The sequence below is a fragment of the Cygnus olor genome, chromosome 18 (assembly GCF_009769625.2).
Source record: "Cygnus olor isolate bCygOlo1 chromosome 18, bCygOlo1.pri.v2, whole genome shotgun sequence".
NCBI classification, from domain to species: Eukaryota; Metazoa; Chordata; class Aves; order Anseriformes; family Anatidae; genus Cygnus; species Cygnus olor.
In genome coordinates, this window is record NC_049186.1 from 549240 (window position 1) to 621003 (window position 71764).

Sequence of the window (71764 nt, forward strand, 5' to 3'; positions counted from 1 at the left end):
CCTGGAGCACCTTCTCCCCTCCTTCTTCACTAACCTTGGTGTCTGCAGGGTTGTTTCTCACTCCTCTCGCACCCAGCTGCTGTTGTGCAGCAGATTTTATCCCTTTCTTAAATATGCTCTCCCTCAGCCTGCTTTCATAGGAAAGGTGCTCCAGAATATTGATCATCCTTTTGGCCCTCCTCTGGACTCATTTAAATACTTCCATGTTCTTCTTGTGCTGGGGGCCCCAGAGCTGAACTCAGTACTCCAGGTGAGGTCTCATGAGAGATGAGCAGAGGGGGAGAATCACCTCCCTTGACCTTCTGGCCAAGCTTCTTTTGATGCAGTCCAGGATACAGTTGTCTTTCTGGGCTGCAAAACTTCTTTTTATACAGCTCAGGATACAGTTGCCTTTATGACAAAGATGGCAAAGAATGTATCAGAAAACAGAGTCTGTCCTGGTCTCTGTGGTGGAGAATGAGTGCAGAGGATAAAAAAGAGTGAAAAAGTTTTTTTTAACATGTCATGAGAAAGAAGTGCTAGGTGTTAGCTGGAATTATTAAACTTTGTGGCTGAAAACAAATCTAAAAAGCTCATTCTCATTATTCTTTCAGATGGTGGTGGCAGAGGAGTCTTGAGTTTCTGCTCTCATCCACACTACTGACAGCAGGACAACCTCACAAGTATGTTGGTAAGTTTACATCTTGGAGATGGATAACACGATAATTCTGTCTAGCCATACTGACATGGAGCTGTTGGCTGAAAGTTTCCAGCAGACCGAGTATTTCTTTGGAAGCAAAACCCGTCTGGTTTCTACATACATACTGAGGGTCCACTGTCAGCCCTCAGCAATTTCTAGGAGACCTCAAGAGCTCCACTAGCATGCTCACCTTTGAAAGTTCTGTAGATGAAAAAGGAGACAAAGTTTTAGGGACCATTGACCTCAGGACTTGACATAGCCATGGTCTGCATGTCATGACTGACCTCCAAGCAGATGATGGTTGGCTGTCACTGCATTACCCTCCTAGACAATCCAGCTCCAAGGCAACTGCAGTCAAAGCTACAGCCCAAATTCACCATAGCATTTAAGGCAAGCCCTAAACCAGGTGCTGGACATCCAGAGGACTAGCTATGTAGAGCACAGGTGTGTAAACACATGAGACCAAACCGAAAGACCCTTTTTAATTCCCAAACCACATGTTCCCCCTTTGCCCCTTATGTTTTCTGCTTTGGTGGTCTTGTTCTCACTGGTAGCTTCATTTTCTGCAGCTCAGATAGAACTGGAGTGGAGGATGCTCTCTCCCTTTACCACAAACAGGTTTGTGCTCTGCTGTAGTTAAGTAGAGTCTACAAGAAAAGATAAAATATGTCTGCTGTTACACCTTGAGTGCTCTCTGTCTTCCTGTATAGCTCTAAGCCAATGTGACATGGCAGGGTTTCTGTGTAGTTGGTACTACTGCTAAAGTCCTCCTTTGTTAGCATATGCAAGTTTGTTTTGAATCAATGTAATCCTTCAGCGTACATGGACAACTAGGAGTTTCATAGGTTATACACACACTTTGTGAAGAACCCGCACATCTTTGTACTGTTGAATACCTTGCCTTCACGTAGTTTCATCTGATTTCCACACACATTCCTACAAAGAGACATACACACTCTCCACCATGTTCCACACTCCACGCTCTGTTATTACATTTAATTCCAGAGCCGGTTAGAATGTTGATCCTTCTCAGGCCTCTCCACATGGTGCCAGCTTTATACGTCTGTTTTGTATCTCACTTGGTTGTCTGCTTGACTATTTTAAATTTCTGGGTTTGCTTAATTGGTCCTCCTATAGAAGCTGTTCCTTGCATCTGGTCATCTTCATCGCCTTTGGAATGTTTTCTGTTCCTTCTGCGCCCTTTTAAAAATGGGAGGAATCAGACTGTGAATGGTATTCAAAATGTCATCACACTTCTGATCACAATGCAGTGGAGTGATCGTTGTCTCTGTTGTGCCCACTCATAATTCCTTGCAAAATCAGTTTGACTCTTTTTATTTTGCCTTTTGCTACGACTGCTGAGATGTGAGCTGATGTTTTCACGCAGTTATCCAGCACATGTGGAAGACCTTGCTCCTGACCAGTAATTGTCAGCTTAGTGTCCACCCGTCTGTATGTGACACTGCGTTATGTTCCCCCAAGTGCCTCTTTTTAACTGTACTGAATTTTGTATGCTATCTTTAATGTCTGTCTGTTCAGTGCCATTAAAGCCTTCTCTGGTTCTTAGGCATCAGTCATTGGCCTTACTGCCTGGAATGGTATTATTTCATCAGGAAACACTGCGCACCTTCCCGCTCAGCACCTCTTCAGGTTGCTTTATGGATAGCTTGGGCAGCACAGACCACTCACAGATAACTCCTCCTTCGTTCTGTGTCTTTGAGGATTATTTAGACAGGCGAGAAGGCTCCTTCTTATCCCATGGCTTCCTCTCTCTGCCAAAACCTTTGTTGGGAGACCTTGCTGAAAGGGTTTGGGAATCCCCATGGGTTTTATTGGATGGGTCTCCCCATCCACAGGCTTATCTACCCTTTCAAAGGATTCTGTGCTGATCCCGATATAAGGTGGACTTGAACTTAACAGGGTTCATCTCTTCGGAAGGGCACAACAGTCTTCACAGTCCCCCAACCCCATCTAACCAAATTAATGAAGCAAACATACTGGAGGCTAAAGAGCACCTTATATCAGCTTCCCAACAAAACATAAACTCTGTCAGTTATCGGCCCTCCACAAATCCGCCATCCAAAGTGGCCAGCTAAAAGAGCAGTTCACACCTGACATTGTCTAGGTTAACTGTTTTGTTGCTTGCTGCACAACTGGAAGGCGATTGAGGCGCTGTATGGGCAAACATAACACCAGAGGTTTGGGACCAAACCGTAAGCAGGCTGAACTGGAAGAAGTCACTATCAGGAACTACTATTGTGATTTCTCTGCCTTTGAATTGCCACTTGCAATCTTGCCCCAGTCCCTAAGTGATATAGAAGGGATGAGGCATTGGGAACTAGGGGACAGAAAGCTGTACCGTGATGTTGGTATACAGAGGCTATAACCAAAGCTGTGCCCAAAAACAAATGATGATACAGACCTAACCAGTAAAAAGAGAAGCAGATGACAACTAATGCTCATGGTGGGTACGTGAAGTAATCTACAGACTTTATTCCCTATGTATGCAGGGGGCTACAAATCCCAATTATGGAAGAAGTGACAGAGGGTTCACATTTTGTGCATCCCTCAGGCCACTTTGCTGCCACACGACATCCTCACTCTTCCTCTTCTATCTTCTTGCCATGAAACTCCCGGCTCTTCGCTCGGAGCTTGTTGACCTGCGACTCTGCAATGTCGGCCCGCTCCTCGGCTTCCTCCAGCTCGTGCTGGATCTTGCGGAATTTGGAGAGGTTGACATTGGACAGCTCCTCCTGTGTGGGGAGAGGGAGTTGGTGGTGAAGAGCCCAGGGCAGGGGTTTCACTCCTCATGCGTCTGGGCCTTGAGGGGCTCTGGTGATTACGCGGAGAAAGCACAGACCTCCTGTCTCCTACCTACCACTGCTGACCCAGAAACCTCTCAAAGAGCTCATCATCCTCCCTTATTCAGGACCCCACTGTTGCAAACTGCACCTGTACTGTGTCACTCTTGAGGAGCAATTCTGTCACGTGGTGTTCTCATTTTGTGTGCTTATTCTCCCACTACTCGGTGCCCAATTTTCCATGTGGTTTATTAGGTTGAGAAAGACTCAGAAACCCTGTGCTGTTACCAGCGTCAGAGATTCACGAGCTTCTCAGTCAATGGACGAGGCCCTCAGGAATTTTGGTCTGGCTTCCTGAATCAAACAGGCAGCAGAATAACCCTTGGTTCATCCCTGAGTGCAGCATGGCCAGAAGAAGGCGAGGCCTGCTGACACGGGAATGAACCACGTGGCCAAGACTGTTGTGTCTTTGGAGTTACTTTCATGCCTCTTTCCTTGTATTCGTGCTCATCTCAATGACTGTGCTGCCCCGACGGAAGGGTGCTCATGGCCATTCTCCAAGCAATACTTACAGCCTCCTCAGCTTGTCTCTTGTAGGATTTCACCTTCATCTGCAGCTTGTCCACCAGATCCTGGAGCCTGAGGATGTTCTTCCGGTCTTCCTCAGACTAGAGTGGTTGGTAAGCAGGAAAGAGAGAGAGTTGGTTTCCCCACACCACCAGAAAACGTCCTCTTGGAGTTCATGGAAAAATGCTTTGGCTTTCTGTGAGAAGGGTGCGTCAGCACAAAGACACCTCCTGCCTTACCTGGTAGGTCAGCTCCTTCACCCTCCTCTCGTACTTGCGCACACCCTTCACGGCTTCAGCACTGCGCTTCTGCTCAGCATCTACCTCCCCTTCCAGCTCCCGCACCTGCAATGAGAAACCATGTTTGGAGCTTTCCAGGTAGCTCCCTTTATGACATGCTCGCTTGTGCACAAATACCATCCCTACGCACCCTGGCCTCCAGCTTCTGGATTTGCTTCTTGCCTCCCTTCAGGGCCAGCTGCTCAGCCTCATCCAGACGGTGCTGCAGGTCTTTCACCGTCATGTCCAGGTTCTTCTTCATTCTCTCTAGGTGGGCACTGGTGTCCTGTTCCTTCTTCAGCTCTTCTGCCATCATGGCCGCCTGGAGAGGCAAAGCAGCAAAGCCAGGTTGGGGCCGAAGACATTTTGGGGGAGGATACATCCACCATCCTCAGTGACAGAGTGCCCCAACTCACATCTGTGATGGCCTTCTTGGCCTTCTCTTCAGCATTGCGGGCTTCCTGGATTGTCTCCTCCATTTCACCCTGAATTTGCACGATGTCTGTTTCCAGCTTCTTCTTGGTGTTGATCAAGCTGGTGTTCTGTGCAAGAGGAAGGATAGGATTTGTACTGTCAGATCTAACAACTCCACATCAAGAGTTGGGAGTGAGAGTAATGTTTATGCAAGTCTTTAATTTAAAGGATTCAAAGGTCCTCTTTAGAGCCCTAGCGGCAAACCAGACGTGTGCCTGGCTGGACTGGTCATGTCACAGCTTTGCTCTTCAAATACGTACACGGTAAGATGCATAGCAACAAGCAAGATACATAGCAATCTCATTCTATGTTATCTCCTGTGGGTGGGATTCATTTCCAGCAAAGTATCCGACCTGGGTATGGAGGAGCTGCACACGCTCGCTTGCATCCAGAAGCTCCTGCTCAGCCACTTTCCTTGACCGCTCCGTCTGCTCCAGGGCTGCCCGCAGCTCCTCAACTTCAGCCTGTAAAAGGTTTGCTCTGCGCTCCACCATGGCCACCTGTTCCTTCAGGTCTTCCTGCGTCCTGAGAGCATCGTCCAAGTGTATTTGAGTATCCTGTAAGAGAGGAAAGAGAGATTATGAGGTGGCTGATCACTGCAGCACTGTTGGACAGAGACATCAGAGACATTCCCTGCTCTTTTAATAAATTATTTGCACAGTTATGATGTTGGTGTAACATGAGGCAAGACAGATGCCTGCGTGCACATACTTTGGTTTATACCTTTAGCACTGCCTGTGTGTTTCTCAGGTTCTTTTGTGCCTCTGCAGCCACACGGTTGGCATGGCTCAGCTGGATCTCCATTTCATTCAGGTCTCCCTCCATCTTCTTCTTCAGCCGCAGGGCTTCATTCCTGCTCCTGATCTCAGCATCCAGGGTGCTTTGCATGGACTCCACAATTCTGAGGTGATTTCTCTTCAGCTGGTCGATTTCCTCATCTTTCTCTGCTATCTTCCTGTCAATCTCAGACTTGACCTGGTTGAGCTCCAGTTGGAGGCGCAGGATTTTCCCCTCTTCATGTTCTAGGGAGGCCTGGACAAGTTAGTAGGAACAGTGAATAAAACTATGGCTTGCTTTCTAAGTAATCTCTAATACAATACCACGTGAAATACAGTTTGGCTTTCTTGCCACATCTGCAGATTTCTGTTCCCATTCTTTCAGTCTGGACACCGTTCATTAGCACTTTGTACCTCAGCTTCCTCCAGGGAGGCTTGGATTTCAGATTTCTCCTGCTCAATCTGCTTCTTGACTTTCTCCAGCTCGTGGATCGCCTTTCCTCCCTCTGCAATCTGCTCCGTGAGGTCAGAAATCTCCTCTGTAGGGAAGGGTGAAACAAGGAATGGTCAGACACAGGGCATAAAGGGAAGGGCCCTCACACACCAGGGTGACAGGTCTCTTCTCATCACTGCAGGCACACACCCGTGTGGAGTGGTGGGTGGACAAGCTTGGGGGAAAGCCTGGCCAGCAGCAGAGGGCTAGGGACTTACGCTGCAAGTTCTTGTTCTCACGCTTCAGCGTTTCCAGGTGGTCCAGGGACTCCTCATAGGCATTCTTCATCTTAAACAGTTCCGTGCTGAGAGAGCGAGACTCCTTCTGGGAAGCTTCCAGCTCAGCCTGTGTTTCCTCATACTTCTGCTTCCACTCTGCCAGGATCTGGGCAGATCAACAGGGTGTGAGTATGGATGTGGCAATTGTGAAGGGGTGCTCTGCCCAGGAAGCACAGGGCCAGGGGCCAGAATACCTTGTCAAAGTTCTTCTGCTTCTTGTCCAGAGCTGCGCAGGCAGCGTTTGTTCGCTCCACATCAATCATCAGGTCTTCCACCTCGTTCTGCAGCCTCTGCTTTGTCTTTTCCAGGGAAGCACATTTGGCGTTGACAGCTTCAACGTGTTCCTCTGCATCCTGCAGGCGCTGTGCCAGCTTCTTTCTGGGAGGAGATGATCACGGCTTCAGGTTAGAGAGTAAAGGGTAGCCAATTTTATAAGATTCACAAGAGGGCACTTGCCTGCTTGGGGGACTTAGTTCCTTGAGCTGTCCACAGTATTTATTCTGTCCAAGGCAGCATGCAGCCTAAAGGGCCTATCGCACCTCTGCCCTAGCGGCAACTGAGTATTCAGACTGTCTTAGCTCTTCTAACACCCTAAGGGCAAGTTTGTCCTCCCAGTCTGAACTTTTTCCACAGCACGCTTTTCATCTTTCTCCCTCTCTGCCCTCTACCACAAAGAGAGTATACTGATGCCTTCATCCCATCCCTATCTTGACCCATCCTCAAAGACTCCTTCCAAATACCCTTAGCAGTCTCAGTTTTCTCCACCCATTCAACATCCCACTTCCCACATACTTGGCCTCCTCCAGCTCCTCCGTGCGCTGAATAGCATCCGTCTCATATTTGGTTCTCCACTGGGCCACTTCGCTGTTGGCTTTGGACAGGGCACGCTGCAGCTCACCCTTGGCTTCCTGCTCCTCGTCATACTGTTCCCGGAGCAAGTCACAGTCGTGGCGAGCAGACTGCACGGCATGGGCTAGGGCGTTCTTGGCCTGTGGGGACACCGGGATTAGTAACCTGAATACACATCTTGAGATGCATCTTGACAGTGAAATTGTCATGCACAGGAGAACTGCCCCAGGGAAAGGGTGGGTAAACTCTGATGAGAAAAATGGATAGCTGGGAGATGATGAATCCCTCATAAATGTGTGCTAGAGGATTAGGATGTGTTAGTGAAAGGTGGCCAGGGGACACCAATCTCTTGTTTCTGTAAATGTGCCTACAAATGTGTGTTCATGCTGTCTTGGAGGGCATCAGAATCTCATTAAGGGCTTGTGGATGACTTCCTCTAGCATCAAAATCACTATGGTTCCTTCCCCGTGTGTTGTGATGAGTATAACTCATGCATTTCTGGGTGATGTGGCTTGCAGGAAGTAGGGCACTTCCAGACCTTTATTTCTTCCTCTAGATGTCTCTTCAGTTCCTCAATCTGTTGGGTAAATCCCTGCTTGCCCCTAGACAGCTGAGAAATCAAAGCATCCTTTTCTTCCACCTGGCGTGAATATTCACCTGGCAAGTGAAAAATAAATAAATAAATAAATAAAGTTACACTAACGGTAGAATCATAGAATCATTTAGAAAGACCCATCAGATCATCAAGTCCAACCATGATGTAACACTATAGTGAACTACCAAGTTCACTACTAAACATTTTCCTGAGCAACACATCCATTCATCTCTTAAATATCTCCAGGAATGGAGACTCTACTACTTCCCTAGGCAGCCTGTTCCAGTGCCGAACCACTCCTTCCACAGAGAAATTCCTCCTGACATCTAATCTAAACCTCCCCTGATGCAACTTGATGCTATTTCCTCATGTCCTATCACTTGTCACCTGAGGAAAGAAACCAGCACCCACCTTGCTACAACCAACTTTCAGGTAGTTGTAGAAAGCCGTGAGGTCTCCCTTCATCCCCCTTTCTCAAGACTAACCAAACCCAGTTCCCTCAGCTGCTCCTCACATGTCTTGCATGTCTTGCTTTCCAGTCCCTTCACCGGCTTCTTTGCTCTTCATATTCCAGGAACTCAGTATGTTCTTTGTAGAGAGTGGCCCAAATCTGAACACCGTATCTGAGATGTGGTCTCACCAGTGCCGAATACACAGGGACAATCGCTTCCCTAGACCAGCTGGCCACGCTGTTTCTGATACAGGACAGGATGACATTGCTGCCCACCTGGGCACCCTGCTGGCTCATGGTAAGACAGCTGTGGACAAGCACCCCCAGATACATTTCTGCTGAGCAGCTTTCCAGACACTCTTCCCCAAGCCTGTATTGCTGCACTTGGTTGTTGTGACCCAAATGCAGCACCCAGCAATTAGCTTTGCTGAATACCATAGAATTGGTTGCAGCCCATTGATCTTGCCTACCCAGATCGCTCTGCAGAGCCTTCCTATCCTCAAGCAGATCAACATTCCTGTCCAGCTTGGTGTTGTCTGCAAAATAACTGAGCGTGCACTTCGTCCCCTCAACCGAGATTGCTGATCAAAATGTTAAACAAAACTGTCCCCAATACTTAGCCCTGGAGAACACTGTAAAGCCCTGTAATCTGGGGTTGCTTTGAGACGTTAGCCCAATTCTTGCTTTGCACCATGGTGTATCCTCCTGATTTTCAGGTTCTGCCACTGCACCTCAGGACTGAGGATGTCTCACCTGTTTCTGTCTGCAGACGAGCTCTCTGAGTATTGAGGTCATTGATCATGCGCTGATTCTGCTCCTCCTTAGTTTTGATCTCACTCAGCTGGTCTTCCAGAGTGCGGCACATCTTCTCCAGATTTGCCTAGGTATCAAAACAAAGAAGGAGAGGAAATGAACACCTGGACTCTGTCTAATTCTCACAGCAGGATTCTTATATGAGAGTGCGACTAGTAGATTCAGGCTATGTGCTGTACCTTGGCCCTGTGAATTCTACTGCAATTCTTTACCTTGGCTTTGGAGACAGACTCCATGTTACTGGCCAAGTCATCTATCTCCATCTTCAGCTCACTCTTCTCCTTCTCCAGCTTCTGCTTGACTCGTTGCAGGTTGTCGATCTGCTCCCCAAGCTCAGCTGTGCTGTCTGCGTGCTTCTTCCGCAGGGCGGCAGCTGTGGCTTCGTGCTGCAGCGTGGCCTCTTCGAGGTCACGGCGCATCTTCTGAAATTCTGCCTCACGCTTCTTGTTCATCTCAACCTGAGCTGCTGTAGCCCCTCCTGCTTCTCCAGGCGCTCGCTGATCTCCTCCAGCTCCCTGGAGAGGTCAGCACGGTGCTTCTCTGCTTTTGCCAGAGAGGTTCGCTCTGCCTCAATTTCCTCCTCCAGTTCCTCGATACGGGCCTGGGGAAAATGCAAGACCCTTCACACCCATGCCCTCCTTGTACTGATGTCCTTCAGCAGGGTGGAGGGGAAGGACTTGCCTGCAGCTCCTTGATCTTCTTCTGTAATTGCATGCCCAGGGCTTGCTCATCTTCAATTTTGCTCTGGATCTGGCTGATTTCAAAGTCTTTCCTTTGCACAAAGCATACAGAATCACAGTGTTAACACCTGAATAAAACTACCTAATAAATGCACCTGACCCACACTCAGGTGTCTCACAACCACACTTACTTTTTCAGTTTCTCATCCAGCTGCTGCTTATCATTTTCCAAATCCATTATGCTGTCATGGGACAGCTTCAGGTCTCCCTCAAGTTTCCTCTTAGCCCTTTCAAGGTCCATGCGCAGTTTCTTCTCTTGCTCCAGGGACCCTTCCAGCTAAACACAACACCACCATTAATGCCAGGCAGGTCGAACTGCATACCTGTCCTGTCTTGCTGGAGGCACGTGTGCTTACATCATCCACTTGCTGCTCCAGCTTGGTTTTAGCTTTGGTCAATGTATTGACTTTGTCCTCTTCGGCCTGCAGGTCATCCAGTGTCTGCTGGTGGGCCTCTTGGAGGGCTTTCTTCTCTTTTGTCAGCTTGGCTATGGTCTCATCCAGGGATGCCATCTCCTCTGTGAGGTTTTTCACCTATAAATTGGATAAAATATTTAATATTCAGTCAAAAACTTGACTGCTGGTGCAGTGTCCTGGTTTCAGCTAGGACAGAGTTCATTTCCTAGCCCGTATGGTGCTGTGTTTCAGATCTAGGATGAGAATAATGTTGATAACACACTGGTTTTAACTGTTGCCAGGCAGTGTTTGCGCTAAGTCAAGGACTTTTTAGCTTCTCATACTTCACTGCCACTAAGGGGGCTATGGGTGCGCAAGAATCTGGGAGGGGAGAGAACCTGGACGGTTAACGCAAACTAGGGGGATGCCAGCCTAATGTGGGAGGTATCTATCCCTTCTCCCTTTGTGTGACTCTCCATGTGTGTACCTTGTTTTCAGTGGCATGTTTTTCCTTCTCAACTTTAGCCAAGGTTAACTCCAGGTCATCAATATCTTTCTTCAGCTCTGAACATTCATCCTCCAGTTTCCTCTTCTTGGCTGTCAGCTCAGCATTGATTTCTTCCTCATCCTCAGCCCGTTCTGTCACCTCCTTAATTTTGGCTTCCAGTTGGATTTTGGTTTTGATGAGCTGGTCACACCTTTCCTCGGCATCGGCCAAGCTGTCTGCTTCCTGATGGGGAGACAGAGATTTTTGTGGGTTATAACGTTTTGAAATTTCTGTTGTGTTGTCTTTTTCCCTCACAGACTCAGTATTCAATAGTTTTTAATTTTTTAGTTTATTCATCGTGATCGTCATCATATTTGGGTAGCCAAGGTTTTTCCATTTGTGGGAATAATACAGTGAAGAAAGTAGTGTTTTGCTTGGAGTTAAGAAACTGCCTGTTCCTGATTGAAGTTGAATACCAAGGATCTGTGCGTGTGAAGGTAATCTAGGCCTTATAGTGTATCTGTGTTTAAGTAAAGTGGGTCCTTCTCAGGGTTGCCTTTACTCTGTTACATGGACACACAGCTTTGAAAGTTGAACAGATGGAGATGCTTCCCTTCCAGGTCACACAAAGGTGTCTGCTGCATATCACCTGTTGGCTAGCGCTACTTGGCTCTTTCCTCAGGACAGCAGGGCTGCTGAGTCTCATTTGGCACTTACAGTTATCCTCACTGACTGACAGAGAACTTGTTGTGCCCCTGGCAGTGTTCACAGTTACTCAACTTTAGAGTAACTTTGAGTGTGTGACTTTTTTTCTATTGCAATTTAGTCAGCTTCCTGTAAGTCTCTGCTTGGGGGAAAAATGAAATCTGCCTGTATAACATGTTTTCTCAGGAGCAAATAAACAGTGATATTCACCGCCTGCACTTGGAGCTGAAGGTCATTTTTTTCTTGCAGCAAGGCCACCATTTTCTCCTCCAGTTCTTTCCTCTTTGCCTCAGACTTTGCAAGTTCTTCCTTGGTTTTCTCAAACTCTTCTTTCATGTTGGCCATCTCCTTCTCAGATTCTGCACTCTTCAGCAAGGGCTTGATTTTGAAGAACAGCTTCATCCAGGGCCAGTGCTTGACATTCATGAATGCACGAACGTTGTACTGGATGCAGAAGATGGACTCCCTGATATAAAATTTGCATAGGTATTACATGCCTTGTGTGTTACAAATTTAGACTCGATTAATTTTACAGGATCACAGAATCACGGAATTGTAGGGGTTGGAAGGGACCTCAAGAGATCATTGGGTCCAACCCCCCTGCCAAAGCAGGTTTCCTAGAGCAGATTGCCCAGGTAGGCATCCAGATGGGCCTTGAATATCTCCAGAGAAGGAGACTCCACAACCTCCCTGGGCAGCCTGTTCTGTTGCTCTGTCACCCTCACCGTGAAGTTCTTTCACATGTTATTAATTTACAGTAATAATAGTGCTTGGTTAATAATTAACCAAGCACTGTGAGAGTAAACTAAATACATGGAAATATTTACCTCCTTTCCACCATTCTACGATATTCCACTCTCATCAGGAAACCTCTGCACCTGGCCTGTGTGCGAGTGATGATTTCTGCCAGCTTATCATCTCTCATCTCCTCCAGGAGTCCCAGCAACCCAGCTTTGAAGAATACCTCAAGAAAGGAAATTGTCAGCCTATCACTGTCAGGTTAGATAGAACAGAGGTACAGAGGCTTTCCTTATTCTGGAAGAGACCTTAATGGCCTTGACCAGCCTCACCTAAGCTCTCCTCCCAAATCTATTCCCATGGGCCTAGGAGCTTCTTGAAAGCTCAGCTCTAGGCCTTCAGTCCCTGTCTGAACCATGTTGTAGGACTACTGGTTTCCCATTCAGCCATAGCATCAGCCACGCCTCTGCCTGGCTGTGGTCACCAGTGAACTCTAATATGACCTGCAGACTTACTTCCTGGCTTGATGTTAGATCTTTTTCATTGCTATGGATCCATCCAGGAATTACTGGGTAGTGCCTGACCCTTGTTATCCTACGTAGACCTGGCCCTGACCAACCTCTAAAACCAATAGTTTATGGGTTCATCTTAAACCTTCCATATTGTCACAAACATGCCAGATGATCTGGACTCATGTTTAAACCTGGTTATCATCCTCGGGTCTTCCCTACTTTCTTAAATACTGTAGGGTTGGTTTCCTGCTGGTTCAGGCCCCTAACCTGCCATCTGTGTTACTGCACTGCACTTTCATTCTCTGAGGGAGAAACCAGCCATTATTTCTCCCTGAACATAGGAGCTCTTTCTACCTTAGTGTGGCCAAATCTGTACTGAGTGTGGTCCACATCAATGGACCCAAGGAGCTTCTCTGAAGCCTTCTTGCTGTCCATGAACTGTCCCTCTGGAATAGCACTGGCATTAAGCACTCTGTATCTGTAGGAGAAAACAGAAAATGAAGAAACAACTATTGCCAATACCACTACAGCGAATGAACCCCACAGCCTTCTCAGCTACATCGGACTGGCCAGTTGGGTAACATGTATTAGGGACAGCCCACCCTTTCAGGACAGTGTAAGTGACATTTCCATACTGTTAATTCAAAATCTGAGAGAATCCTAATCCTCAAGAACATGAAGAAATAACCATTGCTTAAACCACCACTGAAATTGAAAACCACAGCCTTCTCAGACTGCCTCACTGAATTAGTCTGATGCCTGAAGGTAGTTCATGCTTCCAGAACAGGATATGGAGATTTCATTTACTGTAATTTCAGACTTCAAGGTAAACCTAATCCTCAGCAATATCATCACATCATCATGAACTGATAGTGAAACATTTCTATATTACTACTTAGTACCAACATAAAGTGTATTGTTTCATGTACATTAGGATATTCAGGTTATTTTTCTTGGTCCAAATGAGCAGAAAGGTGGAGCACTCTTACCTCTGTTTGAAGTCAGCATACAGGACTCTGCTGGGGAATCCTTTCCTGCAAATCCTGATCCCTTCTAGCACACCATTACACCGCAGCTGGTGCAGCACCAGCTCATGTTCCATGGCACCTAACAAACACCATGATTACTGTTTGACACACAGGAGAAAGGCTCCTTTGGCTCAAATTTTCCTGCTGTTTGATTCCCTTTACCTGGTGTTTTTGTTTCATTTGGAATGATGCAGCGTACAAAATGGGGGTGAGTGCTTCTCAGGTTAGCCATTAGCTTGTTTAAATTCTCCTGTGAGATCATAAGATGAATTATAATTAATTGTAAGTGCTGCATGCTTAATAGTGTATTTATCAAACTGAGTGTTTCTGGATGCAGACGTGTTTTCTCTCCAACACCTTATAGATCTCCCAAAGGGAAACTCAGAAATTGAAAGCTCCCAGTTTTGTTGGTTTTAAAGTTCCTTCATTGAATAGTAATTAATATTATTTTTTTCTTAATCTCCTCATACAAGTACACAGCTGCCATCTTACAGTTTTCCTTCCAGATAGTATGTCTTGCAAAAGATAATTGAACATTTTAATTTATAGATACTGATGATCAGGGCTCTTGGCTAAGCCTGACTATTATGTTTTGGTAGCCAATTTCATAGAATATATTCATTGAATGCTTTGGGTTGGAAAGGACCTTAAAGATTATCCAGTTCCAACCCCCTGCCATGGCAGGGATATCTCTCGCTAGATCAGACTGCTGAAAGCCCCATTCAACCTTTCTGTGAACAATTCCAAGGATCGGGCATCCACAACTTCTCTGGGCAATCAGTTGCAGTACCTCACCACCCTCATGCAACTTGTGAAGAATAAAATATTTGAAATTAACAAAAAAAATAATAATAATAGTAAAATAAATTCTCCTGGAGAAGCTGGCAGTCCAGGGCTTGAACAGCTACATCCCTTGCTGGGCTAAAATCTGGCTGGATGGCCAGGCCCAAAGAATAGTGGTGAACGGAGTGAAATCCAGCTGGCAACCGGTCACCAGTGGTGTTCCCCAGGGGTCAGTGTTGAAGCCCATCCTCTTTAACATCTTTATTGATGATTTGGATGAGGGAATTGAGTGCACCTTCAGTAAGTTTGCAGATGACACCAAGTTGGGGCAAAGTGTCAATCAGCCAGAGGGTAGGAAGGCCCTGCAGAGGGACCTGGATAGGTTGGATCGATGGGCAGAGGCCAAGGGGATGAGGTTCAACACAGCTAAGTGCTGGGTCCTGCACTTTGGTCACAACCAGCCCATGCAATGCTACAGGTTTGAGGGGAGAGTGGCTCGAAGGCTGTGCAGAAGAAAGGGATCTGGGGGTGTTGGTCGATGCTCACCTGAACATGAGCTGGCAGTGAGCCCAGGTGACCAAGAAGGCCAATGGCATCCTGGCTTTATATCATGATTCTATGATTCTATAATTCGATGGTTTCATGATTCATAGTAAAGAATTTCTTCCTTACATCTAATCTAAATCTTTCTTTTTGTTTAAAACCATTACTCCCTGTCCTCTACATGCCCTTGTAAAAATTCTCCCTCCATCTATCTTATAGGCTCACTTTAATTATTGAATGGCTGCAATAATGCGTTCCTGGAGCCCTCTCTTCTCTAGGCAAAACAACCCCAGCCCTCTCATCTTCTATTCACAGAAGTGTTGCAGGCCTCTAACTATTTCTGTGGCCCTCCTCTGGACTAGCTATAACAGGTCCATATCTTTCCTGTGACTGGGGACCCAGAGCTGGATGCAGTATTCCAGGTGGTGTCTGAAAAGGGTGGAATAGAGGGGGAGAATCACATTCCCTGACCTGCTGACCACACTTCTTTTGGTGCAGCCCAGGATATGATCAACTTTCTACACTGAAAGCACACACTGTTGGTTCATATACAGTTTTTCGTCCACCATTACTCCCTAGTCCTCCTCTGCCGGGCTGCTCTCAATCCACTCATAGCACAGCCGATATTTATGTTTGGGATTACCTCAACACAGTTACATGACCTTTCACCTGGCCTTCTTGAACTTCATGAGGTTACTGTGGACCCCCTTATCAAACCTGTCCGGATCCTTCTGAATAGCATCCCTTCTTTCTATCGGGTCGGCTCTACCACTCAGCTTGGTGTCATCTGCAGACTCGCTGAAGGTGCACTCAATCCCACTATGTCATTAGTAAAGACATTAAATGGTACTGGTCCCGATCCAGACCCCTGAGGGACATCACTCAGGGCTAAATAGGTTTGGCTAAATAGTTTTTGTTTGTTTCTTTGTTTTCATTGGAAATGAATAATTGTGAGGCCTAAATAAATAATGGTGTTAGGAGTAGTTCAGCCTCGCTAAATATCTCAACCTGAGCCAAATAGAAACCTTGAAAACATAACTGAAATCTGTCCACAAAATGCATTAACTAGAAAGCAATTTAAAATCCACTCCTTTTTCCATTGAAATTAATAATTGCTTTAAAATCTTACAATCTTGTCTTTTTTTCTCTTTTTTTTTTTTTTGATGCTTGATCTATTATCTTCTATTTTATAATATATTAAAAATAAGTGTGGGAAAATTCTCTGATGCTTCCAGAGATACCGAAGAAGTTCGTCTCATTCACTATTCATTCTCAATCTAAGTGGGTGAACTTCACCCTTTTGCAAATTTTATAGAACCCAGAGCAGATAAGAGCGAAATGAAGGCAGACGGTTAGAAGAACACAGCAAAGGATGCAATATAAATAGCTTTTTTGGAGAAAAAGGACTAAAGAAATTACTTAGGGTGTTCCGGGAGGGTGACCATAGCATTCTGTCTCCCGAAATGAAAGGAAGACCAGACATACATTACAGTAGAGGTTTCATGGTACTCTGAGGTCCTGTTTCTGAAGTGTCAAACATGACAAGACCAAAATTGAAACAGATCTTTCAGATTCAGAATGAGATTGCATTCTTTCTTTGGACAGAGAACGAATTCTGTACTTACACGGAAAAGAGCTGAGACTGTCTGGAAAGAAGAACCCTTCTTCTTACCACCCTTCTTACCACCACCACCAGCCTCTGCAATATTGGAAAAAAAAATAAAAATTAATCAGAAGTCAGAATCAGAATGTTGCCTTTGAGGTTCATCAATATTCAGTATGAAAGTATGAAACGTGAACTATAGAGACATCACCAGCTTCACCACCATAGGTCGCAAAGAGTAAGGCCAGTGTCTTCACTGATGATTTCTGGTACAACCCAATGACAGTTTCATTCAGGGGGTCCTTGTTCTTCTCAAGCCAGCCAGAGATGTTGTAGTCCACTGTGCCAGCATAGTGCACCAGAGAGAAGTGGGCCTCAGCCTTGCCTTTTGCAGGCTTGGGCTTCTGGAAATTATTGGACTTGCCCAGATGCTGGTCATAGAGCTTGTTCTTGAAAGAGGTGTCAGTTGCCTTGGGGAACATGCACTCCTCTTCCAGGATGGAGAAGATGCCCATGGGCTGGAAGATAGCAAAAGAAGTAACAGAGAAAGATCACAACAGTGTGGAGCATATGCTGTGAAGTTCAGCGGTACCTGTATGTTGTGGGTAGCATCTCAGCCTGGATAAGAGCCTAAGTTGGCTGGGAGTTGTTCTCAGCCAGGGAGCTTATTTGTGCCTCCCCTTTCCTTCCAGCAGCCCGTCTTCACTAAACTGGTAAGAATATCATTCCAGTTCAGTTTAGAATGAGCAGTGGAATGGGCAGAGGGGAGAAGGGGTGGATGGAAATATAATAGCTACAAGAGGCCTGTTGTCTTGGGAAATCAGACTAAGCAACACTTATTTCCCAAAATGGTGTGTGGAGTTTTGTTTTGAATCTTCAGGAGAAAAAGGAAAGGAGACAGACTCCAGTTTGTTTCAAAGAATTCTTTTGGTGGGAGCATGGGCTACCTTTTCCACACCCAAAGACAGGGTGGTGCAGGACTGGTGACAAAGATTTACATCTAGCCTTCCTAATTTCTCTGCTCCACACTAAGATAAATTCCATTGCAAAATGCTTTGTTTGACTGAAACTGACTGGCTGGTCATAAGTCCTTTCCCATCTGAATCGGGCTCAGAAACATCACAAAATTCCAAAATACATCATACACTTGAATGGAAAAGGTACCTTTTCAATGAGTTCAATGCAAGCAGCCAGGTCCATCCCAAAGTCAATGAATTCCCATTCGATTCCTTCCTTCTTGTACTCCTCCTGCTCCAGCACGAACATGTGGTGGTTGAAGAACTGCTGCAGTTTTTCATTGGTGAAATTGATGCACAGCTGCTCAAAGCTGTTGAACTGTTCAAAGCAAGGAGAGTTGCACAGGTTCTCAAGGGACAGCAATGACCACAGGGTTCTGTGTTCTGCTGATTAGTGCACAGTTAGTGTTCTGCTGATTCTTTTTGAAGTTCCCCAGCAGAAACACTACACCTAACCATTATGTAATGGCATACATTTCCTTAGCAGGACTCCTATTGTAAAATAAATAAGTAAATAAATAAATAAATAAATAAGGTGTCTTTGCAGGATTTTCTTATTATTATTGTTATTTAAATCAATCTACAGGGAAAAATTCTTTTTTACTGTTCTACGCAAAAGCAGATCCTTCAATAAGCTTAGCTGCTGCACCGTGGAGGTGTCTCAGCTCTCTCACCTCCTGGAGAATGGAAACTTGTTCAGTGTCCCACCCAGAAATTTCTCTGCCCTCAAATCAAGACTCCAGGAGTTTCTTTGATCTGACACAGAAGCCCTAGTGTAAGGACTGCATTCACAACACAGGGAACATGCTGTGGGTTTTCCCACAGCACTTTCTTTTCCTTGGCTATTCCAAAAAGAAATCTGTTTCTGAGACCTCATGATCTCTTCCTGTCCCTTCCATAACTATGATGCCAAATCTTCGTTACTCACATCAAAGATCTCAAAACCAGCAATGTCCAGGACACCAATGAAGTACTGTCTGGGTTGCTTGGTATCCAGCTGTTGGTTGATGCGAATAACCATCCACAAGAACATCTTCTCGTAGACAGCTTTTGCCAAGGCACCCACTGCGTTGTTCACCTAGAAAAGAGAAAAAAGTACCGGACATACCTTCGAGGGCAGAAGAAGAATGCTCCTGTTCTTTTTTGAAGCCATCTTTATTTACCTGTTCGACAGTTTGACCTTTCGTCACAAATTCATTCCCAACCTTCAACTCGAGGGTAACACAGGGCTTTGAGAAGGTCAGCTGAGTTCAGGCCCATCAGGTAGGCAGCCTTGTCGGCCACTAAAGAGGGAGAAAGAGAGAGAAAAGCATTTATCATTGGACAATGGCTAGAATTTGGTCAGTGTGAACAGCTGTGCTGTTCACTTTTCTAGAAATGGCAAAGTATTGGTCTGGTTTTACTGAGAAGGTCTAGAAAGGAATAAGGATTATGGAAACAAATGCTGGCCTTTTTTGAAAGCAAGGACAGGCATGGCTTGAGTAGGAACAGCTTGAATCCAGAAGCTCCCAGAAGCACTCCAAAATCCTGTTTCCTCTCCTGTTCTGTGACAACTGAATTTCTGCACAGCAAAGAATGCATGGTATATTTGGTGAAAAATCTCTTAGTACATCATGGTGCTATAGTGGTCGAATGTTTTACTGAGTGAGAGAGATCCTGTGTTAAAGTACCAATTTTCAGGCTGGGTACTTTTGGGAAGTATCTGTTGGATAAAAGAATGGTACTTCCCATGACTGGGGATGCACCTCTGCAATTAGACAGCCAACGAACAAAGATGCTTTTCCTTATTTTTCACTAGCTGAATTTTCTGGTACCTTCTGTGCCATCTGGCTCTGCCTGCTCCTCTCGCTGTTTCTGCTTGAACTTCAAATTCCCATAGTGCATGACAGCCCCTGTCAGCTTGTAGATGGCAGTCTTTTCATCAGGAGTGAAGCCCAGGATGTCAATGGCGCTCTGCAGTAGAAACAGTCAAGTTAAATATGTATTAAGTAAGTCACCCTGCAAGACATACACAGTTGATATCTTTTTCTCTGATACTCACATCTGTAGCCATGAGCTCCTCCTGGTCATCAATACTGGGTACAGTGACCTCACCTTGACTCACATAGTGGTAGTCATATGGGTTGGTGGTAATGAGAAGCATGTCTGAAAGCAGGAAGAGGAAGGACACAGGCTTAGTTCTTTCAGCTAGATAGTAGAGGGAACATTTGCTCAGCAATCTTCCTCAAGAAGATATAATGATCCTTCCTACCAATCAGCTCTGGTTTCTTGTTGGACATGATCTGATAAAATATGTGGTAGCTTCTTTCTGCCTTGAGCTGGAAAGTGACTCTGGACTCTCCAGCAGATCTGGCAAGGCAGGAAGAAAGAGTTAGGAATGAGACAGGACACGGAGGTAGGAATTTAGGAAGGGATGTGATCATGTCAGGATGTCACTTACAAGTTTCAATGTCAGCAGAAGCCAGTTTGCCTGTGGCCCCAAAGTGGATTCTGATGAATTTGCCCTGTTGAGGGGAAAAAGAACCATTTCAGCCTGGATGGATTATTTTGACATCTTAATGTGAATACCACTGGGTGCATCACTTGTCTTGTAATGGGAGGGAGGGATTTTGTATGAAGCAGCAACTTACAAAGGCGGAGTTGTCATTCCTCACAGTCTTGGCATTTCCAAATGCCTCCAGCAGTGGGTTGGCGCTGATGATTGATCCTCAAGAGTTCCCTACAGGACAATAAATATTCAGTGTTTTGTTTCACTTGCAATTATAAGCTGATTTTTCAGTCTTTTCTTCCTGACTCACCTGCATTTTGCCAGACTGCTCCTCCTTCTTCTTCTCCCCACTAGCTGCAATTGTTGCAAAGTACTGGATGACACGCTTTGTGTTCACAGTCTTCCCTGCACCAGATTCTCCACTGTCAAAACAAACAGAGTAGCAGAGAGAGTGTGGTCAGGCAGCATGTCCCCTGGCACAGGGCAGCCCCACAATGACCTTAGCAGGGTGTGTACGTACGTGATCAGGATTGACTGATTCTCACGGTCTGTGAAAGAGGCAGAAATAAAGATGTTGTTAGTAATGCTCTTGAGTAATACAGAACTCACAGTGTAAGACAAATATAAATATAAACAGTACTCTTTGATATCCAAGGTATTATGTACAGGAAGCTTGAGGGAGAAAAATACCTTCTGTTCTCCGTTGTTGAATTTTACAATGCTTTTTTCACCTCCTAGGTATTCATTTAAACTCTCTTTTGAGGCAGTGAATCTGGGTATTTCTTCTTCTAAATTTGACTTTTTCTTATGTCAGACTGAGTATGACATAAATAGTGATGTAAGTATTCCTGTTAGGTTCCCTTAAGGAAATTCTGTTCCTCTGAGAAGTCTGTGTTATAGACATTGGAACAAAACATTTGTATGAAAGAACTCCCTGTAGAATTTACAGACATCACCTAGTATTTGTGTGTCATTTGAAGTTCCCAGGAAGTATGACTATAGGCTTATGCATCAGGGAGTCCTTAGTGTAAGAATCTAAGATTCTTAAGTTTCTTTCCACATCTCTTTAGCAAAATTAGCTTCCCCTTCCATGTACCAAGGAATTAGAATCAATAAATGTCTGCATCAAAAGAATTCTGTTTTCCCTCTTACCAAACTCCTTTTTTTTTTTTTCATTTTTCTCTTTCCTCAGTAACCTCTAAGTTCTAAAATTGTAGAGATTTAATTATACTTGGAAATTGTTAAACATGACTTTTTTCCTTTTCCTTTTCCTTTTCCTTTTCCTTTTCCTTTCCCTTTTCCTTTCCCTTTCCCTTTCTCTTTCCCTTTTCCTTTTTCTTTTCTTTTTCTTTTTCCTTTCTTTTTCCTTGTATCTTCTTTTTTTTTTTTTTTTTTTCAAAGGAATTAATTCTTTCCAAAGTGGGGAATAATATTTCTATATAGTTTGGGCTGTTTTTTGTTTCAGATTGTTTCTGTTCATTCTTGGTTTACTTCTGTCTTTGCAAGTCTTCTTTTAAAGGCACTAACTAGGAAGAATGAAGGCATGTGTGAAAGAAAATGCTAAATTACTAGTCATTCATGAATTCCATTCATGAATTCAATTCATGAATTACTTGTCATTCATGTTCCTATGTTAAAGTGGAAAAGGAGAAAAAAAAAATTATTTTTCTTTTTCTTTTTCTTTTTATTTTCCCCTTATTATTCAGGGGGGTTATTTAGTACAGTCAGCATTATTATTTTGTGATGTTTAGTTACATCCCTCTTAAAAAGTAGTTTTTAAAACTACTGTGGATTCATGAATCTTTGATTCCCTTCAGTGAACTGCAGTTTCAGTGCAAGGATTCTAGTCTATTCTGGTCAAGCTAGCTTCATGCCTGAGAAGAACCAAATCCATGATATGGGAGTATTAGCTAACAGCTAATTGGAAATGAACACCTTTATCATTGTTTCTGGACAGTGCAACTTTGCTGAGATCCTGGCTCCTGTTCTCTCCCAATAAGCTGTAAATATCAGAATAATACCTGAAATGAGCATTTTGTTTTTTTAATCTACGTTTTCATGAGGCCAAAAAAAACCCCAACAACTTAATCTATAATATACTATTTAGAAAGATTGCTTAAATTGTCAGAATGCATTTGTGAGTCAAGTCATACTTCGAGCAAATGAGATTCAAATAATGAGTAGAGGAGAATATTTGTTTTATCTGACTCAATTTGTCCCATTACTTATTCTTCAGTGTAAATTTTTTCAGTGCCCTTGATTTCATGCTATACATTAGACTTCAGAAATAGGAGAGTACTGTGTCTCATGCACAATACCAGCAAATGTTAAAATAACAGTTAATTAAAGGTTCATGCTGAGGTTTACATCTCTACCCAGACTGATTTAAAAAAAAATCAAAACAAAACAAATAAACAAAACCAAAACTGTAACAAACAAACAGCCACAACAACAAAGAACAATAAATTTCCATAAAGAAATTGCCATTTTCTCACCAGTCAGCATGAACTGATAGGCATTGTCAGAAATGGAGAAGATATGTGGAGGGGCCTCCTGGCGCTTTTTGCCTCGGTAGGCCAACACCACCTCCGGGTTGTACACCGGCAGCCACTTGTAGGGGTTGACGGTGACACAGAAGAGACCCGAGTAGGTCTGCAAGGAAGGGAGACAGCACGTTGGCTTCTGCTCAGCCTGGCACAGCAGGCCTTCCAGCTACCCAAAGGAAGACAGCTGCTGGTACTTACGTAGATCATCCAGGCTGCATAACGCTCTTTGAGGTTGTACAGCACAGCGGGTTCGTGGAGTGTGTCATCATGGCCATGTCCTCGATTTTATCATACTTGGGAGGGTTCATGGAGAAGATTTGATCTTCCTTCACAGTCAGAGTCTGCCAAGGAAATGAAAGATCTTTGTATGTCAGCTTACAGCCCAGAGTGGGAATCAAATGGTGTCTTTCAGCCTTGTTTTTCACTCACCTCTCCTGCTTCAGTCTTGACAGTGACCTTCCCTGATTCTTTGCTCTGGACTGTCCCTTTCACAAAAGATTCCTTTGGATGTACCACAAAGACTGATGTCTTGGCATCGAAAGGCTTGTTCTGGGCCTCAATTCTTTCCTTTTCTGATTTCCGCAGATAGGGAGCTGCCTCCCCAAAGACAGCCATCTCAGCATCTGGAGAAGCCATGTCTGCACTTACACAGGAGGCAGTCAGAAGAGTACTCTGTAGAAAAGAAGATGTGTTGAGTAAGTGAGTAAACAGCGTTCTGTAGAAGAGAGAAAATCTTTCACAGTTCCATCCCTTCAAATATTTTAGTAGGTATAAACAACTCAATAGTTTGATTTAAACTTCCCTTTCTTGTTTGAGAACACCTGTATTATTTTCAGAAATTAAGGCTAATTCCTAACACACCTGGTATGAAAGAAAGTAAAGAACAGTTTTAGAGTTCTGTGGTATTGCAGTTCATTTACATAGTGTTATTTTTCTTCATAGATTATAATGAATTTGGATTTTGCTATTGCAGTTACTTTAGAAGAAATATGTCTGTGATGTTGGTTTAGACAGTAGCTCAAAGTCTTTGAAAGACTTCCTTGTCTGATAGCAAATTGTGGCTTTTCATTGTAAAATTTATTTGCTATGGACAATTTGTCTTGCACTATTAGAGCCAAAATATTATGATTGCCTACTCTGTTTCCTCAAAATCTTAAGTGGTTGGATTACTTCCTACTTTAAAAGCTGATAAATTTTGTTGTTAATTCCGATGGCAGAGTCTGGAAGATAGTTACTACTGTTTCAAAACATTTCAACTATTTTGTGTTGCACAGAAAATATATCCAGAGCTAATGAATGAATGGATGACAAAAAAGTTTCAAAACTATGGTAAAATCACTAGAAATAGAGATGGTCCCTCACAGAAATAGGTATCCAAGACTTACAGGTAGTTAAATGGAATAAAGAAGTATATGCTTTGCCCAGAAGTTCACAGGAGTCATACACTTACCTTGAAACTTTCTGTTGAGACTGGGCACAGCACTCCATAGAGACTTTTATAGAGTCTGGTATGCAGATGCTCTGGATGTTTCCTTTTCCTTCAGTCAAATATAATTGGCAAACCTTCTTTGGCAAAACATTGTCTGGCAAACGTAACTAATGGCATAATTGATTTGACAAGATATATTTAGAAATGTTTTAACTTACCATTCCTGTGGATATCTCTACTATAAATAATCTGACAGGGCTGTTAGTAAGGGACTCTTGATGAGTCAAAGAACTTACAGAACTTATATTAGAATTTATAGGTTCCTTCACTCTCTCTGCAGGTCTCTGCTGGTGACCTAAGCCAGGTTGTTCGGCTTTTTTGTACTGCAAGTATTTCAGAAGTAAAATGGGAATAATACAATGTATCTTCTGTACACAGTCATGCAAATTTAAGGAAAGCCTTTACAGCACCAGAAAAGACAATTCTACAATAGACAAATGATGGATGTCATTCACTAATTCATTGTAGGTTATATGGAAAAGAGGAAAAACAGACACATTTCTTGGGACAGGATTTTCACCATAATAGTACTAGATACAGAGCAAACTTAAAAAATAACAAGTCAGAATGCAAATACAATTTGGGACATGTAATTTCTGCTTAGAGCATGAAAACTGACTCCTTAGCAATTAAAATAAGTATCACTTTGAGTAAATCTCCACTTGGTGTTGTGCAAATATTAAAAAACTCAAAAAGGGCAACCAAACAGAATGTTTGCTATTCTTGCAGTAAGTCACAAATGATACTAAAGACTCACGTAGTCTAACCAAAAACAAATAAATAATTGCAGTACAATGTACCCAAATAAAAAAAATGATGAAAAAGAAAAATAATTTCTTTCAAAAGAGTTCTGGTTTTAGAATATTCAGTGCTGCTTTCACAGAACTGATTTGGAAGAAATTATTAACAATTGTATTGCAACTTCTATTAATAGGGAAGTCATTAATAGTTATTTATGTTTCTCCACTTTTATTGAAGATATGTTAAGGGACATGAGAGATGAACATGCAAAACTAACATAGACCGTTAAAAAACTCCAACAAATGTGCACATAGTCCATAAATGCACAGTGGTATACTTCATTTCCCCTCACTCAAACAGAGTTGTTCACATGCCTTGAAAACCTTATGCCTATGTCTCATTTGTTTGTACCCATTGACAACATCCATCAAGCAATATCCTCAGCCACGCCAGAAATCCATGGAGGCCCCTGTAGGCCTTCACTACCTACAACAGCAAAAAAACACAAACCCCTCCACCCAACCACAACTCTGCACAAAATCACATACATACAGTCTGAGATCCTATGTGCTCTGACACATTCCCAGTCCAGCATTCCCATCCCATCCCAAATATCTTGCACACTTACACATTCATTCCAGAAAAAAAAAAAAAAAAAAAAAAAAAAAAAAAGCTATCAACACAATGCTGCCTGTATCAGAGCATGAGAGGTGGTAGGCAGTCCTGTACAATGCTGATGCTTTTGAGAAAGAAGGAATTTGCTGGTAGTCCTGGAGAGCTAGTGATCTAGTTCTAGGAAAAGGGCACTGTCACTTGAGCTGCTTTAAATGCTGTCAGATCTAAACATGCTCTTCTTCTGATCACTGGCATTTTGGTTATTAAAAGCTCTGTGCATGAAGCTCAGTGAATACCACGGGGACAAGGTTAGAAAAACGATCCAATAGCCAGCACCAGGCACCGTCCTGTGCTTGAAGAGCTTGTTCCAAGGAGGGCTCTGGCACTGCAGCACCCGCCTTTTGGGTGTCCTGGGCCCCAGCCAGGAGCCCAAGCCCAGAGCTGTCCCTGGGGCTCCCTGCACAGGTCATGGGGAGGCTGATGGAAACACATCGCACTCTGCCATGGAGGAGACCAGAGCCAGTCAGTGAGAAATGCGCTTCAGGGGTGTATCCGAAATCCAGCCTCCCTGGGCAATCTCTGATTTCCATTCACTTGCAGAAGTTAGAGGATGACAATAATTCCAAGACAATTCCTGTATAAATACTGTGAGCCCAACTGACCATGGGTGGAGTTGAGGGGAGAGGTAATGAGCTGACTTTCATTCAGACTTAGAATGAAAAATACTCCAAGCAAAATTCTCCAGACTGTTGCATATGGGGGTTCAGTCTTCATGCTGAAAATACTTTTGTGTAGTGAGCTTAGCCAAAAACTACACAGCCTCTCCATCGAGTAGTGCTACTCCCACCACTGAGGGGGTAAGTGGTGCCAGATGCGCCTCCCTACCCTTCTGTCGGTTCAAAAGGGTCCTGTCAGCCACTGACTTTCTGTCACTTCTGTTTTCATTGCTACAGAGCCTGGAGCCCACTGGGACTAGAAGCTAAGCACAGCACAACCAGAAGAGACAGAATGAGAGAAATCTCTGAAAACAGGCATTCCTGCACAGCAGTACTGTGTGGGCGTTGTGTTGGAGTGCTGACATTCCCCAGAGAGGAGAGGGCATTCACACATGCTGGAAATAGATTCCACCTCACTTTCTGCAAGTCCTTATGACGTGAGTTTCCTTGCCTTGTCTTCAGTGAGCATGAACTGAGACAGACACTCGTGAGCACCAGTGAAGTACAAGCATGGAGCACTGTCAAGGACTGTTGAGTTTGTGGCCCAATGCAAACCGCACTCTCAGCTCTGCTTTTTAGAGCAGCAGCATCAACCTTGTAACCTGCCTAGTTAGAAGGAAATTCCACACCCGCTATCTCCTGCTTAGGTCCTCTGCTCCTTCTACCCTGGACCAATCTGAGCAGGACCTCCTAGCTAGTTGCAATGACAGGAGAAGATGCATGGCTGCAAGTCACTGGCCTGGCCCCCCTCTTCAGACCCGTTGGTCTTCTTTTCTGCCCAGAGAGAAGCAAGCAAAGTCAACCCAGATGGACCATGTGGGAATCAACAAGGAAAGTTCAAGAAGGCATCTTCTTAGGAGTCAATATGTTTGACGTAAGATTTAACCTTAGCAGCTGGTGAATTCCAGTAGAGAAAAGAAGCTGTTGGTGAGCTCTCTTCTAAGTCTCTGAAGGAGCACAGCATCAAGGTCACCACCACACAGTCTGTGCTTAATGCTTCACTATAGCATCGGGTACCTTTGTTACTGTCATTAGATTCCTTTAACCATGCGGCCATAATGAAGCAGTTGAACGATGGACTTCACAAACATTTTGAGGAGATGTATTCGTGGGGACATGATACAATAAACCATTCCACCTTTCCTAAGCCATCCTGAAGTGCCAGGTGATAATGTAAAGTCCTCTTCTTCCCTGAAGTTTTATCTGTCTCTTCCTCCTCCCGTAGAACATCTTGCCACAGCTCATGGAGGTTGCACAGCTGTCTTGAGCCACACTGGACAGCATGGCCTAAACTGACAGCAGCTAGTTGCTCTTGCTAACCTGGCCATTCTCATTAGCTGCTCCTTTCCCAGGAGCTCCTCCAGCTCTTTACTCTTCCCTCCACCAATCTCTCCAGCTAGGCCTTCCTTCTTTACATCCACATCCCCCAGCTGCTTATGCCCTGCTGGCAGCTCTAGCTAGCTGCTCCAATTAATCCCTTCAGCACTGATGACTGAGTTGCTTCTTCAAAGTCTCCTGACTGTGGCAAGACCCATGGAGCAACCAGAGAGGAAGAGGTCTGTGCTACTGAACGGGTGTGGTTGAAAGAAGCCAACAAACCCGCACACAAGAGTAACATTTCCTTCCCACTCTGGCACGCTGGTCACTTTGCTGGACATGTCCCCAAGAACAGCAAACTACAAAGCATAATTCAAACATGTTTCCAGCCTGCCCACTGATTTCTTTTGTCATGCAGTGCTTCCTTTTGACAGTGAAACCTGTGACTGTCGGTGACCAGGAAGGTGTCTCTTGGTCCTGCGCGCTGCAGGAGGGATACTGATTCATACCAGCCAGCCAACATTCTTTTAGACCTCAGTCCTGCTTCATACAAGGTCTCGGCTTGACCTTTTGAGGCTTGGCAGAAAGCATTTACCTGTCCTGGGCCTCGCAGTGCCTGTTCCCAGCCAATCTGGGCTAGGAACCCCAGATGCTGCTGGAGCCATCGTTTCACTTATCTATTACACATCCTGTTAAGTTCAGTCCTTAACATGTCTCAGATAAAAGAATCAGCCACCCCCAGAAACTGCAGAGGCCAGAATGGAGTCAAACTCTTTCTCAATGGTTTCTTAAATGCTTATGTGGGATGCTGTTGAGCCTACTACTCTTCTGCTAGTCCCAGAAACATGGGATAGAGTCTGCGGTCCTGGTAGACTGGAAAAAGCAATCCCTGTTGGATTTGCAGCATGCTAGTGTTGTTATCAGCCATGCTGCTGGGATTAGCAGAATATGCCTGTAGAGATCAGTGTGCCCTGTGAATTGCCCGTGGATACTGTGACATGGAAGAGTGGCCTCAGGCTTACGTGTAGCAAAGCAGACTTGATGGAGAATGCTGGTTGCTGACGTGGCAGCTACAGCAGAGGTAAGATGTCAGTGTGTCATCAAAGCACCCACATTTCTTTCCTTCCTTCCTTCCTTCCTTCCTTCCTTCCTTCCTTCCTCCTTCCTTCCTTCCTCCCTCCCTCCCTCCCTCCCCCTCCCTCCCTCCTTTCCCCTTCCCTTCCTCCTTTCCTCCCTTCCTCCCTTCCTCCCTTCCTCCTTTCCTCCTCCTTCCTTCCTCCCTCCCTCCCTCCCTCCCTCCCTCCTTTCCTTCCTTCCTTCCTTCCTTCCTTTCTTCATTTGTGATTTGTTTCACACAGTGAATTTTCTGCCACAGGGCTAATGGGATGGTGTCTTTCATGGGTGGAGTTATACAACACTTTATATGTGAAAAAAATAAAGCCATTATAAACTTCCATTCACATAATGAGTTGGGATTGTGTTTGCTTATCAATAAGCCAAGGTTCTTAGCAATGAAGCAAAAGCATTTCCAGTATTAGCAGAGACAAGAGGTGTTTGAAAACATCCATGGCAAGAAGTGCAGCTTTCAAATGGTGTTGTCAGTTATGCTGCAATTATTTCATTAGGCGTGCTGAGAGAGATGTCACCGGAGCCAATGGGCCATGTGACAGGGAATGCCCATGTGTTCAGCAATGTTTCTGCTGCCCTCTGTGTAAAAGGAGAACTCTCAGAAATGCTAGACATAGCTGAACAGAGATGCTGGCACTCTAATCCTTTGGAGGAAAAGTCCTCTTTGCTGTCCCTCTGCTAAGACATGGCTGAGCGTTGGAGCCTGGGTATGCTATGGCCACGTTTCTCATTAAGAAGTCTGTTTGTTCTGCTGATGGGCATTGAGTCACGTTAAATTAAATACAAGGAGTGTTTTCTCCACTCCTAGCATACCATCTCTATGCCGTGTAGGTTAATGTCTACTCCATTTGTGGGTTATTTGGTTAAGGCAAAAACTGTATCACGCTAGCCGTGAAGAGACTGGGATGGCCTTTTGCCATCTCTTAATCCTGCTCCTCCACCCAGAGACCGATTTCTGCAGGTCTTTGCTGCAGGAAGGCAAAAGGGAAGTGAATGCATCTTTCCTTTAGGGAGTTTGATTTGCAGCTCTTTGTATAGTTTGTGTCTTCTCTTTCCAGCAATGACCTTCTTACCATGGCATCCTGCCGCCTGAAAACCACCGAGCATCTCAGTGGAGAAGGAATAGATTGCCTAACCAGACAGGTAAGCAGAGAGGCTGGTAGGACAGACCTGTCATTTGAAGATGGGCTGCACTTGAATGAGCGTCCAAGCTACACACTTACTCAGACGCCTCTTTTGTTCTCAGCTAATGTCACTGGAAGCAATCACAGTTGGGCAGTAGGTCCTGGCTGAGAAGGTGACCTTCTGAATAGCCTTTCTTTCCATAACCCATCAAAGCAACTGGAAGGCTCCTGTTACAGAGCAGGTGAGGAGGGGAAGAAGCCTCTGTGGTAAGAGGAGGGGTGGAGGCAAGTCATAAATTAATTAGTAAGAAAAAAAAATAAAAGAGGAGGCAACCTACTCCTGAAAAAGGGAGGTGATCAGAAAGGTTCTCCCACTGTGGCTGTACACAGGCTTGATTTTTCTGTCTGACTGCTGGACTGCTAAGGAAGGGTGCAATATCGACACCTTTAACTTCAGTGCTTAAAGCATCTATGGGATTCTAGAGAGCATCTGTCAAGTGCCAGAAAGGACTGCGGTACGGGTACACTGCAGAGTATACTTATGCTGGGGCCAGATATTTTTCAAAGATGTTTTACACAGCTCTTTTTAGAACCATAGAATCATAGAATGTCTCAGGTTGGAAGGGACCTCAAAGGTCACCTAGTTCCAGCCCCCCCTGCCATAGGCAGTGACGCTGTCCACTAGATCAGGTTGCTCATCCAACCTGGTCTCAAACACCTCCAGCAATGGGGCATCCACAACCTCTCTGGGAAACCTGTTCCAGTGCCTCACCACCCTCTGAGCAAAGAATTTCTTCCTGACCTCTAATCTAAATCCCCCCTCTTTCAGTTTAAAACCATTCTCCCTTGTTCTGTCATTGTCTGACTTGAGCAGAGTCACCCTCCATCTTTTTCATAAGTCCCCTTTAAGTACTGAAAAGCCTCAACGAGGTCACCCCGGAGCCTTCTCTTCTCCAGGCTGAACAGCCCCAGCTCTCTCAGCCTTTCTTCGTAGGAGAGGTGCTCCAGCCCCTTGATCATCTTCGTGGCCCTCCTCTGGACCTCTTCTAACAGGTTAACAGCTTTCTTGTGCTGGGGGCCCACTGTACCTGGACACGGTACTCCAAGTGGGGCCTCACAAGGGCAGAGTAGAGGAGGACGATTCCCTCCCTCAACCTGCTGCCCACTGCTCTGTTGATGCACACAGCATGCTTCTGGGCTGCAGGCGCGCACTGCTGGCTCATGTCGAGACAGTAGAGTTGACTTGGGCAGGCTTCTTTAGCTTATTGCATGCGATCCATCTCTGGTCCATGAGGATGGGTACAAGCCCCTGCCCACTTGAATGGTAAATCATCTGTGCAAAGCAGTCCAGCTCCAGCAGGAAACAGTGATGGTGACTTCCCGCCAGGCAGCCAGCCACAAGGGTGTTAGGGTGCTGGTGCCCAGTGGGGGAGACTAGCAGCTAGAGGATCTAACGGTGCTTGCACACCCTGTCCTGTTGACATTCCCTGCTCATGCTACTAAAGTCTGCTAGGAACTGATCTTTATATCCGTGTGGGTTGTATTTGGGAAGGCATGAGTTTAACCTGAGAGTGATGGCGACACTGTTTGAGCTCCAAGCAGGTCGAATAGGGGAAAATGTATCCTGTATCCTTTCCAGTTCAAGGTGCAAAGGCCACTGCACTTTTATCACTGCTTTGCCAAGCAGCACAGGTGTATGTCGCCTGCCGCCCAGATCAAGCTCTTCAGCTCCCCGAGAAATGCCTCCAGTTAGCCATTATCTTGCAGAATGCCTGGAGGGTCTTGGAAAAAGAGAGCCATCCTATGACCCTGCACTGCTGGCTGCCTTGCACATTAGCTAAACTTGGGCTTTACCTCTATAGGCTCCTATTCCAAAGCTTTGAGCATCGTCAGAGTCTCTGTCGGTGGTGTTTTCCTTAGATGCTTCTTACTTGCCACACTCTGGGGATTCTCCATCAGAGTTTGGTCAGCAGAGCAGCAGTGCGTGGGGTGGATCTGAATCTGGTGAGAGTGGCATTACGAGTAGCAGGCCTTGAGATTTATAGCATAAGTTCAAGCAAGTACATGGTTACAGTCAACCAACTCAAGAGTCAGACATTTCTCAGAATCTCTCACATGGGTACATCAAAGGAGCTGATGAGTCTAAGAGTATTTTCAGTGTGAGAGCATCTGTTGCAGGAAGTTACTGTGATATCTTCCAAAATCCATTTGATTTTATATCGCTCAGAAAGTAGTCTGAAAAACACAGTCGATTCAGCTGATTGAGCACGTGACATATGTGCTTATGAACTGGAAGTTGTTGCCAAAGTAGAGAAAAAGCTCTTTTTTGATCATTAGTTCCAGAGGAGAAAGACCAATACATTGGCAGACACAGTCCTCACACACACAGACTGACGGGTGGATTTCTTTCTTGTATAACAAGGCTGCCTCAACTAGGAGTCTGATCGGGGATCGCCCTCGAGCTAGCCCTCCCTTAGGAATTCCTGGGCATGGCCTGAGAGGTAGCATTTGCACAGGTCCATTCTCAACAGGCGGTTTGGGTGCCAGCACCCATTTGTGACGGCCAGGGCCTTTCATAGCGTAAGCATTTGTCTGTTTGGCAACGTCATCACGTTGATGACTCATCCTGAGTTTTGGACTCACGAGAGCCTGCAGATCTCCTTTTCCTGGCTGAGCATATCTATATTTTGGTGTCTATTTTTAAATTCCCCTGTGCACTGCTGTGCTTGTACGTTGTCAGATTTCTCCCTATGGATTTGAGAGCTATGCTCCAATTTGCCCATTTAATTTTCTACCCTTCTATTTTTCATTCTGATGCTGCTCTCTAAAATCCCCGTGTTATTTCCAGGGAGTGTAAAATCATCATAGTACCATGTGACTATCATAGTCATTAAGCTGGGGTAACAGGCAGTGAGTGGTATGATGGCTCGGCCGCAGAAGGCCTGATGTCCTTGTGTCTCCAGTCACTGAAGCTCGGCACTGCCTAGCAGACTTTGCTGGGCAGTTCCTTTCCATACTTGTATCTGTCAGTACTTTGACCACTGGCTGATGAAGATCAGTACTCTGAGTGAGCAGCATACTTGCTCCTCCTTAGGAGTTTCTTCAGATCCGTAAAGGTGGAGCACAACACAGGTATACCAGGCAGGGGAATGCGTGTGTAACAGCAGTACTCTTGGACCACTGCACTGCACTTGGACCACCAGCACGGAAGCAGTGGGAGGTACCTGTTGATCCTGGCGCTCAGCTCTTAAGAGCGGGTGCCTGTGCTTAGTATAAAGGTTGATTTTATTCCATCATAGTCACTAGAAACTCATGGTTTTCCCAGTGAGCTGTGTTCCCTGGAACATGGAGCTGACTAGAGGGAGGTGAGGGGCAGAATGCCCTCTTCGCACTGCGGCCCTGTTCTGCTTTTGTGTGCGACCAGTGAAGGTCTGGGTGTGTCTTGCTTAGGCTCACAGTGATACCACGCTTGCTATTTCACATTCTCTCCATTGGGACAATTATTACGACGATCTCTATTGTTTTGGTCAGGGAGCCAGTGTGAAAGTAGTCTGTGGGAGTGAATCTAATATGCTTTGCCATGCAGAAGGCTTTCCCTGATGCAGCTGCTCTGTTCCTGATAGGGTACCATGTGGCAGGAGAGGCCGGTGAGAACCCAGGGTCTGGGTTGACTTCACCCCCTTCTCTTTTTGCCATGAGGGAGAATTGTGCCCAAGTGAATCTTTCTGAGAGAAGAGCAGCATCTGCCTTCTTAGAGCATGGTGCAGTTGCCTACTTCTAAAATTGACCCAGGTTCAGAAGCTAGGGAGGTACACACCCTGAGTTAGCCTATTCTCAGCTCTCACGCAGTAGCTTTGCAGGGCAGTGTGCCTCAACATCAGCATGATGGGACTTTTTTGGGGGGGCTAAAATGACCCACTTCCCAGGAGCTCCACTAGCAAGCCTTCTTTTGAAATGCTGTGGGAATTCAAGCTCTGAAGATTTTAGGGATCAGCTGCCTCAAACTTGGGTGCTGTGGTCTATGGCTGGGGACTGCTGACCACTGAGCAGGTGATGATCACTCCCCAGACTTCCCTTGCACCGCCCTCTTGTCAGAGCATGCAGTGCGGGGAATGAAGCCCCCAAGGCAATTGCCATCTTAGCTACTGCCCAAATCGACAAGGATAAGATCTGAAGAAGTGTGTAGGCTTCCAAAGAGACAGCTGTACAAAGAACAGGCGTGTAAACGCAGCAGAGTGATGCAGAAGCCTACCTCCCCCTTCTTTGCTTCTGTCTGTGAAACACAATAGGCACACCACATTTCTGGCTAATGCTCCCATGTGTTTCTTAGCCTCGGACAGTCCAGTAGTGCCGTTACTGTAGCCAGCTGCTGTGGGTTAGCCCTGGCAGGCAACTAAACACCACACAGATGCTTGTTCACTCCCCCCACAGGGGAATGGGAGAGAGGATTGGAAGGCTAAAAGTGAGGAAGCTGGTGGGTTGATATGAAGACAGTTTAACAGGTAAAGCAAATCTGAGTGTGCAAGCAAAGGAAAACAAAGAATTCATCCACTGCTTCCCATCAACAGGCAGATATTCATCCATTTCCAGAGAAAGCAGTGCTTCATCATGTGTAATGTTTACTCAGGAAGACAAATGATGTAACTCTGAATGTCCCTGCTTCCTCCTTCTTTCACCGAGCTTTCATTGCTGAGCATGCCATTATATGGCATGGGACGTCCCTTTGGTCCATTGGGGTCAGCTGTCCTGGTTGTTTCCTATCCCAGCATCTTGTGTACCCCAGGACTACTTCCTGGCAGGGCAGCGGGAGAAACAGGAAAGACCTTGACACTGCGTAAGCAATGTTCAGCAACAGCTAAAACATCAGTGTAACACTAATCAAGACTGTTTTCATCACAGATCCAAAACATAGCACCATACGAGCCACTACTAAGAAAATTAACTCTATCTCAGGTAAAAGCAGCACACAAGCCAAACTTTCCCTGCACACAAGCAGTGGGATTCAACAATTGTTTTTATCCCTATGTGTCCTCGGGCCTGATTTGGTGGGTGTGTTCTGACTGGAACCACATTTTCTGGCCCCCAAAAGGACACAGACACACACTGTCCCCCACCTTGCAACGTCCACACTCTCCTGTATCTTTTAAAGCCAGTTAGAATGTTGATCTTTACAGAGCCAGTTAGAATGTTGATCCTTCTCAGGCCTCTCCACATGGTGCCAGCTTTATACGTCTGTTTTGTATCTCACTTGGTTGTCTGCTTGACTATTTTAAATTTCTGGGTTTGCTTAATTGGTCCTCCTATAGAAGCTGTTCCTTGCATCTGGTCATCTTCATCGCCTTTGGAATGTTTTCTGTTCCTTCTGCGCCCTTTTAAAAATGGGAGGAATCAGACTGTGAATGGTATTCAAAATGTCATCACACTTCTGATCACAATGCAATGGAGTGATCGTTGTCTCTGTTGTGCCCACTCATAATTCCTTGCAAAATCAGTTTGACTCTTTTTATTTTGCCTTTTGCTACGACTGCTGAGATGTGAGCTGATGTTTTCACGCAGTTATCCAGCACATGTGGAAGACCTTGCTCCTGACCAGTAATTGTCAGCTTAGTGTCCACCCGTCTGTATGTGACACTGCGTTATGTTCCCCCAAGTGCCTCTTTTTAACTGTACTGAATTTTGTATGCTATCTTTAATGTCTGTCTGTTCAGTGCCATTAAAGCCTTCTCTGGTTCTTAGGCATCAGTCATTGGCCTTACTGCCTCGAATGGTATTATTTCATCAGGAAACACTGCGCACCTTCCCGCTCAGCACCTCTTCAGGTTGCTTTATGGATAGCTTGGGCAGCACAGACCACTCACAGATAACTCCTCCTTCGTTCTGTGTCTTTGAGGATTATTTAGACAGGCGAGAAGGCTCCTTCTTATCCCATGGCTTCCTCTCTCTGCCAAAACCTTTGTTGGGAGACCTTGCTGAAAGGGTTTGGGAATCCCCATGGGTTTTATTGGATGGGTCTCCCCATCCACAGGCTTATCTACCCTTTCAAAGGATTCTGTGCTGATCCCGATATAAGGTGGACTTGAACTTAACAGGGTTCATCTCTTCGGAAGGGCACAACAGTCTTCACAGTCCCCCAACCCCATCTAACCAAATTAATGAAGCAAACATACTGGAGGCTAAAGAGCACCTTATATCAGCTTCCCAACAAAACATAAACTCTGTCAGTTATCGGCCCTCCACAAATCCGCCATCCAAAGTGGCCAGCTAAAAGAGCAGTTCACACCTGACATTGTCTAGGTTAACTGTTTTGTTGCTTGCTGCACAACTGGAAGGCGATTGAGGCGCTGTATGGGCAAACATAACACCAGAGGTTTGGGACCAAACTGTAAGCAGGCTGAACTGGAAGAAGTCACTATCAGGAACTACTATTGTGATTTCTCTGCCTTTGAATTGCCACTTGCAATCTTGCCCCAGTCCCTAAGTGATATAGAAGGGATGAGGCATTGGGAACTAGGGGACAGAAAGCTGTACCGTGATGTTGGTATACAGAGGCTATAACCAAAGCTGTGCCCAAAAACAAATGATGATACAGACCTAACCAGTAAAAAGAGAAGCAGATGACAACTAATGCTCATGGTGGGTACGTGAAGTAATCTACAGACTTTATTCCCTATGTATGCAGGGGGCTACAAATCCCAATTATGGAAGAAGTGACAGAGGGTTCACATTTTGTGCATCCCTCAGGCCACTTTGCTGCCACACGACATCCTCACTCTTCCTCTTCTATCTTCTTGCCATGAAACTCCCGGCTCTTCGCTCGGAGCTTGTTGACCTGCGACTCTGCAATGTCGGCCCGCTCCTCGGCTTCCTCCAGCTCGTGCTGGATCTTGCGGAATTTGGAGAGGTTGACATTGGACAGCTCCTCCTGTGTGGGGAGAGGGAGTTGGTGGTGAAGAGCCCAGGGCAGGGGTTTCACTCCTCATGCGTCTGGGCCTTGAGGGGCTCTGGTGATTACGCGGAGAAAGCACAGACCTCCTGTCTCCTACCTACCACTGCTGACCCAGAAACCTCTCAAAGAGCTCATCATCCTCCCTTATTCAGGACCCCACTGTTGCAAACTGCACCTGTACTGTGTCACTCTTGAGGAGCAATTCTGTCACGTGGTGTTCTCATTTTGTGTGCTTATTCTCCCACTACTCGGTGCCCAATTTTCCATGTGGTTTATTAGGTTGAGAAAGACTCAGAAACCCTGTGCTGTTACCAGCGTCAGAGATTCACGAGCTTCTCAGTCAATGGACGAGGCCCTCAGGAATTTTGGTCTGGCTTCCTGAATCAAACAGGCAGCAGAATAACCCTTGGTTCATCCCTGAGTGCAGCATGGCCAGAAGAAGGCGAGGCCTGCTGACACGGGAATGAACCACGTGGCCAAGACTGTTGTGTCTTTGGAGTTACTTTCATGCCTCTTTCCTTGTATTCGTGCTCATCTCAATAACTGTGCTGCCCCGACGGAAGGGTGCTCATGGCCATTCTCCAAGCAATACTTACAGCCTCCTCAGCTTGTCTCTTGTAAGATTTCACCTTCATCTGCAGCTTGTCCACCAGATCCTGGAGCCTGAGGATGTTCTTCCGGTCTTCCTCAGACTAGAGTGGTTGGTAAGCAGGAAAGAGAGAGAGTTGGTTTCCCCACACCACCAGAAAACGTCCTCTTGGAATTCACGGAAAAATGCTTTGGCTTTCTGTGAGAAGGGTGCGTCAGCACAAAGACTCCTCCTGCCTTACCTGGTAGGTCAGCTCCTTCACCCTCCTCTCGTACTTGCGCACACCCTTCACGGCTTCAGCACTGCGCTTCTGCTCAGCATCTACCTCCCCTTCCAGCTCCCGCACCTGCAATGAGAAGCCCATGTTTGGAGCTTTCCAAGTGGCTCCCTTCATGACATGCTCGCTTGTGCACAAATACCATCCCTACGCACCCTGGCCTCCAGCTTCTGGATTTGCTTCTTGCCTCCCTTCAGGGCCAGCTGCTCAGCCTCATCCAGACGGTGCTGCAGGTCTTTCACCGTCATGTCCAGGTTCTTCTTCATTCTCTCTAGGTGGGCACTGGTGTCCTGTTCCTTCTTCAGCTCTTCCGCCATCATGGCCGCCTGGAGAGGCAAAGCAGCAAAGCCAGGTTGGGGCCGAAGACATTTTGGGGGAGGATACATCCACCATCCTCAGTGACAGAGTGCCCCAACTCACATCTGTGATGGCCTTCTTGGCCTTCTCTTCAGCATTGCGGGCTTCCTGGATTGTCTCCTCCATTTCACCCTGAATTTGCACGATGTCTGTTTCCAGCTTCTTCTTGGTGTTGATCAAGCTGGTGTTCTGTGCAAGAGGAAGGATAGGATTTGTACTGTCAGATCTAACAACTCCACATCAAGAGTTGGGAGTGAGAGTAATGTTTATGCAAGTCTTTAATTTAAAGGATTCAAAGGTCCTCTTTAGAGCCCTAGCGGCAAACCAGACGTGTGCCTGGCTGGACTGGTCATGTCACAGCTTTGCTCTTCAAATACGTACACGGTAAGATGCATAGCAACAAGCAAGATACATAGCAATCTCATTCTATGTTATCTCCTGTGGGTGGGATTCATTTCCAGCAAAGTATCCGACCTGGGTATGGAGGAGCTGCACACGCTCGCTTGCATCCAGAAGCTCCTGCTCAGCCACTTTCCTTGACCGCTCCGTCTGCTCCAGGGCTGCCCGCAGCTCCTCAACTTCAGCCTGTAAAAGGTTTGCTCTGCGCTCCACCATGGCCACCTGTTCCTTCAGGTCTTCCTGCGTCCTGAGAGCATCGTCCAAGTGTATTTGAGTATCCTGTAAGAGAGGAAAGAGAGATTATGAGGTGGCTGATCACTGCAGCACTGTTGGACAGAGACATCAGAGACATTCCCTGCTCTTTTAATAAATTATTTGCACAGTTATGATGTTGGTGTAACATGAGGCAAGACAGATGCCTGCGTGCACATACTTTGGTTTATACCTTTAGCACTGCCTGCGTGTTTCTCAGGTTCTTTTGTGCCTCTGCAGCCACACGGTTGGCATGGCTCAGCTGGATCTCCATTTCATTCAGGTCTCCCTCCATCTTCTTCTTCAGCCGCAGGGCTTCATTCCTGCTCCTGATCTCAGCATCCAGGGTGCTTTGCATGGACTCCACAATTCTGAGGTGATTTCTCTTCAGCTGGTCGATTTCCTCATCTTTCTCTGCTATCTTCCTGTCAATCTCAGACTTGACCTGGTTGAGCTCCAGTTGGAGGCGCAGGATTTTCCCCTCTTCATGTTCTAGGGAGGCCTGGACAAGTTAGTAGGAACAGTGAATAAAACTATGGCTTGCTTTCTAAGTAATCTCTAATACAATACCACGTGAAATACAGTTTGGCTTTCTTGCCACATCTGCAGATTTCTGTTCCCATTCTTTCAGTCTGGACACCGTTCATTAGCACTTTGTACCTCAGCTTCCTCCAGGGAGGCTTGGATTTCAGATTTCTCCTGCTCAATCTGCTTCTTGACTTTCTCCAGCTCGTGGATCGCCTTTCCTCCCTCTGCAATCTGCTCCGTGAGGTCAGAAATCTCCTCTGTAGGGAAGGGTGAAACAAGGAATGGTCAGACACAGGGCATAAAGGGAAGGGCCCTCACACACCAGGGTGACAGGTCTCTTCTCATCACTGCAGGCACACACCCGTGTGGAGTGGTGGGTGGACAAGCTTGGGGGAAGGCCTGGCCAGCAGCAGAGGGCTAGGGACTTACGCTGCAAGTTCTTGTTCTCACGCTTCAGCGTTTCCAGGTGGTCCAGGGACTCCTCATAGGCATTCTTCATCTTAAACAGTTCCGTGCTGAGAGAGCGAGACTCCTTCTGGGAAGCTTCCAGCTCAGCCTGTGTTTCCTCATACTTCTGCTTCCACTCTGCCAGGATCTGGGCAGATCAACAGGGTGTGAGTATGGATGTGGCAATTGTGAAGGGATGCTCTGCCCAGGAAGCACAGGGCCAGGGGCCAGAATACCTTGTCAAAGTTCTTCTGCTTCTTGTCCAGAGCTGCGCAGGCAGCGTTTGTTCGCTCCACATCAATCATCAGGTCTTCCACCTCGTTCTGCAGCCTCTGCTTTGTCTTTTCCAGGGAAGCACATTTGGCGTTGACAGCTTCAACGTGTTCCTCTGCATCCTGCAGGCGCTGTGCCAGCTTCTTTCTGGGAGGAGATGATCACGGCTTCAGGTTAGAGAGTAAAGGGTAGCCAATTTTATAAGATTCACAAGAGGGCACTTGCCTGCTTGGGGGACTTAGTTCCTTGAGCTGTCCACAGTATTTATTCTGTCCAAGGCAGCATGCAGCCTAAAGGGCCTATCGCACCTCTGCCCTAGCGGCAACTGAGTATTCAGACTGTCTTAGCTCTTCTAACACCCTAAGGGCAAGTTTGTCCTCCCAGTCTGAACTTTTTCCACAGCACGCTTTTCATCTTTCTCCCTCTCTGCCCTCTACCACAAAGAGAGTATATTGATGCCTTCATCCCATCCCTATCTTGACCCATCCTCAAAGACTCCTTCCAAATACCCTTAGCAGTCTCAGTTTTCTCCACCCATTCAACATCCCACTTCCCACATACTTGGCCTCCTCCAGCTCCTCCGTGCGCTGAATAGCATCCGTCTCATATTTGGTTCTCCACTGGGCCACTTCGCTGTTGGCTTTGGACAGGGCACGCTGCAGCTCACCCTTGGCTTCCTGCTCCTCGTCATACTGTTCCCGGAGCAAGTCACAGTCGTGGCGAGCAGACTGCAAGGCGTGGGCCAAGGCGTTCTTGGCCTGTGGGGACACCGGGATTAGTAACCTGAATACACATCTTGAGATGCATCTTGACAGTGAAATTGTCATGCACAGGAGAACTGCCCCAGGGAAAGGGTGGGTAAACTCTGATGAGAAAAATGGATAGCTGGGAGATGATGAATCCCTCATAAATGTGTGCTAGAGGATTAGGATGTGTTAGTGAAAGGTGGCCAGGGGACACCAATCTCTTGTTTCTGTAAATGTGCCTACAAATGTGTGTTCATGCTGTCTTGGAGGGCATCAGAATCTCATTAAGGGCTTGTGGATGACTTCCTCTAGCATCAAAATCACTATGGTTCCTTCCCCGTGTGTTGTGATGAGTATAACTCATGCATTTCTGGGTGATGTGGCTTGCAGGAAGTAGGGCACTTCCAGACCTTTATTTCTTCCTCTAGATGTCTCTTCAGTTCCTCAATCTGTTGGGTAAATCCCTGCTTGCCCCTAGACAGCTGAGAAATCAAAGCATCCTTTTCTTCCACCTGGCGTGAATATTCACCTGGCAAGTGAAAAATAAATAAATAAATAAATAAAGTTACACTAACGGTAGAATCATAGAATCATTTAGAAAGACCCATCAGATCATCAAGTCCAACCATGATGTAACACTATAGTGAACTACCAAGTTCACTACTAAACATTTTCCTGAGCAACACATCCATTCATCTCTTAAATATCTCCAGGAATGGAGACTCTACTACTTCCCTAGGCAGCCTGTTCCAGTGCCGAACCACTCCTTCCACAGAGAAATTCCTCCTGACATCTAATCTAAACCTCCCCTGATGCAACTTGATGCTATTTCCTCATGTCCTATCACTTGTCACCTGAGGAAAGAAACCAGCACCCACCTTGCTACAACCAACTTTCAGGTAGTTGTAGAAAGCCGTGAGGTCTCCCTTCATCCCCCTTTCTCAAGACTAACCAAACCCAGTTCCCTCAGCTGCTCCTCACATGTCTTGCATGTCTTGCTTTCCAGTCCCTTCACCGGCTTCTTTGCTCTTCATATTCCAGGAACTCAGTATGTTCTTTGTAGAGAGTGGCCCAAATCTGAACACCGTATCTGAGATGTGGTCTCACCAGTGCCGAATACACAGGGACAATCGCTTCCCTAGACCAGCTGGCCACGCTGTTTCTGATACAGGACAGGATGACATTGCTGCCCACCTGGGCACCCTGCTGGCTCATGGTAAGACAGCTGTGGACAAGCACCCCCAGATACATTTCTGCTGAGCAGCTTTCCAGACACTCTTCCCCAAGCCTGTATTGCTGCACTTGGTTGTTGTGACCCAAATGCAGCACCCAGCACTTAGCTTTGCTGAATACCATAGAATTGGTTGCAGCCCATTGATCTTGCCTACCCAGATCGCTCTGCAGAGCCTTCCTATCCTCAAGCAGATCAACATTCCTGTCCAGCTTGGTGTTGTCTGCAAAATAACTGAGCGTGCACTTCGTCCCCTCAACCGAGATTGCTGATCAAAATGTTAAACAAAACTGTCCCCAATACTTAGCCCTGGAGAACACTGTAAAGCCCTGTAATCTGGGGTTGCTTTGAGACGTTAGCCCAATTCTTGCTTTGCACCATGGTGTATCCTCCTGATTTTCAGGTTCTGCCATTGCACCTCAGGACTGAGGATGTCTCACCTGTTTCTGTCTGCAGACGAGCTCTCTGAGTATTGAGGTCATTGATCATGCGCTGATTCTGCTCCTCCTTAGTTTTGATCTCACTCAGCTGGTCTTCCAGAGTGCGGCACATCTTCTCCAGATTTGCCTAGGTATCAAAAACAAAGAAGGAGAGGAAATGAACACCTGGACTCTGTCTAATTCTCACAGCAGGATTCTTATATGAGAGTGCGACTAGTAGATTCAGGCTATGTGCTGTACCTTGGCCCTGTGAATTCTACTGCAATTCTTTACCTTGGCTTTGGAGACAGACTCCATGTTACTGGCCAAGTCATCTATCTCCATCTTCAGCTCACTCTTCTCCTTCTCCAGCTTCTGCTTGACTCGTTGCAGGTTGTCGATCTGCTCCCCAAGCTCAGCTGTGCTGTCTGCGTGCTTCTTCCGCAGGGCGGCAGCTGTGGCTTCGTGCTGCAGCGTGGCCTCTTCGAGGTCACGGCGCATCTTCTGAAATTCTGCCTCACGCTTCTTGTTCATCTCAACCTGAGCTGCTGTAGCCCCTCCTGCTTCTTCCAGGCGCTCGCTGATCTCCTCCAGCTCCCTGGAGAGGTCAGCACGGTGCTTCTCTGCTTTTGCCCGAGAGGTTCGCTCTGCCTCAATTTCCTCCTCCAGTTCCTCGATACGGGCCTGGGGAAAATGCAAGACCCTTCACACCCATGCCCTCCTTGTACTGATGTCCTTCAGCAGGGTGGAGGGGAAGGACTTGCCTGCAGCTCCTTGATCTTCTTCTGTAATTGCATGCCCAGGGCTTGCTCATCTTCAATTTTGCTCTGGATCTGGCTGATTTCAAAGTCTTTCCTTTGCACAAAGCATACAGAATCACAGTGTTAACACCTGAATAAAACTACCTAATAAATGCACCTGACCTGCAATCAGGTGTCTCACAACCACACTTACTTTTTCAGTTTCTCATCCAGCTGCTGCTTATCATTTTCCAAATCCATTATGGTATCTTGGGACAGCTTCAGGTCTCCCTCAAGTTTCCTCTTAGCCCTTTCAAGGTCCATGCGCAGTTTCTTCTCTTGCTCCAGGGACCCTTCCAGCTAAACAGAAAGAGCATCAGTACTCTGCCAGCCGTATTTATCTCCACAAGCATCCTGTAATTGCCATATGCATTTGTGCTTACATCATCCACTTGCTGCTCCAGCTTGGTTTTAGCTTTGGTCAATGTATTGACTTTGTCCTCTTCGGCCTGCAGGTCATCCAGTGTCTGCTGGTGGGCCTCTTGGAGGGCTTTCTTCTCTTTTGTCAGCTTGGCAATGGTCTCATCCAGAGCTGCCATCTCCTCTGTGAGGTTTTTCACCTGCACGTTTTAAGCAAGCACCAGAATGCCGTGTATAAGACTTGACTTCTTGTGTAGTGGCATTTTCATTTGCAGCGCTTAGCCAGGAGCTTGATTTTTATTTGAGCTTCACAGCTGTCCAGCTGTGATGCTCTTGTCATCTTCCAAACCTAGCCCCTTTCTAGGGATACCAGCCTAATGTGGGAGGTATCTATCCCTTCTCCCTTTGTGTGACTCTCCATGTGTGTACCTTGTTTTCAGTGGCATGTTTTTCCTTCTCAACTTTAGCCAAGGTTAACTCCAGGTCATCAATGTCTTTCTTCAGCTCTGAACATTCATCCTCCAGTTTTCTCTTCTTGGCTGTCAGCTCAGCATTGATTTCTTCCTCATCCTCAGCCCGTTCTGTCACCTCCTTAATTTTGGCTTCCAGTTGGATTTTGGTTTTGATGAGCTGGTCACACCTTTCCTCGGCATCGGCCAAGCTGTCTGCTTCCTGATGGGGAGACAGAGATTTTTGTGGGTTATAACGTTTTGAAATTTCTGTTGTGTATCTGTAAGTAGGCACATGTTAAAATGTGGAGGCCTTACCATCTGACATCACTGTTAATTCCTTTGTTTGTTTGTTTGTTTGTTTCTTTCTTTCTTTCTTTCTTTCTTTCTTTAAAATGGCTCACAGAGGTGGTAGCTATGAGAATACCTCATACACGCTTGAGCATGACAGAACAGTGACAACTCTCAGCAAGGCCGTAGATTTGGAGCCTTTTTCCCTCACAGACTCAGTATTCAATAGCCTCTATTTTATAATTGACTCACCATGATCGTTATCATATTTGGGTAGCCAAGGTTTTTCCATTTGTGGGAATAATACAGTGAAGAAAGTAGTGTTTTGCTTGGAGTTAAGAAACTGCCTGTTCCTGATTGAAGTTGAATACCAAGGATCTGTGCGTGTGAAGGTAATCTAGGCCTTATAGTGTATCTGTGTTTAGGTAAAGTGGGTCCTTCTCAGGGTTGCCTTTACTCTGTTACATGGACACACAGCTTTGAAAGTTGAACAGATGGAGATGCTTCCCTTCCAGGTCACACAAAGGTGTCTGCTGCATATCACCTGTTGGCTAGCGCTACTTGGCTCTTTCCTCAGGACAGCAGGGCTGCTGAGTCTCATTTGGCACTTACAGTTATCCTCACTGACTGACAGGGAACTTGTTGTGCCCCTGGCAGTGTTCACAGTTACTCAACTTTAGAGTAACTTTGAGTGTGTGACTTTTTTTCTATTGCAATTTAGTCAGCTTCCTGTAAGTCTCTGCTTGGAAAAACAAACAAACAGACAAACAAACAAAAAGAAGATTAAAAAAAAAAAAAAACAGGGACAAATAAATGGTGACACTCACTGCCTGCACTTGGAGCTGAAGGTCATTTTTTTCCTGCAACAGGGTCACCATTTTCTCCTCCAGTTCTTTCCTCTTTGCCTCAGACTTTGCAAGTTCTTCCTTGGTTTTCTCAAACTCTTGTTTCATGTTGGCCATCTCCTTCTCAGATTCTGCACTCTTCAGCAAGGGCTTGATTTTGAAGAACAGCTTCATCCAGGGCCAGTGCTTGACATTCATGAACGCACGAATGTTGTACTGGATGCAGAAGATGGCATCCCTGTAATCAAATCCCCCATGTTAATAACATACCCAAAATTTGTAATTTAACACCCATTTGGTGAAGTACCATGTGAATAAGGTACATTTATGATAAATGTCTACCTCCTCTCCACCATTTTCCGATACTCCACTCTCATCAGGAAGCCCCTGGATCTGGCCTGCGTCCTGGTCATAATCTCTGCTAGCTTCTCATCTCTCATCTCCTCCAGAAGACCTATTAGCCCAGCTTTGAAGAACACCTGAAAAAAGGAAGCATTGTAGCACATCAGTCTCAGGTCATGTGCAGCGGAGGTACATAGTCTTTGAGTGCAGGACTTGTTTCTACCTTGGTGTGACCAAATCTGTACTGGGTGTGGTCCACATCAATGGACCCAAGGAGCTTCTCTGAAGCCTTCTTGCTGTCCATGAACTGTCCCTCTGGGATAGCACTTATGTTAAGCACTCTGTATCTGTAGGAGAAAACAGAACATGAAGAAACAACTATTGCCAATACCACTACTGCAAATAAATCCCACAGCCTTCTCAGCAATAGCTGACTCTCCAGTTGAGTATTAGGGACAATCCACCCTTTCAGGACAGTGTAAGTGACATTTCCATACTGTTAACTCAGAGTCCAAGGGAATCCTGATTCTTACCCATGAACTGATACTGGTACTTCTTTCTCATCATGAACTGATACTGAAACATTTTTAAATTTCCATTCAGTACTTTATTGTAATATTTAGGCATGTTAGGATACTCTGGCTATTCTCAGTAACTACTCTCATCAGATAGTTTTCAGCAACAGCTGACTACATAACTGAAGTAATCTCATTTCCAGCAACAGACCTCCGAAAAACATTTTAGAGGCATCCTGTGCACACTGGGTAGAAACATGTATTTTTGTTCAAATTTTGAAGTGGATTTGTGAAGGAAACCTTATTGTTAGTTACCTCATCATTTTCCAGTAGTACACTACTGTAATGTGATAGTTAGATTTGATTACAGAGTGTATGCACTAAATGGTGTATTAAATATGGCACTTAAAGTAGTTTAGGATATAGAAGGTGTGGAACAGGAAAAGATTGGGCAGCAAGGCAGACCAGACCAGACCAAACAAGAATACTCCAAGCTGGAAGGGACCCATAAGGATCATTGAGTCCAACTCCTGGCTCCACACAGAACTACCTAAAAATCAAACTCTTTGTCTGAGATCATTGTCCATACATTTATTGAACTCTGTCAGGTCTGGTGCTCTGACCAGTTCCCTAGGGAGCCTGTTCCAGTGCCTGACGATACTCTATGTGAAGAACCTGTTCCTAACACACAGCCTGACCTTCCCCTGTCACAGCTCCATGCAGTTGCTTTCACCAGAGAGAAGAGATCAGCACCTGCCCCTCCACTCCCCTCGCACGGAAGCTGCAGGTTGCAATGATGTCCCCCCTTTAGTCTCCTCTTCTCCAGGCTGAATAAACCAAGGAACCTCAGCTGCTCCTCATATGTCTTCCCCTCTAAACCCTTCACCACATTTGTAGCTCTCCTTTGGACACTTATAGTTTTATATCCTTCTTATATAGTGATGCATAAAACTGCACACAGTAGTCGAGGTGAGGCTGCCTTGGCACAGAGTGGGACAATCAGTTCCCTTGACTGATTAGCAACACTGTGCCTGAGGCGCCCCAGGATATATTTGGCCCTTTTGGCTGCCAGGGCACACTATTGAACCATATTCAACTTGCCATTGGCCAAAACCACCAGATGCCTTTCAGGGGACTGCTCTACAGACACTTGTCCCCCAGTATGTACGTATATCCAGGGTTTCCCCTTCCCAGTTGCAGAATCTGGCACTTGAATTTGTTAAATTTCATATGGTTGTTGATTGTCCAGCATTCTAATCTGTCAAGATCTCTCTGCAAGGCTTCCCTACAATTGAGGGACTCAACAGCTCCTCCTTTACTCTTACCTCTGTTTGAAGTCAGCATACAGGACTCTGCTGGGGAATCCTTTCCTGCAAATCCTGATCCCTTCCAGCACACCATTACACCGCAGCTGGTGTAGCACCAGTTCATGTTCCATAGCACCTAACAAACACCACCATTAGTTACTACCCCATTGTTTGCTACTCAGGAGAAGAGCTTCTGTGGCTCAAGTTTTCACCCTGTTGGATCCACTTACCAGGTGTTTTTGTTTCATTTGGGATGATGCAGCGTACAAATGGGGGTGAGTGCTACGTAGATTTGTCATCAACTTGTTTAAATTCTCCTGTGAGATTTCAAGGTAAAGTTTAAATCAACAAATGAGAAATCTGCATCCCTGAAGTTCCCTGTATTTCAACTATGGAAAGGAGTTAATCATAGATTGTAAAATTTCCATAGTCATGCACAAAAGCTTTCATTAGTCTTTGACTATTGGGCATTGCTACTAAAAGGAAATATAATTTTGTTATTTTGTCATTGTAACTTTATTTTTTTATTTTTTTTATTTTTTATTTTTTTTTATTACAAAACCTGGGATATACCTCATTTGATACCCTAAGACTCATTGCTCTGAACACAATGAACAATCTCCTGTGCCTGCTCTCCTGCATCAATATATTGGTTAGGCTTTTATATGCAATAAACTTGAAGTTACCCTCTGCCAAACTTAAAGTTACCCTCTCTGTTTTTCAGAACTGTTCCATTATTCACAAATGTTGCATGGTAGCAGTGCTGAAAATATTCAGAAGTCTAAAACCCCCATTTGCAAAAACACTCTGAATTTTGTGCAATCGCTGGAAGAAGATGCTATGTTACAGCTTCATAATTAACCTACAAATAAAGCTGTATGAAAGAAGATCTGCATGACAAATATTTTGAAAGAGTTTTCATTTTGTTATCTTAATGACAGAAAATTATTCCACATGGAAAAAAAAAAAATTCGCTCCATCATTTAAATGGAAATAAATGGATCTATAGTAGTAAGTGGATCTTCAGCTGTAGGACTTCAAGAGGGTACAACTTCACTTTTCACATTTTAAGTTCTCTTTCTTCAAGTAAAAAAAGACAAAGTGAGGACACCTGTACTTACACGGAAAAGAGCTGAGACAGTCTGGAAAGAGGAACCCTTCTTCTTGCCACCTTTTTTGCCACCAGACTCTAAAAATGAAAGAAAAGGAAAACTATACGAAAATATTGACATTGAATATTACAAATTATAGAATAGAAAAAAGGCTTTAAACACTTTTTTCCTTTTTTATTTCCCTTCAGAATTGTCCCATGTTGAAAAGAATTTCACAGAGCTGACCTGCATCTGCTCCACCATAGTTGGCAAACAGTAAGGCCAATGTTTTCAGTGAAGACTTCTGGTATAACCCAATGACAGTTTCGTTCAGGGGGTCCTTGTTTTTCTCAAGCCAGCCAGTGATGTTGTAGTCCACTGTGCCAGCATAGTGTATCAGGGAGAAGTGGGCCTCAGTCTTGCCTTTGGTAGGCTTGGGCTTCTGGAAATTGCTGGACTTGCCCAGATGCTGGTCATAGAGCTTGTTCTTGAAAGAGGTGTCAGTTGCCTTGGGGAACATGCACTCCTCTTCCAGAATGGAAAAGATGCCCAAGGGCTGGATGACATTACAACAGGCAGGAGGGAGAAAAAGATTAGAAAGGAGACAACACTTGGTTGGAACGAGTCTGGAATTAGGACAGAAAACTGCCAAACAAATCAAAAGAGAAGGCTGTTTCTGTACATTTCATGACAGTAAGTCAGAGAAAATTAGCTAAATCCATTGTTTTTCACAGCTGGTGTTTCTTTGTTGCTTGTGGAAGTGCTTTTAATCCTTGCAAGCAACATTACAGATTACAAAAATACGGAGCAGCTTTATAATTGAAATGTAATATTTTAATTCATCATATGTCTTTTCTTTATGTATCCCTAAATAACAACAGAATTCTAGCATTAATACACCTGAACAGGAAGGATACCTTCTCAATCAACTCAATGCAGGCAGCCAGGTCCATCCCAAAGTCAATGAATGTCCATTCAATCCCTTCCTTCTTGTACTCTTCCTGCTCCAGCACGAACATGTGGTGGTTGAAGAACTGTTGCAGTTTCTCATTGGTGAAATTGATGCACAGCTGCTCAAAGCTGTTGAACTGCCAAATGCAAAAAAAGATATAACATTTTCAACGTGCAGCAATCACAACAAGACTTTTTCCTGTGCAGTTATAATTCACCTTATGTCTCTTCAGACAAATACAAGTTCCCCTCCCTGTCTGTTCTCCCAATAATCCTTCAGTGGGACTGTACTTGAGTTCTGAAGATAAAAAGAGACTTCTAATATATAATTAACATATTTTTTCTCTGTTATCATTCTTTTATGAATACAATATATATTCTTTAACAATTATAATTATCCCCTATCTCTTTGGAATTTCTTAACTCTAAGGCATATTTTGGTAAATCATTTTCAGAACAATTTCTCCTATCAGAACAAACTTATTAGTAGACTCTACTCCTGCCAATCATGAAGACTGTCTCAGTTTGCTATTGAAATATTTTTCTGCTCTTGACTTGGTGGCTGTAGATGTTTCCGTCCTCTGGTATGGAAGGTTTTGTGGTTCTTTCAATAACTACATAAGCACTTCCTAATCTCTTTCAATAATTTCCTCACCTTTGGCCCATGTAACTTTGTCACAGATTTCTTTCTTTTTTTTTTTAAGCTTAATATTCTTGCATGCTGAGTTAGTAGTTGCTTTCCTATTAAGATCTAATTATTCAAAAAGGTTGAAAATTTCTTTAACTGTGAGACGTCTTGATCATAGTATTTTTACAAAAGGAAAGAACACAAGTGTATTATGTCTCTGACCGTTTTAAAAAAAACTTTTAAAATTTTGTTAACACACATTTTCCCTACTATGAAGCTGCTGTGAAATTCTTGTTCCTTACATCAAAGATCTCAAAGCCAGCGATGTCCAGGACACCAATGAAGTACTGTCTGGGTTGCTTTGTATCCAGCTGTTGGTTGATGCGAACAACCATCCACAAAAACATCCTCTCATAGACAGCCTTTGCTAGGGCACCTACAGCATTGTGCACCTAAAGCAAAGGGGAAATGTTACTGCACAGAGAATTTTTTAAAAAGATTAACCTATAAAGAGATGTTCTGAGCCATAACCACGTGTGTCTAGTAACCAATTGTTTTACCTGCTCCACAGTTTGACCTTTTGTCACAAATTCATTTCCAACTTTGACTCGGGGGAAGCACAGGGCTTTGAGCAGGTCAGCTGAGTTCAGGCCCATCAGGTAGGCAGCCTTGTCAGCAACTGAAAGACAAGAGATGTGTAAAAAAAAGCATTTAAGAATGACTGGAATTTTATAAATGGGGAAGTCTCTCAGAAATGACTCCAATGTTTAAAATTCTTGAACTGCAAATCTTTTCATCTAATATCACAGGGAGTATATACCCCATGAAGGAAAGCTGTGAAAGCTGATGGTATCTTTTTGATGGTATCTTTTGAAAGTAGTTATCAGTAAGAAATGAATCCTTGAATATTTTCACAAAGCTTATAAACTAAAATAACTATAAACTAATAAACTTATAAACTTCAAATAACTGTAACTTTAAAAGTACATGAAGATTACAACTTGGCAGTTTAGTCAAACTCTAAGAAAGCACTTATATTTGAATAGGCCACAGTCTGTGTGCCAATAGAAGCATGTGTGTTCCAGAGCTTATTCTAGAACCTCTTTATGAACACAGGAAAGCTGAATTTTGAAAAGGCTTGCCAAAAAGCTCTGCATGCTAAATGGAAAAATGTAAAAATGCATGAACCTAGCCCATGGAAAAGGAAGGAGTGTCGTTCAATAAAATAGGTCAGAGATCAGAGAATCAGCTTCACAGTTTCATGGACGCTAAAATAAGCATTCCTTACATTTCACTTCATTGAGTTATGGCTTTTCTCCTGACTAAAAAGGTATCTTTCCAAAATTTTTTTTTTTATTAGGAGAACAGTTGTTAGGGACCTTCTGTGCCATCTGGCTCTGCCTGCTCCTCTCGCTGTTTCTGCTTGAACTTCAAATTCCCATAGTGCATGACAGCCCCTGTCAGCTTGTAGATGGCAGTCTTTTCATCAGGAGTGAAGCCCAGGATGTCAATGGCACTCTGCAGTAGAAGCAGTGAAGTAAAGTTATTGCCTAGTAGACTTAACAATTAAAAATATTTTCATTATAGTACTTACATCTGTAGCCATGAGCTCCTCCTGGTCATCAATACTGGGTACAGTGACCTCACCTTGACTCACAAAGTGGTAGTCATATGGGTTGGTGGTAATGAGAAGCATGTCTGAAAGCAGGAAGAGGAAGGACACAGGCTTAGTTTTTTCGGCTAGATAGTAGAGGAAACATTTGCTCAGCAATCTTCCTCAAGAAGATATAATGATCCTTCCTACCAATCAGCTCTGGTTTCTTGTTGGAGGTGATCTGATAAAATATGTGGTAGCTTCTTTCTGCCTTGAGCTGGAAAGTGACTCTGGACTTCTCCAGCAGATCTGGCAAGGCAGGAAGAAAGAGTTAGGAATGAGACAGGACACGGAGGTAGGAATTTAGGAAGGGATGTGATCATGCCAGGATGTCACTTACAAGTTTCAATGTCAGCAGAAGCCAGTTTGCCTGTGGCCCCAAAGTGGATTCTGATGAATTTGCCCTGTTGAGGGGAAAAAGAACCATTTCAGCCTGGATGGATTATTTTGACATCTTAATGTGTAATACCGCTGGGTGCATCACTTGTCTTGTAATGGGAGGGAGGGATTTTGTCCAAACCTACAACTCACAAAGCGTGAGGAGTTGTCGTTCCTCACAGTCTTGGCATTTCCAAATGCCTCCAGCAGTGGGTTGGCGCTGATGATTTGATCCTCAAGAGTTCCCTACAGGACAATAATAATTCCTAGTTATTACTTTTCAAAAATGAGGAACAGAGAAAAGCATTGTTTCAAGCCAGTATCTGTTAATTTACCTGCATTTTGCCAGGCTCCTCTTTCTTCTTCTCCCCACTAGCTGCAATTGTTGCAAAGTACTGGATGACACGCTTTGTGTTCACAGTCTTCCCTGCACCAGATTCTCCACTGCCAAATGAAACAGTGAAGCAGAGAGTGTGTGGTCAGGCAGCAGGTCCCCTGGTACAGAGCAGCCCTGTGGGGAACTGAGCAAGAAGTGTACTTACGTGATCAGGATGGACTGATTCTCACGGTCTGCAAAAAGACAGAGAATTTTCTCAGTGCTCCTGAATTGAAATGAAATCAAAATCTATGAAAGAAAGTAACTGGAGCTTCCTTATGTTGCAGGAACACTAGATAATCAATTCCCAGATAAAAGGCCTGGGAATTTAGCACTTAACACTTCAATTTAGCACTTTCAGGATTTTTTGAAGTTCTCCCCAATAAAATATGATATCTGATTTGGACTGATAGAGATATGGGTTTGGGATAAAAAATGCTGGCTTCTTTTTAAGAGGATTCTGTTCAAATCATGAATGATGTTTCTGTATATGAGAAAAACCCAAACCATATATATATATATAATGTTAATATGATTAAAGTGATTGAAAAATGTAAATGAAAATGAATAGAAACTTTCTGGGGACTCAAAATCCTTCCCAGATCAGACCAAAGGACCTCCTGAGTTCAAGGATTTCTTGAGCCATGTTTGGTATAATTTTATGTAATGGTTTAAAATGGACATTGCATGAATTCATCTCCTTACTTTATTCATTAACATAGACCTTTAGGACATATGTTTTCTTTGAAAAAGAATTTCCAGAACTTAAGTATATTTTATGTGATTTTTTATTCCCTTTGCGTTTTTTTAAACTGATAGTTTGTTTTGATGCTTTGTAGTTGCTTTACTACAAGGCAGAACAGAAGAGTAAATCCTTATCCTACTTTCTATACAACTCTTGATTTTACAAATTTCTGTCATACGTACCCTCCATTATCTCTTTGCCGTCTTCAGTGTCTTTATCTACTTACTTGTTAAAGAATTGATTTAATTTATTTAATGTCTTTGAACATTCTTTTGTCCTTCAGTTAACCTTCTCCAGTTCCACTATATCATTTTCTAACATGGAAAAACTAGAACTCTCTACTTTATTCAAGATCTGGATGTTCCACTTTTTCATAGAACCTCATGGTACTACCGCTATTTTGGCGCTTTTTCAAATAATTCCTACTGTTCATTTTGTTTCCTTCTGTCCTACTGTGCACTGAGCCCAAGAATTACCCATTGTAAGCCTCAGATCTTATACTTAAGAAGTAAAAGCCATTTCTTAGCCAATCGTTCTACCAATCTTCCATTTTCCATTGTATCTTTTGCCTCTTACTACTACAGGCCCTAATACTGCCTTCATCTCTGGCAATCACCATTATCACTTGGGGTTTTAAGGCAGTAAAAAGCACTGATACTATACTTATTTGGATTTGGAACTTCAATTTATAGTGATACTTTCTTACTTCCTGACATGGATAGTATGTTAGTAATGTTTGATTCTGTACTTTATGTTAAGATACATCCCTAACACTCCTGTAGCATTGCTTGTTCTGTTTTCTATCAAACTTTTTACTCTGCTATTACAAAACTAAATATCTAGACTTCCCTCCACAACACTCCCAGTATGCTCTCTGTGCCATTGATCTCATTTAAAGATGGGTATTCAAGTTCACTAAACTTACATACATGATACATACACAACTCCATATGTTGAAATATTTTACATATATCTGCAGGAAAAAAAAATATATTTTTTTTTCTGAAGTTCTTACTGCAATATAATTTGGAGGGAGATCAAGTACTCACCATTTAACATGAATTGATAGGCATTGTCAGAGATGGAGAAGATGTGTGGAGGGGCCTCCTGGCGCTTTTTGCCTCGGTAGGCCAACACCACCTCCGGGTTGTACACCGGCAGCCACTTGTAGGGGTTGACGGTGACACAGAAGAGACCCGAATAGGTCTGCGAGGAAGGGAGACAGCACGTTGGCTTCTGCTCAGCCTGGCACAGCAGGCCTTCCAGCTACCCAAAGGAAGACAGCTGCTGGTACTTACGTAGATCATCCAGGCTGCATAACGCTCTTTGAGGTTGTACAGCACAGCGGGTTCGTGGAGGTGGGTCATCATGGCCATGTCCTCGACTTTATCATACTTGGGAGGGTTCATGGAGAAGATTTGATCTTCCTTCACGGTCAGAGTCTGCCAAGGAAGAAAGACTGATATATGTTAGCTAAGTGCTTAGAATGGGAATTAATTACTTGATGTTCTCAAGTGTTGCTTTTCACTCACTTCTCCTGCTTCAGTCTGGACAGTGACCTTCCCTGATTCCCTGCTCTGGATTGTCCCTTTTACAAAGGATTCCTTAGGATGAGCCACAAAGACTGATGTCTTGGCATCAAAAGGCTTGTTCTGGGCCTCGATCCTTTCCTTTTCTGACTTTCGGAGGAAGGGAGCCGCCTCCCCAAAGACAGCCATCTCAGCATCTGGAGAGGTCATGGCTGCACTTTATTGAAGGCACGTCAATAGAGGACTCTGAGGGGAGAAGAAGACAGTTTCCATCAGTTAGACTATAGTTTTCTGTGCTAGTGATGAAATCTCATACAGTTTCTACCTTTCTGGTATTTAAACTAGTAATATTTCAATAACATATTGTTATTTCAATAACAGCTTATGAATGCTAGTTTTGATGTTAACACCTAAGTACCAACATCCCACTTAAGGCTGAGACAACTTCTAAATAACTTGAGTCCTCTAAGCATGAACAGAATTTTTAATATTGAGTATAATTTTTCAATTAGAGCAGGTGGTTTGGTTGCCATTTTGAAACTGGTATACTCAAAAACTAAACCTAAAGCAAATCTGTCTCTTTTCTTGTTGGTGTTGGGTTTGAAAATAGAAAATGGGGAGTGAATACAGCAAAATTACGTCAAGCTAATTAGCCTAACATTTAGGCACTGTAAGCGTGTTGCATGTCATGACTTCACAGGTTCTTAGTCATAGGTTACTAGCATATTAACAAGTTGGTAACTTTCTTCTTATGTTCCACTGTACTCCAGAGAAAAATTTTAAATTGGAAATATACCATGGAAAATAGATTGAAAACTCCGGCTGACAGAAGCAACCCCTTCTGGAAATGGTTATCAGAAGCAATCTGAATGCAATGAGACATGCAAGATAAAGAAATATTGCTCAGTCTCTGCAGTCCTACAGAACCCTAACACTTACCTTGAAACTTTCAGCGAGGGCAGGGCAAAGTAGTCCCAGAGAGATTTTATAGGGTCTGGTATGCAGATGCTCTAGATTCTTCCTCTTTCTTCGGTCAAAGCATTTTTGGCCAACCTTCTTTGGCAAAGCATTGTTTGGCAAACTTACCTAAAGACATAATTGTCATTTGATTTGACCAGATATAATTAGAAATTTTTTATATCTTACCAACTATGTGGCTATATCTACTATAAATAATTTGACAAGAGAATTAAGGAGGGAATCTTGACCAGTTAAGGCACTTGGGGAACTTGGATACAGGACTTATGGATTCTGATGACATATTTCCTGGTGAAAATCTGATCCATCCAAGACATTGTTTGGTACACAGTGCTGCAACAATTCAAACTATACAATGCAGATAATAGCATTTATCTTCTCCATATGATGCTATGAGGTTTATAAAGAAGTACTTGAAAAACAACAGGTAACTATGCGAAAAACTAAAACTCATAAAACTCATTACTACTGCAATGAGGTATTTTTCCTGAAAACAGGAAACCGAAAACTTACCATAGCTCAGATTACTATGTGGACACTATATCAACTCTTGAAATACAGCTTGTGTAGAGCTTTTGAGATGATTTCCAAGGTCTGAACATGGAAACAGATGCAGATGGATATATAAAGATGCTCTATTTCTCTGAAAAGTGAGATATCTAAAGACATTCTATATGCCCCTAATAATGAAAAAGGAGTTGAGAATTGTAGCATCTATTATATAACATGAGAACGGAAGATCAGAAGGTGTCTTCTAATTTTAACAGCTAAAAATCACAGCATCCCTAAATGAACGTAAAAGTAAAAAGTGTATTCTACTGAACAAAGAAAGGCGAAATTCGTGATTTATAGGGTTCAGCCACAAGAAATATGTAACAGCTGTTACTTGAGCTGTTTTGAATTGTCTCAGGCCTAAACATGTTCTTCTCCTGGTCATTGGCATTTTGGTTATTAAAAGAGGTCAGTGGAAAACACAGGGACAAAGTTAGAAAAATGATGCATAGAATCTGATGTAATATCTAGAACCAGGCACTGCCCTGTGCATGATGAGCTTGTTCGAAGGAGACTCTTGCACTGCAGCACCTGTTTTTTTGATGCCTGGAGCCCAAGCCCAGAACTCATCCAGGATAGGGAGGACGATTGTAACACCCTGTCCAGGATGATCTCAGAGCAAGCTGGTGTGAAATGATGTGCACATGGGTACATCTGAAGTCTTGTCTCTTTAAGGACTGGACATTGAGGGTGACTTGCAGAGGCACCTGCCTCTGGCAGGACCAACTGCAAATTTTCTCCCCAGATTGGGACCAGCAGGGATTGCTCTGAGGGACTTCTATAGTGGAGTCACTGTGGCACGGGTTTGCCACACGGTGCCCAACAACACATTGGTTATAGGTCCTAGCCATGGAGGGGACAGCAGGGCCTTGGCTGCTCAGAGCACAGTGTTCAGAACACCATGCACAACGAACAAGGCCTGGGAGGAGCAGAGATGGCTGAGGGCTCTCCCAGGATGGGAGACCTAGGGATTTGTTTCCCTTAGGTTGAGGTGGGAGCTCCAGTCTTCCATTTCCAGGGAAGCTGTAGCATCTGCACTGCCAAGGCAGCATCCCTCAGCAGCAGCAGGTGAAGTACTGGTAGCAGCTGTTGCTTTCCTGTGAGGCCCGCTCTCAGCAGTAGGTAGCAAGCCTGTTTTATGCAGCGCTGTCAGGCTGGGACAAAGTGCCCATCCTCGGGATGTGCCTGTGTCTCCAGGATCTATTTGAGAGCAGCTGAGTGTCTTAGGCTAGATGCCTGATTCTGGGGACAGAAAATGTTGAATTTCCAGTTGCCAATGACAAATCCAGTCTCTTTAGTAGGGCTCTTCTGTGTTTTTCCTGTTGGATTGCCCAAGTTGTGGACCCAGCTGGCAGGAGTGAGGCACACAGTCAGGCAGCTGTAGGTGTGAAGTCAGCCAAGGGACGGCCTGGTCAGAAGAGGAAGCAGCTAGCAAATGTACGCATCTTCAATTGTTGATAGTCACTCAGCAGTGATTTGCACATTGAATTTAGTGTCCCTACATCCCTATAAGGCAGGTTTAGAAACCCAAAGCATTTTATGAAAGTGCTCCTAGTTGCAAGCAATGGTAATATCTCTTATGTGCGACATACCCTAAAATGGAAAGAGACTAATTGTTCCTTACTTGTCCATCTCTACAATACCTCTCCCATTGTATGGACAACACAGTCAGTCAGCAAAAGGAGTTTTTGGAACAGCTGTCAATAGGGCTTTGAAGTACAAAAGACAGTGTAAGATAACTAGCACTAGAACCTCTACAGGGCTAAAAGGAAGGACCATGCAAGGAACATGGTCTACTTGGGTAAACAGGATAGCCCACACAGAGAATGTACAGACATGTTTAAAAATCCAGGCTTTCAGACTGGAAGTGCTAAGGCTGTTTGGCTCTTTCTCCTGGAGCTCAGTGTAAGCAGACCTAAAACCTTCAGTATGCTCCTGGAGAGATAAGATTGTTACTGTAAGTGCTACAACCTGGACCATTTAATGCCATTATTAACACATCCTGCCTCAGTTTGCAGAAGAATTTCAGAAAGGCTTGCCTTAAATTACAGTAGTGTATCAACATTCCCAAACAGATAAGAATTTGCAGGCATGCAGCTTGGTTCCTAAATTTCTTGAAAAGAAGAACTAGGGCTTCTTCTTCATCAGAAAGCTTAATCTTCTTCTGTGTGAAGTATGGCTATGAGGACTTCACTAAGAATTTTTTACTAAAATAGAATGAAGAGATCAGAATTGTCCATGTTTTACCTAAATGGGAGATAGAAGAAGCAAAAGAAGTATAATTAAAAATGGATATCTGCATGCCAGAGGAGGACATCTCAGCTGAAATGAGTTTTCTTATGTAATTTCTTGCACTAAAATATCTAGTAAGTATTACTGGGGAAGAAAGGAGGCATGTAGAAGGATCCTTCTCAGTCAGGAAAGTGTCAGCAGGAAGGTCTTGAGCAGTGTTAGAATAACCATTGTACAAATCTGAATTTCCAGGGATGGTAGTAGCTTGTGAGCAGAGATCTCATGGATTACAGTTGCTATTTTACACAGTGTATGAATTTCACATCGTGTGCACCTAACTTTGCAACTAGTAATTTGCAACCAAAAAAAATCCATTTGATTAGCAGTTTAAGCTTATGGTGAGATCTAGAAGTTGTACATACACTGAGTTGGATGGCTACAACTTCACCACAAAACTAAGAACTAACCAGCTACAGCGTGGTATAAAAGCATTTAACATCTGCTTGAATTATTTAGTATGAACACATATGAGGAAATTGTTTAGACCTTTCATCTGTGTTTTCACATTTTTTTAATAGAAATATTGTTTTCCTGACAACCCCATCAAAAAAAAAAAAAAAAAAAGTGAACATTTCATGTTCATTCTTCTTGCTCTAGGACTACAGGTTGTGAACTCCACTGTCCCAGGCAAGCCAGGTCTATAATCATCTCATTAAAAGACAAAGGAACCTTGCATACATGAGAGCACTGGAAAATATGCATGAGAGCTGGGCTGGTTTAGATGTGTGCATCCAGTTAATGGGTTACTTTTATCAGTAGATTTGTAGAGCTATTAGAGTGAAGTGTTTATGACCTTCCATAGACCCTGCAAAAGCAAAAGTCTTTGGAATCAATTGCATAAAATGCAATTTTATTTTTTTTTAGAATGCATAAAATTATGTATTATTGCTAAAATAGGAAAAAGGTATTGTAAAATGGGAGTTTTACTTTCAAATGAGCTCTTTTTACTGTTCTCTAGTACTACTGGAATTACTAAGTGCATCTAAAGTAAGTTGATTAATACAGTGCAGTTACAGTAATACAGTGGAATGGAAGCTTTGCTTTATAACTGAGAGTTTAAAAATGACAAAAAGTTGGTATAGAATCACATTTAGTGAAATTCCTGAAAGTTAGCAAAATTAATCATATGCTTGTATACTCCTGTGTTTGTTTGTTTTTCCAAAAAAAATTAATAACAATTCTTCAAAAATATACCTGCCTTTAAGCTGTCCTTAACAACCACACTTATTGCACATACCCAGTTTTTGGTTTGTTGGGTTGTGCTATTAAGGAGATGATAGATAGATAATTTATTGGGCCCATCTAGAATACAGGTGTTAAAAGGATGGAACAATCAACTTTTCAGTGCTTGGCATTAAACCACCCAGTGCAAATAAAATGAATGACAGTGTTAATTCCATAAATCCTGCTTTAGTAAACGGTAATTAAAAATTTCTGCCATGTACAGAAAAATAATACATTTTCCAATTCTCATCTACCAAGAATTCCATGCTTTCCCACATATAGTATTAAAAGACGTATATTTTAAGCAAGAAAAAAATGATTGATTGCAATGGCAGATGTGACAGAGTGTGTGACATTGATCGCAAGATGGACATGAATTCCCAGTGCAGGTTTAGAAAGGAAAGACCTTTCCACTTGGATTAGATTTGAAGGTGTTGGAAAAGGAAAAGAAATCAGAAGAAAATATGGTTAAAAGAGACTAAGAGGAAAAATCTATAAGGTCATTGTTTCTATGCCAGTGAGAATGTCTGTATGATTAATATTTGTAACCATATACTTTAATGTTTCCTTCTAGAGAGTAATGATAATATTAATGAAAGTTTGCATCAGCCTATCTTTTCAAGACCTTGTTCCGTAGGACAGGAAACTCCTGCAAAAAGAATAGTAGTGTTTAATCATCTAGCCACTTATATCAGCATTTGCAAAATCCTTCTGAGCTGCACAGCATTTGCCTCTCAGTCTTTCAGAAATATTTACGGTAGCCTCATGAAGGGAAGCTATTTGAATGACAGTTCTTGGTAAAAGCAACTGCTGAAAGAAGCACCAATGCCTTAACACAAAAGAAAAAAAAAAAAAAAGGAAAAAAAAAAAAGAAAAAAAGAAATAGATCCTGCCAGACACTAACTTTCTCCCAGTCTCATTCCTGCCTCTGCAGGAGTGGACTTTACTGCAGCTGGATGCAAAGCACAGAACAGTTCAAAAAGAGAAGAGGTGGAATTGGAGCAGCCCCTGGATACAGAATGTCCTGCACAGTAATGTGGCGTGGGCAAGGTAGTGTGGTGCTGACATTTCCCATGGAGGAAAAGAGACTCAGGCGTGCTGAAAATAGAACTGTCTTAAGGAAGAGATCAGGCAGCTGCCTCACTCTCTGCCAGCCCTTAAGATATGACTTCTACTCAATCAAGCTCTAAGGTTAGCAGAGAGAGAGAATACTTAGCAACATATCAGTTAAAGTGAAAATATGCATAGACACAGATTTTCAGCCTACAGCCAGGCAGAATCCCACAATGAATTTTGCTTTTAGATTTGCCTTGTGAAAAGGAAACTTGACTTTATTATATTCCAGTGGAACAAAATTTCACTGTCTGGTAGTGTGATGCTGTTTTCAGTGCTATCAACTAACTTCAATAAGATCATCAGTAGAAGAAGTCCCATGGCCCCTGTTCATGTGTCAGTCTCCTGCACAAAATAAACCCAGGAAAAGAATGATCACAAGCCCCACATCGTTATATAGGACCCTTCTATTCTGCTTTACAACTTGAAAGAAGTGATTGAATAGGAACACTGCTGATATCTTACATTCAGCTGGGAAGATCTTTGCATCTTCTCCAGGTTAAAACTTATTGTAAACAGGTTGTTCTGTGGCAGCCAGTGAATTCCTGTACAGTAGAGAATAAATTGTCAGGTTGCATTTCTTATTTCATAACAGTGCAGCAGTGACATTCTGTGCAAATAATACCTTCTATATCATCATCTAATTCCTTTGGTGGTCTCATTAGCTTCCTCTTTTTCACTAGGTTTCCCAGTACAGGCCCAAGAATTTCTGAGATGCCTTGTGGAGATTTGTTTTATACACTGTTCAATGGGCAGTAGATTAGGAAGTCCTAGTTTACAGATTCATCTCAGTCGTAAAGGGATGTCCAGAAGTTAGAAACTTCTAAATTTAAGTATCATTGTTCCGTGTACTAAAAAATTTTGACTCTTGAGTTCTGTCATGCAACTTTTCCTGAAGACTGGATGCTACGGCACTTACTCCTTGCTGACTGCAGTTTTCATTCATGACAATAAAGCATAGCAGACTCCAATATAAACTGGTTGTACTTCGATGATGAACATGGATCTAGCCTTCCAAGATTTTACTCTTTATACAGCTGCATGGCATTGGAAAGATACAGGTAGAATGAGATTCGGGGGGGGGGGTAACAAGATGCATTGCAGAGTTAAATTAGGTATAGACAACTACATTCCTACTGCCATCTGATGAAGATAAAAAGCATGTTAGCCTTCATTACTCCAAGTAACCTACTCATTTCCCTGTCAGCATGAAGCCTATAATTCTCACAGGACACAGCTAACAACCCCTGCTATTGAGCCCTGAGAGGTTGTAGAAAGCTCAGAGCTGCTCAGCTTCTGCTAGGTAGGAAACCTTCTCTTGTGGGTCAATTGTCCTGGGCCTGAAGAACAGGCTCAGGTGCTTAATCAGGGAGCAGTGCCCCTCCTGTGCTTGGGGACAGGTCACTTCAGCTACTCCTCACCCAGTAATCAGGGAGCTTGATGTCCTGACCATGAATTGTGAGGGTCTCAGGGCCACAGGAGGGACCAGGAATGCCTGTGTGGATGTGCTGCTCCTGTGACAGACCATGGCCCTGCATGAACTGAGCACTGGTGCAGCTGGGAGAGGCACAGTGCCTATGTGCCTGTCCCACCCTGAGCAAGGGAAGGGCTGGCACACAATGCTGTGAGTGCTGTGTGAAGGAAATCCCATCAGTGACAGGTTGTGGTCAGGGGAGTGAGGGGGAGAGAAATAACAACCATTGAAAAAACTGAGATGGGGGAAGGCAGGACAAAGGATGTGGAGAGACAAAGAAGAAATGAGTGAGAAACCTATAGGGAAGGACAGGCACTGGAGAGAGAGGATGCAATATGAGTGTGTTATATCCTAGAAGGTGAGGCAGCAAAAATTTTGGGAATGGAAAGGGCTTGAGCTAATCCCAGCTGTAGCACCTGTAGAAATCCAAGACGGAAATTGGTTAGAGCACCATTAATTTCAGAATGTAGTGGAGTGTTCTTTGATTGCTCATTAACATTTTTCTCTTTAACATTTCTCATTCAGAACCAACAAGCAAAAATATTGAGAAGAGCTGTGTCCTTTGGAGAAGACAATTGTGATGAAATCCTGTCCCTTTTCATGCTGATTTGTAAGAGTACTGCAGTCACACACTTCACAGAATCACAGAATTACAGAGAATCACAGAATGTTAGGGATTGGAAGGGACCTTGAAAGATCATCTAGTCCAATCCCCCTGCCAGAGCAGGAACACCTAAATCATGTCACACAGGAATGCGTCCAGGCGGGTTTTGCATGTCTCTTTGCATGCTAAGGAGACTCCACAACCCCCCTGGGCAGCCTGTTCCAGTGTTCTGTCACTTTCACCGTAAAAAAAGTTTTGTCTCATATTTAAGCGGAGCTTCATATGTTCCAGCTTGCACCCGTTGCCCCTTGTCCTATCATTGGATGTCACCGAGAACAGCCTGGCTCCATCCTCCTGACACTTGCCCTTTACATATTTATAAACATTAATAAGGTCACCCCTCAGTCTCCTCTTCTCCAAGCTAGAGACCCAGCTCCTTCAGCCTTTCCTCTTAAGGGAGATGCTCCACTCCCTTAATCATCCTTGAGGCTCTGGACTCTCTCAAGCAGTTCCCTGTCTTTCTTGTACTGAGGGGCCCAGAACTGGACACAATATTCCAGATATCACCAGGGCAGAGTAGAGGGGGAGGAGAACCTCTCTCGACCTACTAACCACAGCCCTTCTAATACACCCCAGGATGCCACTGGCCTTTTTGGCCAGAAGGGCACAGTGCTGGCTCATGGTCATCCAGCTGTCCACCAGGACCCCCAGGTCCCTCTCCCCTTCACTGCTTTCCAGCAGGGCAGTCCCCAACTTACACTGGTGTCTGGGGTTGTTCTTGCCCAGATGCAGGACTCTACACTTGCCCTCATTATATTTCATTAAATTTCTTTCCGCCCAATTCTCCAACCTGTCAAGGTCCTGCTGGATGGCAGCACAGCCTTCTGGCGTTTCAGCCACTCCTCCCAGTTTAGTGTCATCAGCAAACTTGCTGATGGCACACTCCATTCCCTCATCCAAGTCATCGATGAATATATTAAACAACACTGGTCCCAGTATCGGCCCTTGAGGGACTCCACTAGATACAAGACTCCAACTTGACTCCGTCCCATTAACCACAACCCTCTGGCTTCTTCCATTCAGCCAGTTTACAGTCCACCTCACTACCCGATAATCCAGACCACGCTTTCTCAGTTTAGCTGTGAAGATGCTGTGGGAGATGGTGTCAAAGGCTTTACTGAAATCAAGATACACCACGTCCACTGCCTTTCCATCATCTATCCACCCAGATATATCCTCATAAAAGGCTATCAGGTTGGTCAAGCACGACTTCCCCTTGCTGAAGCCATGTTGACTGCCCCTAATGACCCTTTTATCCTTGATATGACTAGAAACAACACCAAGGACAAGTTGTTCCATCACTTTACTAGGGATGGAGGTGAGGCTGACCATCTACAGTTACCCGGGACCTCTTTCTTGCCCTTTCTGAAGACTGGAGTGACATTTACTTTCCTCCAGTACTCAGCCACCTCTCCCAATGCCCATGACTTACCAAAGATGATGGAGAGTGGCCTAGCAATGACTTCTGCCAGCTCCCTCAGCACCCGCAGATGCATCCCATCAGGATCCATGGACTTCTGGACGTCTAGCTTGCTTAATCGGTCCTTAACCCAGCCCTCACCAACCAAGGCAAACTCCTCCTTTATTCCAACTTTGCCTGGGGCCTTAGGGGTATGGGGCTCCTCAGGAGAGCCTCTGGCATTATAGACAGAGACAAAGAAGGCATTCAGTAACTCCACCTTCTCTTTATCTTCTGTCACCAGGGCACCCACCTCAATTCATTAGTGGGCCTATATTGCCTCTAGCGTTAGTTTTATCTGCAATGTATTTGAAGAAGCCCTTTCTGTTGTGCCTGACCCCTCTTGCAAGGTTTAATTCTATGGAGGCCTTAGCTTTCCTAGTCGCCTCCCTACATTCTCTGACAACAGCTTTATATTCCTCCCAAGTGGCCAGCCTCTCCTTCCATGATCTGTAGACTCTCCTCTTCCACTTGAGTTTGCCCAGTAATTCCCTGTTTAACCATGCAGGTCTCCTGGCTCTCTTTCCTGACTTCCTACATATGTGCAGTGCATTCTGTATGAACAACATGAGGGAATGAAGTGCAGTCTGTGCAGTTACAAATGGTAAGAAGTTGTCTTGGCACCTGATTACACTGATAAGAGAAAAAGATCGATTACACTGATTCAGAGAAAAGAGATATCATAGAACCATAGAATGGCCTGGGTTGAAAAGGACCTTAAAGAGGTCTAGTTTCAACCCCCCTACTCTGGGCAAGGTTGCCAACCACTAGAGCAGGTTGCCCAGAGTCGCATCCAGCCTGGCCTTGAATGCTTCCAGGGATGGGGCATCCACAACCTCCCTGGGCAACCTGTTCCAGTGCCTCACCACCTTCTGAGTGAAAAACTTTCTCCTAATTCCTAACCTAAATCTCCCCTGTCTTAGTTTAAAACCATTCCCCCTTGTCCTATCACTATCAACACATGTAAACAGGCGTTTCCCCTCCTGTTTATATGCTCCCTTCAAGTACTGGAAGGCCGCAATGAGGTCTCCCTGGAGTCTTCTCTTCTCCAAGCTAAACAAGCCCAGTTCCCTCAACCTTTCTTCATAGGAGAGGTGCTCCAGCCCTCTGATCATCTTAGTGGCCCTCCTCTGGACCCATTCCAAGAGCTCCACACCCTTCTTGTGCTGGGGGCCCCAGGCCTGCACACAGTATTCCAGGTGGGGTCTCACAAGAGTAGAGCAGAGGGGGACAATCACCTCCCTCTCCCTGCTGGCCACCCCTTTTTTAATGCAGCCCAGCCAAAATGCAACACCTTGCACTTGGCCTTGTTGAACCTCATTAGGTTTTCATCGGCCCACTTCTCCAGCCTGTCCAGGTCCCTCTGGATGGCATCCCTTCCCTCGATTGTATCAACTGCACAACTCAGCTTGGTGTCATCTGCAAACTTGCTGAGGGTACTCAATTCCATTGTCTATGTCACTGATAAAGATGTTGAAGAGCAGCGGTCCCAAGACTGACCCCTGAGGGACACCACTTGTGACCGGCCTCCACCCAGACATAGAATGGTTGACCACAACCCTTTGGCTGCAACCAGCCAACCAATTCTTTATCCACCTAACAGTCCATCCTTCAAATCCATACCTCTCCAACTTAGAGAGTGGAATGTGGTGAGGGACCATATCAAAGACTTCGCTCAAGTCCAGGTAGATGATATCCATCACCCTTCCTTTGTCCACCGATGCTGTTACTCCATCGTAGAAGGCCACCAGATTGATTAGGCAAGATCTGCCTCTGGTGAAGCCATGCTAGCTGTCTCAGATGACCTCTTTATCTCATACGTGCCTTAAGATGTCTTCCAGGAGGATCTGCTCCATGATCTTGCCAGGCACAGAGGTGAGGCTCACTGGTCTGTAGTTCCCTGGGTCTTCCTTTCTCCCTTTCTTAAAAATGGGAGTAATGTTTCCCCTTTTCCAGTCACTGGGGACTTCACCTGACAGACATGATTTTTCAAATATGATGGAGAGCAGCTCGGCAACCACATCAGCCATCTCTCTCCACACCCTGGGATGTATACCATCTGGCCCCATGTACTTATACACATCCAATTTCATTAGGCAGTCCCAGACTTGTTCCACTGTCACAGTGGGACAGAATCTGCTCCTCTCACCCTCTTCTCGAGGTTCAGGGTCCTGACAGACACAGGAAACTTGACCATCAGTGAAGACTGAGGCAAAGCACTTATTGAGTACCTCAGCTTTTTTCCATGTCTGAGGAAGCCAGTTCTCCCGTCTCATTTATCAGAGGGGGAACACTCTCCTTGGCCTGTCTCCTCCTGCCTATGTATCTGTAGAACCCCTTCTTGTTAGTCTTAATATCCCCTGCCAAGTTCAGCTCCATCTGTATTTTGGCTTTCCTGATCCGTCTCTACACATCCAGACGACACCCCTGTATTCCTCCCAGGCTACACAACCCTGCTTCCACTTCCTGTACATTTCTCTCTTTTCCCTCAGTTTAAGCTGCAGGTCCTTGCTCAGCCATGCCAGTCTCCCGCCTCCTCTGCTCAATTTCTTCTTCTGGGGGATGGAGAGCTCTTGTGCTCTCAGAAGGGAGTCCTTAAAGAGCTGCCAGCTCTGTTCTGTTCCTATGCCCTTAAGGACAGTTTTCCAGAGGATCCCAGGCAGTAATTCCTTGAGCAGATGGAATTTTGCTCTCCTGAAGTTCAGGGTTCTGACTCTGCTTTTTGCCAGACCCATATTCCTTAAGATCACAAACCTCATCAGGGTATGGTCACTACAGCCCAGGCAGCCTCCAATCTTAACCTCTCTAATGCTCTCTTCCACATTGGTGAGTGCCAGGTCTAGTAAGGCTTCACCTTGGGTCGGTCCGTCTGTTACCTGGACCAGGAAGTTATCCTCAACAGACTCCAGGAATCTCCTGGATTGTCTGGAACCCACCGTGCTGCTACCCCAGCACATATCCAGGTGGTTGAGATGCCCCATCAGGACAAGAGCTTGTGAGCACAACAGTTCTTGCAGCTGAAGCAAGAAGGCCTTGTCAACAGACTCCCCCAATCAGTTGGCCTGTAGCAGACCCCAACCACTAGATGTCCTTTACTGAACCAATCCTTGATTTTCACCCACAAGCTCTCCACCTGGTCATGGCTGTTTCTCAGGCATAGCTCTTCACAATCTACCCACTTCCTAACATAGAGGGCAACTCCTCCTCCCCTCCTTCCTCATCTATCCCTTCTGAACAGTCTGTAGCCAGCCATGGGAATCATCCCACCAGGTTTCAGTGATGGCAACTACATCATAGTTTCCTATTACCACGGTGGCCTCCAGCTTCTCCTGTTTGTTACCCATACTGCATGCATTAGTGTAAATGCACCTCAGCAGGGCCACCTTTTGGGCGGGAGAAGCCCTAATACCCTCTTGACCATACTCAGGTGTTTCCACAGTAACCAAGCTCTCACCAGCCCTTGCGTCCTTCCTGCAAAATGTTATGTCATCCTCCTCCTTCACCAAGACATAAGACTGCAGGGTCTTGCTAGCACATTCCTCATCCACAAGAACTGGCATGTTACATTCATGCTCCTTTCTAGTAACCCTGGTTTCACTCCCACCCCCCTTCATACCTAGTTTAAAGCTCTCTCAATGAACCTTGCCAACTCCCATCCTAAAACCCTTTTCTGCTGGTGGAATAAGCTATTCCTGTCTGTTGTCAGCAGGCCTGGCCTCATGTAAATCAAGACAAGGTCAAAAAACCCAAACCCCCACTAGTGACACCAGGCTCAGAGCCAAGTATTAATCTGCTGGCTCATCATTTCCAGTCCCTCATTATTTCCTATAACTGGAGGGATAGAGGAGAACATGACTTGTGTCCCGAATCCTTGACCAGTCGCCCCAAGGCTCTGAAGTCCTTCTTCATAGTCCTTAGAGAGGTTCTTCCTATTTTATCACTGCCTACCTGAAACAACAGAAGAGGATAATAATCCAAGGGCCATACAAGCGAAGGAAGTGTTAACCTTTTTACATCTTTAACCTGGGAACCCGGGAGGCAGCAGAGCTCCCTGTGTAGCAGGTCTGGTCTGCATATCAGGTCTTCTGCTCCCTTCAGCAGTGAGTCACCAATGACAATGACCCATCTTTTATTCTTTAGTGAGGAGGTTTTAATGCAGTGGGTAGTCTGATTAGACTTTGGTACCTCCAAGTAAGAAGAATCATCACCCTCACCAGTGTCCAGTTGTCCTCGCAGAGCACTGTATCTGTTCTGCAGGGGCAGCTGGGGAGGCAGGGGAACCACTGGGCGGTGCACCTGCTACACTTGTAACACCAAGCAGGGACCTTTTGCCATTGCCTCCTGTCCCCCAATTCATCACCATCATTGTTAAGGGGAGGAGAGGAGAGGGGGTTCACTGTAGCAGGAACTCTGCCTGCCTGCTGGTCCCTTCCTGTTACCTGCTCACAAGGTGGTAGGGGGTGATGTGCTTCTTGCAGAGCCTCTGCTGGCTGCCTAAGCCTCAAGGCTGCTAGGGACTGGCTCCACCAATCTATCTCCCTCTCACACTCCCTAATGATCCTCAGCCTCTCCACCTCTTCCTTCAGGTCAGCCACTAGGCCGAGTAAATCATTCACCTGGTCACATCTGACACAGGTGTTGTCTCTGTCGCCTTGTACTGCAAGAGTCAGGCTCTGGCACTCACTCCAGCCAGAGACCTGTGCATTCACATGTTTGCATGGGACCTCTCTCTGGGTCTCCACACTTTTCTTGGCAACAGCCTTCTGCTGGGGTACAGCCATGGCAAACCAGCAGGCTCACTAGTACTCTCTACAGTAGCTTCCTCACTAAAATTATAAGTTGTAAGAGGCAGAGTTCCCAAAGGAGGTAAGAGCAAGAAAAAGGAAGGTGAGAAAAGGAGGAGAGGATCCTCCACTTGAAATGCCTGCACTAAGCACCAAGCCAGTCCTGTTTGTGGTGCTCCCTAGGGACTGCTTTTATAAAGTCAGGGGGGCGGCTGCCTCGGTGAGTGACTGCAAAATGGCGGTGACACCCGATTTAAAAGGCTCGCTGCTGCTGCTGCTGGCTCTGCTCACGCCTCATCAGCCTCTATCGTGAGGGCTGCCGGGTCCTGACGGCTCCCTCGAGTGGCCTCGATGCCGGAAAAAAAGCCCTGCCCGCCTCAATCCCCGGCTCTGCTGCAGAACGCGCCTGCCCTGGAGCCGATCTTTTCCTCAAAGCCTAGTCTGTCTCTCTGTGAAATGTCATTTTCCACTGGCTTTCTGCATAACATTTTCTCGTTTGAATGTTCCTCTGAGACTCCCTCCCGAAGAGGTTTAATACCAGAAGCTTTCTGCAGAGCACATGCAGCCCACAGTACTTCCCTACAGGGCTGTAACTATCTTCATGGTCTTGTATTTACATCAACTGCATTATATCTGTACAGAGTGTGTATGGAAAGCTGTCATCCACCTTGCAAGGTTGAAAATTTCAAGTGCAAGTCAGTAAGAAACCATCTCCTTCTCATCCCACAAGTTTCAAAAAAAGGAGTTCCCACTGTCAGAACAATAGAACTTCCAGAAATTCCTTCTGAAGGTGCAACTGGATGCTTTCTGCACTGGGCTACTCAGACACAACTCTAAGGCTCCAAACTGGCTGCAAGTCTGGTGTTGGCATATCTATACCAAAGAACACCTCCCCTGCAGATGCTTACTGCACGTGACAGCTGTCCCTAGGGATAAAATCCCATGGACGTGCCTGGGTGGGCAAGGAGGTGTCAGGTCCAGTAAGAAGATGGAACAGAAGAACTGAGACAGAGCATAATGAAGAAAAAAAGTTCCCCTTACTGCAGTTTGATTTATGCCTGGTTCCTGCTGACATGTGGTGGAAATGCAGAATCCCTTCAGCTTCCCACAGCAGACTTGAGTAGCACATATGGGGGACCAATGCCAGAACAGCCCTGAATTCAGAACAGCACAAGGCACAGTTGGCAGCTCACAGATGAGCACAAACTCATTCCTTCCCCACTTTCCCTGTTAGAGAAGGAGCTGAATCTGGACTTCCTGTGGTGTCACTGGACAGCTCATGCTCATATCATTCAGGTGTGCCTATTGCAGGAAACAGCTAGGTTTCCATAACAGAAGTACACAGTAAGTATAAAGGCCTGTGTCTAAGACCATTAAATTCAATTGAATAGAGTGCTCTAATATGTGCTGATGGAAAATAGTGCTGGAAGGTTTATGACTAACAGTTCTAACAGCTGATCTTTACTGATGTCTTTTTTTGTTAGTATGTTGCCTCTTTCCAAAAACTAACTGCAGTTCTTCAATGGACGTGGCAACGTAAGTTTACGCCATTGCATTTGCATCTTTTTATCAAAATGGTATAATCAAAACAATAGCTTTTAAACTTTGCTGAGGTGTCAGAGTACTTCTGGCAGAACCTGTGTTAACCACAGAGAAGAAAGGATCTGGAAGAAAAACCTGACTTGGACAATGTATACAGATGGGACTCCTAGGTCTTTCACCAGCTGGAAGGAAGTCTTCCTAGCTTACATTTTTGAGACCTGAGTGTCTGCCTGCTTCCTGCTATTCTGATCAGTCCGTTGTTCTCTAGTCTTGCTGCAGGCCCCATATTCAGATCTCTCTCTTCTCCCCATCATTCTGGAAGTTACTTCATCATGTTCTTATCCCGTTTAATTGCTGCCAGATAAGGTCCAGTCTTCTCTTCAGAACACCTCACCTGATCTGCACAGAAGTGGGCAGGACAGAGTTTTCCCATTTGTTCCTCAGTCACAGCCATTTAACAAAATACCACTCCATAGATTGCAGAGCTGAAGAGAACTAATAAAAACCTGTTGTTAATCTGAGCATATCAGGTTTTTCATAGGCATCCCCAGATTTCATCAGTTGTTTTTTCATCACCTGTTGTTTTTTCCTTGTCATATTCTATGATTATTTTTAGAATCCAAAGTGGATGTCCTGCACTGTAGTTCTTTTAGGTAGGGATTTGTCACTTAATAGGTCTGTTCAACTTCCGTTGAAGGAAAAAGGAGTCCTAGAATTCAGAATAAGACATTAAACACTTAGAATAAATATCAAGACAATAGTATTCATTCTTACACAGAGGGATGATCAGCTTCTATTATGAACAGAGATCCTGGAGTTAAATTTTACAAGTCCCTGTTGCTTTACTTAGTCATGCTTCCTCTGAAGTTGGAGAGCACAGGATTCTGCTTCTGGCTCTTGTCAAAATTCTGGTCATCCGTTCAGAAAATTAAGTGATTAAATTTAAGTGGATTCCCTCTACTGAGATGTTTCCCAGGGAAACTTCACAGAAAACTTTCTCCAAACTTTCCATACAATTCCTTTGTACCCCAAACACTTTCAGATCTAAAGCCCCTCTTTGTAATTAAAGCCAAAACTCTCAAGGTTTGAAGGTTTTAAAGTATTCCCTCGGGTCTGGTGATAGACATAGCTTTGTTTCAGTGGACTGAACCCAGCAAAAAAACTTAATGAGGTACTAGAGCTGGAAATC

General features: G+C 44.6%; 1 protein-coding gene and 1 pseudogene across 1 annotated transcript; both read right to left on the bottom strand.

Moving 5' to 3' along the window:
- Positions 1-3148: 3148 nt before the first annotated feature.
- LOC121079932 (myosin heavy chain, skeletal muscle, adult-like) lies at positions 3149-23274 on the bottom strand. Its single transcript, XM_040577805.1, is given in 43 exon segments — positions 3149-3432; positions 4053-4148; positions 4287-4391; positions 4477-4647; positions 4742-4867; positions 5153-5356; positions 5523-5831; positions 5990-6114; positions 6287-6452; positions 6541-6724; positions 7139-7335; positions 7734-7852; positions 8995-9121; positions 9267-9541; positions 9544-9655; positions 9736-9826; positions 9926-10071; positions 10151-10327; positions 10677-10919; positions 11592-11847; positions 12209-12345; positions 12986-13109; positions 13621-13750; positions 13753-13909; positions 16611-16684; positions 16800-17106; positions 17753-17923; positions 18533-18682; positions 18768-18812; positions 18814-18887; positions 19419-19557; positions 19646-19749; positions 19856-19942; positions 19945-19953; positions 20045-20108; positions 20235-20305; positions 20308-20323; positions 20403-20514; positions 20613-20640; positions 22588-22744; positions 22837-22895; positions 22898-22979; positions 23068-23274. Coding segments are annotated over 43 exon segments (5889 nt in total). The 3' UTR covers positions 3149-3276.
- Positions 23275-36406: 13132 nt separating this feature from the next.
- LOC121079934 lies at positions 36407-54703 on the bottom strand (annotated as a pseudogene).
- Between the last annotated feature and the right edge of the window lie 17061 nt (positions 54704-71764).